Source organism: Mytilus californianus, unplaced genomic scaffold, assembly GCF_021869535.1.
Source record: "Mytilus californianus isolate M0D057914Y unplaced genomic scaffold, xbMytCali1.0.p SCAF_3, whole genome shotgun sequence".
Lineage (NCBI taxonomy): Eukaryota > Metazoa > Mollusca > Bivalvia > Mytilida > Mytilidae > Mytilus > Mytilus californianus.
The window spans coordinates 58,750,210-58,822,298 of record NW_026262679.1 but is presented as its reverse complement, the minus strand read 5'-3'; the positions used below and the strand labels follow the sequence as shown (position 1 = coordinate 58,822,298).

Genomic DNA, 72,089 nt, shown 5'->3' with positions numbered 1-72,089 from the left:
AAGATTTTAAAGCATAACGTATTGATATAATTGGCATGAGATGATGAGACTATGTTTTTAAAATATTAATTGCACGTAATTTGATGGCGTATACCGCTTGCAATTGCTCCAGTGGTTCGTTTATTTTGAATTCTACTTGTGACCATGGACGTACGTCGTAAAGGAGCGATCATGCGATTAACTAAATGTTTGTTTGACTTTTCTTAAGAAGTAAATAATAAAGATATTGGATAAAAGTCAATAACACAGTAACCCAACAACACTAAAAAGATCTACATACGGCCTAAAAATATGGATATTCGCCTCGGTTCTAGATAGGTTGTGAAGTAATACATTTTGGGGGGAAACGCATTTCATCATTTGTCTTTCAAATTGTGCATTAATTGTAGTGATAAAAACTGGCACAAAGTCAGTACATGAATTTACGATTTGCACAGTGTCTTTCGCAAGTTCTAAAAACCAAATTGTTCACAGTGCTTTGAATGTCATGCCGCTTAATTCTTTGTCCGAAATTTTAATCCCATTCATTTAGCCATGAATTTTATTTTACAACAGTACAATTGAAAATATTGTCACTCTTTCAGTTTGCTGTTTTAAGCATTACTATGATCGAAAACATTAGCATGCATAGACATGCATGTATATTCATTCACCCAAAAGGAATGTTGAAATTTGAAAGTTACTCCTATATGATATGTATATATATATATATTTGTAGATTGTAAAGATTGTAGTGCTATAAAAAGATAACTGAAAAATCATTATTCTCTACGTGTTCTTTTTTATGACGAAAAAATACCCTTTAAGTTACACTACGCATCTGATCGTTTATTCTGGCAAACACCTGATTATTTGTACATCCCGCACAGCCAAACGGACGATCTACTTTGACTAGGGTTTTACTACCGGTGGAAGGAAGACCAATGATGACCATACTTCTATTCCCCAGTCACCCTTTGGGTATGCTATATTGAAGTCTAATATGCAATGAAAAGAGGGTGATACATGTATGGGGAAAATATTTTACCCTGTATCGTTAAAAAAACCAAGGAGTCCGAACGGTTGACACAAATTCCTAAACAGGAGATGACTACATTCTTACATGTTTTTCTCTGTTTCTAGTTTCCTTTCCATATTCCTTTTCCACTTTTTAGAAACTCTCATTTTCAGTGGGTCATCAAGTTGGTTACTTATTCCTTATCATGTATTACAAGCGAATAAGGAACGATTAAGTAATAGAGTATCAGTCAAGCGCTGATACGGGTACATTCGTGCTAAAAGTGTAATTCACCTATACACACAAAGAACTATCACCAGAGATAAGAAAGTAAAGCACGAAAAGAGAACTCATACTTAAATCGATTAAGTAGTAAATAAGGAATAAGGAATAAGTAACGAATATTTAACAAATAAGAAATAAGTAACGAATAGGTAACGAATAAGGAATAAGTAACGAATATGTAACGAATAAGGAATAAGTAACGAATAGGTAACGAATAAGGAATAAGTAACAAATAGGTAACGAATAAGGAATAAGTAACGAATAGGTAACGAATAAGGAATAAGTAACGAATAGGAAACGAATAAGGAATAAGTAACGAATAGGTAACGAATAAGGAATAAGTAACGAATAAGGAATAAGTAACGAATAGCTAACGAATAAGGAATAAGTAACGAATAAGTAACGAATAAGGAATAAGTAACGAATAGGTAACCAATAAGGAATAAGTAACGAATAAGGAATAAGTAACGAATAGGTAACCAATAAGGAATAAGTAACGAATAGGTATCGAATAAGGAAAAAGAATAATTAACGACTAAGGAATGAGAAATTAATAACCAACTAGACGACCCTCATTTAGAGCACTGCTTTACTTCAAATTCAGCATTTAACATTGTATGTGTTTTTTCGAGAGCAAAAATATCATCAAGATAACGGTAAATGTTTTTAAATTTATCAATTAAATTTACTTCAGACGGATCTTTTCAGAGATTGGCAATTAATGCTCTTATTACAGTTGCAGAAAAAGGCTTTATATGAGTTACAGAAAATAAATCTGCAATCGTGAATCTAACCCAACATCAAAATAAAACCTTGTAAATGACCGATCAATTACTGAACCACACTTTGATATGATTCGCCTACCAGGTGAAATTACATTCAAGTTCATTTAATTCAGCCTGTTTTATTTGTTTTAACTTCCCCGTTTCAAGACGGTGATTTTTTTGGAGGAATATAAACTCTGACTACCTTAGTTTATTTAAGTAGCTGGAAATGATCAATTTGATAAAGATAATTGATTGTGTCTTCAGTAAGTAATATCCCGAGGAAGGATTGCCTTGAAGTTACATCATGACCTTCCCTTTTCTTTATTTTGATTCTAATGCAAATGATTTTAGTCCAAAGTTTTCAGTTTTCAGTTTCTATAAGAAAACCCTCAGTATATTAGATATTGTTTTCATTTCCTGATTTTTTTCAAATATAAAAATTGACAAATTAAATTCATGTAGAAATATGCACAAAATAAGATTATAAATGATAAAAATATCTTGTAATTTAACTTGAACCTTTGTGCACAAATGGTTCAGATCAACCTATTCCCAGTACTGATTTCCCCCGTTACTTGTACTGATGCTCCCACAATTTGATGCAGTATATCCTTAAAAAATAAAGATTAAACAAGGAATATTTGCCAAATGTGTTAAAATTGTACAATTAAATGAGACTTACCTTAAGTCGAAATTTGATTGTAATTTTGTTGAACCTATTTATGCTGAGAGTTAACATGAGATGCGCACGCAGATCGTAGAGGTCACTTTTCAGAGAATGTAACAGAGCACATAAGCACATGATACACCAAAAGAAAACTGGGTGGGAATACGAGTGATAGGGAGGGCATGTTAACTCTCAGCATAAATAGGTTCAACAAAATTACAATCAAATTTCGACTTAAGGTAAGTCTCATTTAATTGTACAATTTTATTGAACCTATATGCTGAGAGTACCATGAGATTTCAGAGATATGTGATCTGTTACTCATGTTCACTGTAATTTATTACAGCCTCATCAATCATGATTTATTTTCAGGCTTTAAAAAACAAGATGTTGTATCAACTTTGTATTCTATCAAAGTACAAAAGTAAAGTAAATCAAACATACATTGACATATGCACATGTTATGTTAAACTTTGAAATGTCATTGATTGTAAATCTAACATATGTATTATCATTATTCATGTTATACATGAGACTTATCAGAATTTGATAAGATATGACTTCTCAAAACCTTCACACTATAATTATCATTATAATTTTGTTTAGATACAGGTTTATCATAAAATTTTCTGAATGTTGATTCATTTGACCAACCTGCCGCTTTTAAAATAGTATCTACTGAAGTAGCACACCGTAGTGCTGCAGATGTACTTGCTGATCTAGTACTATGTGGTTTGTATATAGTTATGTCTACACCAGACGTTTGCAAAACAATCTTAACCCAACGTCCAAGAGTGTCTTTAGACACATGAGAATATGGTTTTATACAGCTCAAGATTAATCTTTGGGTTTTCCGAAAACATGATGTTCTAACTAAATACTCTTTTAGAACAGTTACAATACACAGACTATTATCCTCAATAAAAGCTGGCAACTCTATTGGTTGTAAATGCCTCCCTGGCTTTGAACATTTCAATAAACTTCTCACATCTATATATATGTTACTATCTGTAACAGTTATATCATCTAAATTTAAGCTATGAATGGTTTGTAACCTTTGACCTGTTAACAATAATAGCAGTGTAACTAGCTTATATGATAAAACACGTAAAGATAACATATAAACTGGTGTTAATGTCTTCAAATATTTAAGCACGACTTCAACATCCCAGGTTCTTTGATATCTGGGTAATGATGGCTTAAGATTGAATATGCCTTTTAGAAAGCGCTTCACCAATGGCCATTGCCCAACAGTTTTTTCTTGATTTCCAGACATAAATGAAGATAACATACTTCTGGCAGTATTAATAGCACTGTAACCTAAACCTATTTTATATAACGAAGTTAAAAATTCTAAAACATTTAACTCAGTGGCTTTAAATGAATTAATTTTTCGTTCACTGCAAAATAACAACCATCTTTTGAAATATGTCCAATATTGTTGTCGAGTAGCTGGTTTCCAAGATGCAATGATGATTTCGGAAGATTCTTTTGATAATCCATAATTTTGCAAGATTTCCCCGATATCCTGAAAACTGCTAATCGTAATTTCACTAAATGATGCTCTTTTGTTGGATTCTGGGGTTGATAAAGAAGATTTTTTCGACTGTTTATTATAAATGACTGTGCCACAATCCGATGAAGTATTTGTGGAAACCAGTTCTGAGTGTTCCACAATGGTGCCACTAATGTCATGTCCGCTTGATCCTGGTCCACCTTTTGCAATATCTTCCCTATCAGACTGAAAGGTGAAAAACAATAACAATTAATGTTACTCCATTTTACAGAAAAAGCGTCTACTGCTTCAGCATATTTATCAGGAAAGTAAGAGAAATAACGTGGTAATTGATGATTTAATTTTGATGCAAACAAATCTACATCATGTGGTCCAAATAAAAAATCAATAATATTAAAAACATCATCATGCAATTTCCACTCAATATCCACATTTATTGATCTCGATAGTCTATCTGCTTCTATATTAGCAACTCCTGGCAAATGACAAGCAGTAACCCAAATTTTTCTTTGTATACACCAAATCCACAATTCCTTTGTCAAATTGTTTAACTTTACAATGCGGCCACCCATTTTATTAATATAATTCACTGCGACCATGTTATCTAGATACACTTTTACATGAATGTTCTTTCTTGACGAATAAAACCAAATTAATGCTAAAAATGCTGCCTTAAGCTCTAGAAAATTAATATGGTTTTTCTGTTCTTCATATGACCAAAACCCTTTGGTTTCGAACAATGTATCTTGCACAACTGCACCCCAACCAGTGTTTGAACTATCAGTGTTAAGAATAAACTTCGGATCTATTAAAGTCATTGGTTTGAAACTACTATTTATATTATTAACCCACCAATTTAAATCTGAAATATTTCCATCTGACAAAGACATTTTTGCATCAAAATTTCCATAATTTTGTTTTAATAATATATCTTTTGTAATTTCTAAAGACTTTATATATAATGGTGCATACTGTACACCTGGTTCCGTTGCTACTAATTTTCCAATAACTTGTGCAAACTCTCTTATTGTAATCTCTTTTTTGAGAATTAACCGACTACATAATTTAATTATATTGTCTGCCTTTTCTTCTGTTACTCTAATACACATTGTTATTGAATTAATCACATAACCCAAAAATACAATAATTTGAGTAGGTTGAAGTACAGATTTATCTGGATGTATGGTAAAACCAAGATGATCTAATAATTGTACTGTGTCAATTATATTACTTTGACATCCAGAAAAGGTCTTGCTCACAAGTAAACTATCATCAATATATGGTGTGTTGCAATGTCCTTTACTTCTCAGTTTTGAAAAAACAACTTTTAAAATTTTTGTGAAAATTCGCGGTGCTGTTGTTAATCCATTTGGCAAACAAGTGTATTCATACAAAACCTCATTCCAATAAAATCTAAGATATTTCCTATCTTTTTCATTGATGCTAACAGAATAATATGCATCTTTTAAATCAACAGAACCAAACCAGCAATTTTGTGTAATGTTTGTTATTGCTGTTTTAAAAGTTTCCATTTTAAAGTGAATTTGTTCAATATCAAGATTTAACTGTTTTAAATTTAAAATTACTCGATAAGTGCCATCTTTCTTGGGTCTCACAAAAATATTTGAAACATACTGATCCTTAATTGGAGTAACAGGTTGAATAATTGTTTTTGAAATAAACTTATCTATTTCTTTTTGTACATATTCATTTTCTTCACTGCTGAATACAAGTGGGTATGGCTTTATAAGCTGTGTAGGAATGTTTTCAAATTCTAACTGATAACCTTTAATAATATTTAAGATCCAATAGTCAGATGTTAATTCCTTCCATCGATGAAAAAACTTTGAAATTTTCCCCCCAATAAAATTATTAGGAATATTTTGAAGTTTTATAGCAGTTAAGTCAATCAAGTGATCATTTGTACTTACATCACTATCAGAAATAACATGATCTACTTTTTGTCTTTGTTTTTCTTCTTGTTGAATGTCTTGCTGCGGTCTAAAAAACCATCATCATCATATTTCATTATTCTTTTGATTGGTTTTCCTCCATCAATGTGGCGTTTTCTTTTCCCAAATTTATGAGGAAATCCACGCCCTCCATGGCCATGATGGCTACGTCCCCTGTTAGAAGACTGATATGAGTTCTTGGGATTATCATACGTATAATTATGGTCCTTCCCAACTTTTTTACACACACTATGCTCCGCATCTAGCTCTTTGATTTTTTCCTTAATATCGTCCCCAAACAGCATGTCAGTGACTGGTGTGGTATCATCACACAGACCTTTATACTGGGGTTGAATGTCCCCCTTAATGAAACTCCTTCTTCTGAAGGTTATTTCGCTATAACAAGCTTGAAATAGCTGGTACGTATCTCTGCACGTAACTGCATATGCTTGCAGTTCCTCTCTAGACATTCCTTCTTTCTTTGAAGATTTATCCACAAACATATCCATCATATACATCAATGGGCAAGCTGTTTTAGACAAAAGATTCTGTAAACGTTGTAATTTTACATCAACATCTTTATTCCGTGGTGTCATTTGTTTCCAAATACCTACAATTTTAATATAAATTTAGTATATATACACTAAAAGTTTATAATGTGTATATTATTATTACATGTAAAGGATTTTTACGCAATATTTATACGTGTACACATTTTGCATGATCATGATAATTATTGCGAGTTTTTAATCATATTTATAATACTATATTATTTATTACCATGTAAATTATGGTTTGTATTATAAAAAATTGATTTGCAGATACACTTGATTTTTCACAAGATAAATTTTTTTTTAAAATGCAATTTAATTGCATAAATCCTCACCTATGTTGACTCGTGGGACTTTTAGACTGCTCACATTAGCAGACTTATCATATTTCTTTGTGAGATCTTTGTATTTTTCTTCATTGACTCGTGTCCTCAGTCCCTGGTTCATGTATGAGGCTAAACCAGAATTAATTTTTGGACCTGTCTTTTCATCTGAACTAATGAAGTCTTTCATGGATTCTAAGACATTTTCATTTTCTGCCTTTTCAATATCATTATCTACTTCATTCTCAGAACATGCTTCATCATCACTATCGTGACTTTCGTCACTAGAAATATCTGAATATAATTCAGACGGTGCAGATATGTTTTTAGTTTGGTTATTGTTCATATCATTATCAAACAAACTGTCCAGTTGCGATTGGTAATCATCCTTTGTGGGTTTATTTTTCACGACCTTTCTTGGTCCGGCCATTGTTGCCGATTGTCTAGGATTTACCTTTGTGGAACTTTGTGTAGTATCAGTTCTTGAATTCTGATTTTTCATCAAAGTTTGGATATACAATTGATTTTGCAGTAGCATATTGTAGATATCCGGTGTGACTACTTCCGGAGTGTGAGTGACAGGAGCATTGCTCATGGCTCCTCCTCCTACATTAATGTTTTCAATGCTTGCTTGAAACCCACTAATATTGTTATCATAACCTGGCGAAATAAGTTGCCTGTGGTCATTCATAATGCTAAAAATATTGTCACTTTTTGAACTAGTCTTGGCCGTGCCAGAAAGTTCCGATACCGAGTCAATGCTCGAATGTTCAGCCATGTCATTAACAAATGTATGCTGACAACGTGACAAATTATCCATCACAAGCTACATCGTTAGAATATTAATCCATCAAAAAACTATATCAAATCGTAAAGTTTGTATTCCAAATGTCACAAATATATCAATTTCCAGTTAAAAACAATTAAGATATCCATTATTTTCAAATAAACATAAGAGGGATAAAGTCCATGACTTGACCTCATAAGACCAAATACGCTAGTGACCTCTACGATCTGCGTGCGCATCTCATGGTACTCTCAGCATATAGGTTCAATAAAATATACACATGAGCATGTTCTATTAAAAATGAATGGTCAAAAGGAAAAACAGTCTTTCATTTTTTACTTAAATTCATAGTATCGCAAATGTTTTTACTTTACATGTTTTGGCTTATCAAGTCATCAAATTATAAACGTCATAATTATGACAAGAACTACATGTACAATTCAGAGTTGGAGAGGAGGGGAAGATCGAGGGATAAGCTGGTGGGTAAATTAATAATTCAATATATATATGAGTGTTCAATTCAGGGTCAAATGTTACAACCAAATGTTTATATGACTTAGCAATGCGAATGTCCTGGCTATATGAAATAAAGTTTAGATCTGGAAAGTAAAATTAGTAACTACTATGTTCTCAGTCTTATCTTAATAGTAAAAAAAATTGCCATTTCCTTAACTATTCGTCCAGCTTATTCAAGTCATGGTCAACAACTGGTTTGATTGGCAGTGTATTAAGACCGAGCTGCTCGTCCAAACATCATCAGCAAAATGTCTACTAAGAAAACGAGTTAATCAAATATGTCATTAGTTTATATATATATGAAATATTTTAGTCTAAGGTTCTTACTGATTCTTGAAGGACTTCAGCGGGAAAGTGACCAAATACAGATTTTTTTTTTTTATTTTCGCTCTTTTTGTCTCCTTTGTAGGTCACTCATAAACTATTTAACAAGTCACATCAAACTGCATATTCTTTCATTTCTTTTTTATAGAAGAATCTTTATCCAACGTTATCAAATAACTTAGAAAAGTCACACAAAAAACACAACAAAATCGAAGTAGCTAAATTTAAATTAAACTGCTGAGAGCCTGTGTCGCTCACCTGACTCAACTTGGGTTTTTGAAATCATAAAAAAGATAAAAATCATAACAGATACTTAAATAATGTTTGATGCCAAATTTGGTTGATATTGGCCCTGTAGTTTAATAATTAATCCCGGTGGCCATCTTGAACAGTAAATCAGCAACAAAGAAGCAACACTTCATCAGCACCTCACAAGGAACATTTATGACATGTTTGGTTTCATTCTATTGAGTGGTTCTCTAAAAGAAGACATTTGTATGTATTTCCCATAGGGTCCTATGTTAAACTAAGTCCCCTGCTTGCAGCCATCTTGGATGATGGTTCGGCTACAAAGTAACAACACATGTTCAGCATCTCATAAGAAACATTCATGCTATGTTTGGTTTCACTTCATTCAGTGGTTGTCTAAAAGAAGACATCTGTATGTATTTCCCATAGGGTCCTATGTTAAACTAAATCCCCCGATGGCGGCCATCTTGGATGATGGATCGGCTACAAAGTAACAACACTTGGTCAGCACCCCACAAGGAACATTCATGCTATGTTTGGTTTCATTCCATTCAGTGGTTCTTTAAAAGAAGACATTTGTATTATTTCCCATAGGGTCCTTTGTTAAACTAAGCTCCCCGCTGGCGGCCATCTTGGATGATGGATCGGCTACAAAGTAACAACACTTGGTCAGCACCTCATAAGAAACAGTTATACCATATTTGGTTCCATTCCATTCAGTGGTTCTCTAGAAGAAGTTCAAAATGTAAAACGTTAACGACGACGACGACGACGACGAACGACGGACGGCGGACGCCAAGTGATGAGAATAGCTCACTTGGCCCTTAGGGCCAGGTGAGCTAAAAAAGCAGTTACAAAAATGTATAAAACTCGAGGCGCTAAAGAGCCTGTGTCGCTCACCTTGGTCTATGTGCATATTAAACAAAGGACACAGATGGATTCATGACAAAATTGTGTTTTGGTGATGGTGATGTGTTTGTAGATCTTACTTTACTGAAACATTCTTGCTGCTTACAATAATCTCCATCTATAATGAACTTGGCCCAGTAGTAACAGTGGAAAATATTTTGTAAAAATTTACAAAAATTTACAAAATTTATGAAAATTGTTAAAAATTGACTATAAAGGGCAATAACTCCTTAAGGGGTCAACTGACCATTTTGGTCATGTTGACTTATTTGTAGGTCTTACTTTGCTGTACATTATTGCTGTTTACAGTTTATCTCTATCTATAATAATATTCAAGATAACCAAAAGCTGCAAAATTTTCTTAAAATTACCAATTCAGGGGCAGCAACCCAACAACGGGTTGTCGGATTCGTCTGAAAATTTCAGGGCAGATAAATCTAAATCTGATGAACATTTTTAGCCACCTGTCAGATTTGCTCTAAATGCTTTAGTTTCAGAGATATGAGCCAAAAACTGCATTTTACCCTGTGTACTATTTTTAGCCATGTCGGCCATCTTGGTTCGCGAGCGGGGTCATCAGACACATTTTTTAAACTAGATACCCAAATGATGATTGTGGACAAGTTTGGTTAAATTTGTCTTAGTAATTCCAGAGGAGAAGATTTTTGTAAAAGGTAACAAAAATTTCCGAAAAATTGTTAAAAATTGACTATAAAGGGCAATAACTCTTTAAGGGGTCAACTGACCATTTTGGTCATGTTAACTTATTTGTTGATCTTACTTTGCTGAACATTATTGCTGTTTGCAGTTTATCTCTATCTATAATAATATTCAAGATAATAAACAAAAACGGCAAAATTTCCTTAAAATTACTTGTTCAGGGGCAGCAACCCAACAATGGGTTGCCTGATTCATCTGAAAATTTCAGGGCAGATAGATCTTGACCTGATAAACAATTTTACTCCCATTTCAGTTTGCTCTAGATACTTTGGTTTCAGAGATATAAGCAAAAATCTACATTTTACCCCTATGTTCTATTTTTAGCCATGGCGGCCATCTTGGTTGGTTGGCCGGGTCAACGAACATATTTTTTGAACTTTATACCCCAATGATGATATAGGCCAAGTTTGGTTAAATTTGGTCCAGTAGTTTCAGAGGAGAAGATTTTTGTAAAAGTTAACGACGACGGACGACGGACGCCAAGTGATGAGAAAATCTCACTTGGCCCTTTGGGCCAGGTGAGCTAAAAAAGCAGTTATGTACATTTCTATTAGTTGATGCACAGTTTTCCATTTTAGGCGGAATTTTGACGAACTTTCATAAAACGTTTGTTTCTCTTAAATAACTCTCTCCATTACTTTATACCACCCAGCTTGTAACATATATCGGACATAAATCGGAAAGTAGATGCTGAATCCACCTTTTTTTCCAATAACATTTGCAATAATACAATTATAAAAAAAATACATTCTTCAAGTGATTTATTAAAAAAATATTGAATTAAAGCATTGGTAGAGTTTTTGAATAGCATTAACAATTTAATTCAATAATATAGAAAATGTATCATAGATATCGTTTCATGTCTGTGGGAGAAATATGGAAGAGAACAGTTTTTCATTTCATTTCTAATTTGGAAATAACTCAAAATATATGTGCATGTTAGAGGATAACATTTCTCGTCTTCATTACACACGGAATCATCAATCGAATTATCATTTACACAGATTTGTAGTAGTGGAATATATACAAGCACCTCTATTTGATAAATGAGCATTTTCATGTTTTTTCACTAAGTTTTTGGAATTTAAAACATCGTCATATAATTATTTTATATTCAGATCCATGAAATCCAATACATGTTGTCATATTAAAAGTGTAAAATTAAATAAAACAAAAATTGTTGACGTACAATAAAGTGCTATATAGAATTGCCACGTGTTCAACACTAAAATCTTGTGTGCGTATGTCTACAACTTGGGTGGGAGTGATTGACCAAAAATAGATATATGGGAGGCGTAAGCAATCCACATTACGTTTTAACAGGCTAAGCGATAAACTTTGTCCATCAATCACTTACTCATTTAAGATAATAATTTATTTGTGCATAGACGATAAATTAGAATTGATGAAGCAATAAAAATAGCGGTTAACCGATAAAAATAGCGGTTAACCGATAAAAATAGCGATTAACGATAAAATTAGCGGTTAACCGGTAAAACTAGCGGTTAACCGGCATATTTATAGCGGTTAACCGATAAAAATAGCGGTTAACCGATAAAAGTAGCGGTTAGTCGATAAAAATACCTTTTGAACCAAATGGTACACCATATTATACCGATTTTTATAACGATTTAACTCGCTATGAAGTCATGCGGCTGGCGAGTTATAGCGAATTAAAAAAAAATTGGTACATTGGTACTTGGACAGAAAGCATTAATTTAAATCTTTTGAATTCGCTAGCAGCAAGTACATTGAATTTATTTTGGATTTCGTACTGTTTTGAGGACATTACTTTATACACCACTTTTGGATGGTTCAATGGGAACTACAGGAATTTTTCGTAAATCATCATCATGAACTCACAATTTTCCTCGAAATGGTATATCTGATTGCCGAAAGGTATGAAAACTTGCATTAATTAAAACGACAAATATATAAATCGTACCATTTTCTCTTCTTTTTTGCTTTTCTAAAATAAATCTGATTCCATTAGTGAGATTGATTTTTTATTGTTATATTCTGGTTTATTATCGATCGTATTTCTGCTTATTTTTCTACAGAAATTATGCGACAAAGTTTGCAATTATTGGTAAACCGGGTTTTTTAATTATTCAGATTGAATCATGAAGCAATGACTTGTAATTTCCACTTTATGTGATACATTTTATTTGATTTTTGTAATGCTTTTACATAATGTAATAGTAATTGAGTCTTTAACAATCAGATTCAAAATTATTTTGTTAATTTTAATATGTAAATAATAAGTAGATGGTTGTTCTAAAATGCTACTGTTTTCTGCTCTTCGGTCGGGTTGTTGTCTCTTTGACACATTCCCCATTTCCATTCTCAATTTTACTCATACGGATTTTCACCCTGTTCACAGGTAACACATACCTCATATGAATGTGTATGATCACAGCGTATTTGCAAATATGCCATGAGTTAAACTAGAGCTGAAGAACTTGATATGGACGAAACAAATGATTTTAAAGTTAATGAGATATCTGGATTTTTATGAAGGAGTGTGTTTCTGATGAAATATAATATAAAACTCTACTAAACTATTTAAAGTATGACGCAAATTGTTGTTAAATGGTTCAGTTCATAAATGTTTTGCCATCAATATTAAGTTATGTTTCAATTCACTAAAGAACAAAATCAATGGTTATACCATTGGAAAAATAAACACTGACCTTACTACTTAGAATATTGTTAAAATGAAAATATGACGTTATAAATTTCACAAGTCCAAAGCGCTTTTCTGGATTAAATTGATAACACCTTTTCAAATTTTTTTTCATAGCATCGGTAAGTTTACTGATTAGTACCGTTAATGTTATTAAATGGATTGCATTGTTTATGGGTTATATTCCTTACATTAATTAGAGACAAAAGTAGTTTATCTATGTACAGATGGTTTATTCATTGAATGACTACACAGTGGGAAATCTAGTGACAAAATATTACCTCCCCTGTAAACACTGAAAACTATATCTTTTCAATGTTTGTCCCGTTTTAGTAAAGACGCTATCAATTATTTATTCAACGGAAAATATCTGGTAAATAGTTAAAATAGAAATAAATTGAAATAAAAACAAAAATTCCATTTAAAATTATCATTTCCCTCCTTAAATAGCAAACGACGAGTACAGCAGGCTTTAGGAGCTTGATGTAAAATTGGTTCAAAACGTTGCTATGCGAATAAATTCCTGGATTACCTGCTTCAATTTATTTTTCTACTGGTTTTATACCTCTCTGGAACATGCTAATTATCCGTATATATATATACAGCTCGATCAGAGAAGTTCAGGGAAAAAAATTCCAAAAGGAATCGATTGATATGCAGCAAAGATTAACACTTTTGAAATAAAGTTACTAAGCAAATTCAAACGGACATTATCCCGATGTAAACATTGAATGTGAATAGATCGAGAAGACCGCAAATACATGTACAAAACTCGAGACGACTTTTCTTAAAATTGTATAAAAATAGTAAAAAGATACCTTCTTTATAAAATATTTATCTTTAAATTTTGAACCTGCACAGACAGACTTTTAAATTGTTATATTCACGAAAAGACAATATTTCTGTATTGAGTGTTCACGTGACAAGAGCAGACCGGTGTATTCGAAAATTAGATGTGAAAAATAAGTATATTTTGGAAAATTGTAACATGCTAAGGACTTTTTGAAATAGTCCGAAAATTGGTGACCTGAAAGATCTTTAGATTTTGTATGTACATAATTTTTTTCATTTTTTTTATCAATATGCAGCAAAGATTATCATTTTTTTAATTTCAGATGCACAAGCTTCTAATGCAAGTATCTCGATAAATACTAAACATAAAACATCGTGTATTTGCATATATATTTCTATTTACACAGTTTGATAAATAATTTCTTTAAAATGTACAATTGTTTTTTAGAAATAACTTTTGATCAGTATCGTCACCGGCATTGTTTTATTTTTGATTTTCTCGACTTTTTCATAAGAGTGAATTTTCTATTGTTATCTTTCACTAGATTTCCAACTGTAAACCTTTTGATCTGCCGACAAAATACAGGTAAATAAATGTAGGCATTCAAGGAATTGTGTCTTATAACAATTAAGTGTTGTAAAAACAAACAGTAATGAACAAGTTGACTTTCCCAATTAAAAATCCAAATTTTTATTTTCCTGTTTGTTTGCAACAAATTAATATTTTGAATTTTTGTCTGTATGTTTGAAATGATTTTTTTTATGTATAATAAATACCCACATCTTTGACAGCTCAGTGAATGTAAACGAAAGATAACTAAAATAAGAAATATATATTTATTCATGTTCAATTGATCATGTAAACAAGCATATAGATAAATATCAAGATAAGAAAAAAAAGCCACTTAACACAATCACAAATAAATGAAGCAAACATGTTTTAAAAATTTACAACATGAATAATCACATAGTCTCATCACAAGTATACAAGTATATTGTCAATTTAGTCCAAGTGAAGGAAGTATGAGCCAGCATCTTCAAACTGAACTGTCGAAATCTCTCCGTTCTGGTGTTGAATCTTTATGTTGGAGAGTCTATCTTAAATTTCCATGTATTTTCGCTTCCATAAATCAAAATGTTTTCCACCTGCTGCATACTGAAGTTGCTGGCATCTTGTAAGGTCCTCTAAAGATCTTCTAGAGCACTAAACCAGACATCTTTGACTTCTTCTACTGGCACCAATGGCTATACAGCAGCACGTCGTACCAATAATTGGTTTGCTCATACATTAAATATATCTATGTACTTTAAAATTTAAATGATTTCTATTCATAAATGTACTTTAAAATGTCGTTTTTTTTCATTTATTTGTTTCAATTTTAATTTTTTACTTTGAATTTTAATACTATTTTTCTTATAATTATTTGTTTACTTAACAATTTTAATAGTATTATTACATGCCATTTCATTTCAAATAAATTTTTATTTAAAAAAATATAATATTTTTAAGGTGAACAATAATTTTTACATTTAAACTAACTCATTTCCTAGTTATTAAATTTTGTTCTAAAACAACACCTATTTACTAAAACAACATCTATTTAATTATTTTTGTTGGCATTTGAGAAATAGATTTTGTATAAAATGTAGGCATTTCGTACAGATATCATAAATCAATTAAGAAGGTGCAAATCAAGAGAAAAACAAAAAACTGAGGGATAGCATGGAATTCAAAAGACTAGAGTTTGGGTGTGTCGTCAGGGTAAGCGTCTCCTACTATGTACGCCTCAGCCGGCATGCAATTCCTCGCATAGTTAAAATGTCTTTATGTGGAATTTAACGCAATCGGTAAATTTACAGATCAGGCAACTTTTCTTGTATATATGTATCTAAAGATATAAGCCCGCGAAAATTGTCTCTCATAATTTGAGACACAGACAAATCGTTCAATCATCCAATTCGTGATGGGGACAGTAAACGATTTTAGTCAATCTTCCTGATAACTTTCAATTGGAGAATGATCTCTAAACCTAGAAAACAGAACTTTCGTGTCTTCCTTTGTGCCAATGGAATGTGTGATGAGATTATTACTTATTACCGTCAAGCTTCAGATATATTTCTGTAATCTATAATTATTTGAAAGATAAAATATATGTGTATCGAAAACAATTTAACAAAAAGAAATTGGTCGTATACTACATTATCTGTATTGTCAATTGATAGTACAAAACCTAATACAAATTAAGCTATGATAACTTTCGAATAAATGATTTTTGTATCAATATTAAACAAATAGTTTTAATCGTGATATTATTTATATCAACTTAAGTCAAACTATTCTATCCTTTGAGAAAATCATTGAATCCTTTTCCACGAAAGGATCTTTGTTCTTTGAATTTAAAAATAAGGTCAAATCCAATCATTATGCATATGTGCATCAAAACGAATAACATGACAAATACCCCAATAACTTAAATATGGTATAAAAACTGCAGCAGATACATGTTTAATGAAACTGATATACTGTAAACCAACTAATTTTCGCGACTTTCGCGAGTAGAAAAATAACGCGAATATAAATCGTCGCAAAACTTCAAAACTGGGATTATTCCATATCTAACTACTTCCAGTAAATTTGAAAATCGCGAAATTAAATCGCCGCGAAGTGGGCAAGAAAAAGCTAAACGCGAAATAAAGTATCCGCGAAAATGAGTTGGTTTACAGTAACCGTCTTGTGAATGGGATGTTTGGCTTGTTGTCAACCTGTTCCAACCTTAAACTTTCTTACGAAAGTGCATGTATGAAGTCAGGACCAATACAACCAAGCGTAAGTATTATGTTTGATCATTAACTTTGTAGAATATAATATTGATTTATTTACAATTGTTAATCCCCATTCATGAAGAAAACATTCTGCAAAACAATTCCGTCGCATTATCTTTAGTTTAGTTTTCTTTTGCATTCTTTTTGGCTTTGTTGGTTTTTTTCCACAAATATTGAACAAGCGCATTAGGTTTTATGCTTTGTAATGACTGTAACAAAGTTATCTGGAAAAAATCCCACTTTATTTCCACATCGACCAAACCACCACCCAGGGTCACCGTCCTAAAATATAAGAAAGAATCTGATAAAGGTCATATCATTACCGCAACGTTTTGTTCATATTTTTCTAATAACAAATTTCATTCGTTTGTTTTTGTTTCTTTTCAAATTATTTTAACTTGCACCATGTCTATAAATACCCCCGTAAATAACCAAACCATCATATCATCCTATAATGGAAATAATGATATTTCAAAGTGTTTTAATGCCTAGTTACCAAAATGAAAATCCCCCCCCCCCCCCCCCCCCAAAAAAAAAAAAACAACATATTACTACACAGAAAACTAGACTGAGCAACACGAACCCTACGAAAACCAGGTGTTGCTATCATGTGATCCGGAAGATTACGAAAGATCTTGCTCGACTTGTAGCATACGTTACGTGCTCGTGGTGATTAAAAAATCGGTGACAAGCCGCTTTCGGTGATTGCTCAATCCTGGATAAGAGGGTGGGATGTTGACTACGACAATGAGAGCATATCTGTGAAAAAATGTGACACAGATATTTAATAACGGTCATCCAAATCATGATGGCATCCGTAAACACCTCGAAGGAATGACTTTAACTTCACCCATTGGAAACCTTGAATCAATAGCTTCCATAGAAACAACAATTTATCACGGAAATCATAATATCATGATGAGAAACGTAAGTTCTGAAATATCATACTAACTGCGAGATATAGAGTCCACATGAAGGCACTGCTGGAATTTTACTACATAGAAAAGCTGAAGTCATATCTTTTATCATAAAGTTTAGTTCTCAACCGACCACCATTGTAAAATTATAGATGCAAGTCAAGATATGTTTGTGTAACTTTGAACTATTTAGTTTAAGGACGTTATCTGCATTGCAGAACGTGATTTCAAAAAAAATAGTGGTAGCTTCTTGTCATTCTTCCTGAGCTGCGAAAGAAGACGAAGTCTACCTCAAAACAATAAAGGAGAAATTCGACGAAGAGTGGTGCACAATCAGCTTGTTTGCATAGGAATTTCGGTTGTCTGTTGGAATACATGTCCTCCACACAACAAATATTCTAATCATTAATCAATCGAGCATCTTAATAATGTCAGTTTTAGAGGACTGTTTGTTTCTATCAAAGATTTTTTTTCAAGAAAACATGTTCGTATACAAGATATTTGTATCTACGTTGACCATTCTTCTTAATGAAACAAAGTTGGACTAATTATTTCATTCTGTCTTTAGCTAAATAATGGTTTTATATCATTGCACGAAGAAAACACCATGTGCTGTATTTATTCTAACAGTTCTATGGCATTTTTCAGTATTTACATCTGATTCACAACGAAACAAAATAAGGTAGTTTCATAGTTACTCTAAAGCCTGTTTTAATTGTTGATAAAATATATGTAAATAATTTGAAAGACGCTTCGAGAAGCCTTGGCAGACTCAGCAATATAACGTTTTTTGGGAGGACATTTAAGCTATTTTTGTGTATACAATAAAGAAGATCAAGTTTTTGATCATTTGTTGAAATTTCAAAAGAAATGATTATTTAGTATTTCCTCTTTGACAAGTGTCGTAAAGTATATGTTGAGTTTCAAAATGACGTGTCAATACCTAATCCCTTTCATGTAGTTTATGTAATGTAAATTACAAGCGAAAACGATATTGTTGGAGATATGACTGCAGATACAACATCATAATCATCATAGAGATCGGACAGGTGCTTATGAGCAACATTTTGATATTTGAAGATAAACGGAGCACGAGTTTTCATAAGTTTTTAAATTCTTATTTGTATCAACGAACTCACAAAAGTAACAAATTCGGAAATGGCATTTACGTCTTCTTTTTCGCATTTATCCTATAATCTGGCATAATTCTCGACGGAATCTAATAGTAATTTAGAGTTGTATTTCCAGTTTATGAGTTAGGCTTGCGGTAATTTGGTCCCTTCATTAACACAATTATATGTTATTGAAAAGGAACAGGTTACCAGTAATAAAAACTTAAAAAGTACTTTTTAACGTCCATATTGAGGTTCTTCATCACGTGTGTGTACTTGGAAAGTTTTAGTCGCAATAGGTATTATAAAGGAACGAGGGGTGATAGAAACAGACTGATTTTTAAAGTTGGGATTTTTTTTTCGATTCGAATGATTCATGATGAAAGAGTTAGAAAGGATTGTTTCTCAGTTACAACTTTTGAAATGTCGACCGGTCTGAAAGTCTTTGACAGACAATATCCGAGATGATAGCTTTAAGTTTGTATTGGTTGAAATGGGATTCCCAAATTTAGTTCTAAAAATAATTATATGTAGAAAGTGGTAGTGAATATAGCTTTGATTTCTGACTGAAGGCCATTTATTGAGACTGAATAAGGAATGAACAAATGTTCGTTTGCAATCTGTTCAAATTGTTTATCGTTTCCGCATAATATAAAATTACACTAGTCGACATTTTTTTTATTGTCCTAAGATGATATCAGTTACCCAAAGAAAAATGACAGGCCTCAAAAGCATCCCTGTTTCATGTGTTTGATTTAGAATTAATAAGCTTGAGACTTTTTGGAAACATATGTGTATATGGCCATGTTAAGTATATATATATTTATATATAGAACGTCTAAATAGTAGTCAACAATCATTCTTAAGAGGGTGTCCGTTCGTTATGGAGATACACGTCTAAAAGTGTACAACACCAGAACAATGATTAAAATACATGAAAAAAAAATACAAAATTCCTATCATCGGTAGGAGCAGCATGGTGTAAAATTCTGTCACTTACTATACTGATATAAAAAAAAATCACAACCATCATACAAATTAAACACTGTTTGTAGAAAAGTTAAAGTTATAATTCAAAAATCTTGAAATACATACAAATCAATTATAAACAAAAGATGAAAGTTGAGAGTTTTTGTCTTCTTTAATCTTATAACATAGACAAAATACAAATAAACTATTTACAATCGACGGGAGAGCGTACTTATACGTCTCAAAATGAAGTAACACATCTAGTACTGCTTGGGTTCAACAACCTCTTTTCAACTTTCTTATCCAAAATCTCCCCCGAGTGACTCTCTATCTGGACCATGAAGTATTGTGATCAATGATAGTAGTAGTCAGTCAGTTCAGATCTGCCTTAGAGAGGCCAGATGATCTCAAATGTCGACTGACAGGGAGGTTTTGCTTACAATAATAGTAACTACGATGACCATTCGATGACCATTCATTCGTTTGTCAAATGGTTGTCCTAACTCGCCAATATATTGTTTGCCACGTATACACTAAAGAAAATACACCGTAATTGTACTCTGATAAAGAATGTGCGGGCCTAACATGTTGTGAGCGTTTAACCCTCACCTTGCTTAGAATAGTGTGTTACAACACAACATTAAAACTGTTAAAATCAGTTAAACTTTGACATAACAGATCGGTACTAATAAATATTCATTCTGTATAAAGTCGTTTGACAAAAATTCTTTAACAGAGTTCACCATACCTTATTAAGTATGTCTATGACACATCCGACCACAAGTTGAAGTTCATCTTCGTTCTCGGGAGTATACGCATAGATAACCTCAACTGGTTGAATGTCGCTTTCCGCTAAAGTAAATAAACAAGTGTGTATTAAATACAGACTACTGAATGTTTTGAAACGCAAAAGATGTATTAAAGCTTGTTACCAACATCAATTCTGCAAAAAAAAAATTAATAACAATAAAGCGAAAGGTCAAGCATAAACATGTGTAATAATATCTCACAAACATAGTGCACGCGTACCTTATTTGCATAAAGATTACAGGTTCTGTGAGGATATTACGAGAGATTGCTATATATCTGAGAAAGCGAGAAGTACGTCGCTAAAAATGGATAGTTCAGGAGATTACGCTTTCGTTTGCGATACATGGCAGTAGATGGTAAAGGAAATGTACTTATTTCGGGAGGAAAATGAACCAGAAAGGGACTTGTATATGATTTATCTGCTTGACAGTATTATATTTCTAGATCTCGAGACAGAATCTTGTCCAACCAAGTTTGGGTTGTCGATTTCCATGTTTTCTTCAAAATACTGCGCTTTGAAATCCCACGTCCTTATGCTACTAAAAGGCCGTCAGACGTCATAGTAATATTGGACTTACCATTCCATAGTATTTTGGTTCACCCAAGTTCCTGCTCCTATTGCTTAAGTGTTTGGGGTGTATTTCATAATGTTTTATTTTTTCAGTGTACGTGTTATTGTATATGTCATGGTCTATCCTTTATTTTTAGAGGCTGGTCTTTTTTTTTCATTTCAAACTTCTCATTTGGATATGTTTAAAGGTTACAGAATTTAAATGTACTGATTCTTTAAGAAATAGTAATGTCTTTACAATATTTTATAGGAGACACATATCATTACCCAAGTGTAGGATGCCTTTACATCTTTTTTCACTTTACGAATTTTAATTAAATTTGTTGTCTTTTTGGTTTTGGCCATAGTGTTGTTTGTGTTTATTTAAAAATATTTGCACTGTTTTTATCAAACAACAATCAATCATCAATCAATCTTGCAAATCCAAGAAATCCGTTTAAAGAGCCTTGCATCATCTATGATATGTATACGCATTTCAAAATTAGAACGTTCAGAAAGTAAATTAAATTGTCAAGTGTTAAAACAATTAATCTATGTTTGTAAAGTTTAATCGTTAGCCACGTTGCCAATATAATGGAAATTTACCGAGTTGATATCCCATTATTTACTACTTAAACTTACTTGTATTTTTTTAACACATAAAACCATTGAATTTGAATTTTTGGTTTATAAATACATATTTGAATTTGTAAACAGTTATGGAAAAAAATTTCAAATTCTATAAAGCAATATTTGTATAAAATTTTGACATGCGATTTGTCACTACAAATTTTAGAAATATTTACTTTTGAACTGCGTTAAAGCAGTATCAATCACCTAGCCTTACTGTAATCAATATTACTGTGACTTGACTATAGGTGATGCTGTTTACCTTTACCTATTGTTCAACCAGATTGTAAAATTGACAATACAATAGGGACATTTAAATTGACCAGTTGGTATTGTTAGAGTTGATGAATAGGTGATCACTCATGCATTTTGAGTCTACCTTGATGCTGTCCCATCACTTCACATGTTCAATTTAACTTTTGTAGTGTAACTGGGATAGGTCTTTCAAAAGTTATTCAGGCTTCAGTTTTTATCTTTGTCAAATAACATAATATGCATACAGTTTAAATAGCATATATGGTATAAATAAAGCTAGAGTGTGGCCACAAGATGCAAACTTATTCCATGTTCTAATATTTGATAAAAACTGCTGATTTAAAAAAAAAATACCCATGTTTTTCATTAGAGAATTCTTAAAGAAGTTATGAAACAAATATAGTAATTGCAGTCTTTTTTCCATTGAAATTGGTGTATTCCTTGAAGTAATTGGCCATACAATTGCCAAAGAAATACAACAGTTTGAAGGAAAAAAAGAGAGATTTTTATTTTACTGTCATTTCAAATTTTAGGAGTGAGCAAGCCAGAAGAAGAACGCATATGGTTTTTTTTGCAGGGTATCCAATTGCATGTTGTCTAATGCACTACATTTCCTTTCTTAATGTTTTCATAGCCAAATACTATAATTGCTTAGATTTCTTTTATATTGTTGAAAAGACATCTTTTATCTCTTTGGCTTTTCTAATGGGAGATAACTCAAAATAATAGTGTCTTTTTTACTCCTGTGGAAATCTTAATTATTTTATAATTTCTCATAATTTACCAGGATAAATAAACACCAGTGTGCATTTGCTAAATACCTATTGACATGAGCCTTGTACAAAGTGTTTAAGCATAGTGAAATATCAAAATAATAGTTGTGAAGTTTATTTATTTATTGACTTTGATATTTGATATCACATCCAGTATTCCAGTTTCACTATTTGAAATAATTTTGAAATATTTTCCTAATTTTATTCACTTTTGGAAAATTTTCTTACAATTTTTACTATATCACTAGATTTTACTATAGTCCACAGTATTCTGTTTAATTTCCCATGATATATATCCCAATTAAACAGGTGCAGAGTCTTTATATTAGATCAAGAATTTTGTAATCTTTGATTATTTCCAATATCACATTAATTAAATAATTATGCTCACTTTACACACAATTTTTTTTTGGAATATTTTAATTATATTTTTCACTTTATCACTTGATTTTACTACATCCACAGTATACAGTTTTTATTTTATTTCCCAGGATATACATGTATATCTCAATCAAACAATATTAAATCTAGAATTTTATGATGATTATTCCCAATATCACATTCAAAATTGTTATCCTCTTTTTGTGAATTTTTTAGAATATTTTACTTTTATTTTTCACTTTGTCACTAATTTATGACTACATCCACTGTATTCACATTTTATTTCATTTTCCATGATATATATCCTATTTAAACATGTTAAACAGGTGAATCATCTTCTTATTAGAATCAGTCTTTTATAATGATAATTTTCAAAATACATTTAAAACCACAGAAACATGTTGGAAGAACTAATTTCTCCTACTTGCATTCCAGTTTTGAATTTTTTGTTACCTTTTATATTAACTAAATCCTATTTTATATAAAGTGAATTCCCTTGATTGAACACAGTATTTTTATGCACAAAAATCCTCAAAGATTTTAATGAAAAACACTTCAAGGTATACTCCAAAATTATTTCCAATTTTACATGTACATCATCATGTGAAAGCCACACAAAACATTTTGAATGAAATATTTCCTCCTTGATACATGCATGACAATCCATTCTTGAAAAAAACAAGTCACATTTTAAGAAGCAAAACTAAATGGCAACTAAGAAGTGAATTCAAATAAAAAATATCCCAATATTTTATGCTCATTGATTCCAATAGATTTCAAACACTGCGAATAATACTCCAAAATGATAAGTTTGAAGGCATATAGGAAGAAATGCATAACATATCCATCTGAATTATATTAAAGATAAATTGAAACTGAAAACACCTGAATAGCTACTTCTTGTTTCACTGACAACTGGACAATACCATGTATAAGAGTTAAAAATTTAAAGATTCATTTATTATGTAAAACCAGTCTTAATTTCCATACATGTTAACTTGCAGTAAGAAAATCTTTCACCGATTTAGATTGTTTGGGTCAAAATTAGATGAATAATCTATATTGGGGATTTGAAACATTGAAAACAAATAATATTTTCTTCCCTATTAAATTTGATAATAGAATAACCCTAGGTGAAGAAAAAACTTCAGGAAAAAAGCATGCTGTAAGGTTATTCATGTGAATAAAAAACAGTACAGGTAGCATCAAGATAGACTCAACTCTAACAATACCAACTGGTCAATTTAAATGTCCCAATTGTATTGTCAATTTTTAAATCTGGTTGAACAATAGATAAAGGTAAACAGCAACACCTATAGTCAAGTCACAGTAAAACGACAAGTTTTAAAATGAAGAGACCTCTGTAGACCCGCGAAAGTGCGGAAAATACATTTGTATTAAGAGAGTAAATGGAAAATATTTCCTGAAATTGAAGAAAAAAATTCTTTTCCAGTTACAACATTTTAAACAGAATTTATTAATCATGCACGGACTCCACAGTTATTAAGGGGTCCGGAGCCCATGTATCTTTAGACAGGTTCCCTTAAGCCATTTTAGCGGAACCCGGATCGTATCATTGAAACCCGAAGCCCCCCAAAAATTGCCCAAGTCAGCCCCGACCCATACAGTGGAGGCTGGAGACAATATACTAAGAAAAAACGGAACCCGGAATGCGGAGGTCAAGGTCATGTTCAATTTTGAATGTTGCTTTTCATTACTACTCCTCACAAACGGTATAAAATATCGACGTACTATTTCTACTAAATTGTTAGTGCCGACATGTAGTTCCATATCAATTTTGGTTAAAAGTGTACGTTTTTATTTAAAGGTTTAAGTTCAAGGAATAGTAAATGAGCTATGTCACAGATTTTGGTAAAATTTTGCATACAGCTTTGGCTCGTTGCACTAAAACTAAAAATCGAAAAAAAAAATGATCTCTTTTATTTTCTGAAATATTGCTGATTGAATTCAGTCAAAATAGGTGAACGTTTGTATAGAATGCACATAAAATCGAACAAAAACGTTCTTAAATTTGTCTTAAAATCATCAAATCCCCATTTTCTAATACATAGATTTCAATTAAAAAAGATTTCACCGTTTTTATGACGTCATAATAGCCGGATAGTAAATCACATAATGTCGTTGATTTAATTATTCTGGTCACGTGATTTTCAGTTTAAAAAAATGAGATTTTTTAGCGACAATGACGCCATGAAATCGACGGCGTAAAGACATTTTATGTTTTTACCATGCTCAACCAGATATATCACTGACAGGTATTTGCATAACATGATTTGCAGAACAGGATAAAAAAAAACCTGACACACTGTGAAAAGTCATAAGGTTATATATGAATCGAATAAGCTTGTAAAGTTGGCATGTTGCTAATCAAACCATGCTTTTCAACACTTTTTAATTAATTAATTGTTTTTGGAATTTATGTAATCTGGATAAGTAATGTATGGGAACTTAAATTTGCTCATACTAGGGCAGGTTTCAAACTTTCACAACGTTATTCTTTTAAGAATGAAAATGTAGAATTTCCTTGATAATTTGATTGGCAAAGTTGAAAAAACGTGCCGTGGCAGTGACACTTGTCAGTAAATAAATGTAAATTGAAATAACACACGGAATGGTAACGTATTTTCCTTAAGAGGGATGATTGATACTCCTGATATTATGAACATGAAATGCCTATTGTCTATCAAAACTCGCCAGATAAATCAGTCGTATGTCAATCATACCCAACTATATCAGTCCTATTCAGGACCGATAACTCTGTCGATAAATATTGTCGGGTATACAATGTTGTTGAAATCAGAGCAATTGTATTATATGTCTCTGTTGAAATGTATACAATAACAAAGTTTTTTATTGAATGCCTGGATTTTGCTTAAAATATTGAATTAAAAAAATAAATAATAAAATCAAATTCAATGAAATCTCGTTTAATTTTTTACGAAATAATACAAAATCCATTTAAATTAAAATTTGAATCAAAATATTTCTTTAAAATAATTATAGAAACATAAATATTAGTTTGATTATCTTTTAAAGCAAAAATTATTTTTTTAAAGATTTTTTTTTATAATATTCATATTTTCTTTAAGTTTATTATGATACATACTTCTTCTGGTTTGACACGGGGAAGAGAAGATATTTATTTGTACAGTTATGAAAACTTTTGTATATCACAAAATTTAAACTCTGGTAATACATGTATACACAGGATGTTTAATGTCACCTGGTTGCTTTTGGTTTGCACGTCTACCTGACAATATATTGTTATGTAACATTACATCCAAAGTCAGAGTTCACCTGTTCGTCAAGTGATGGGATTTTGAAGGTATGGAATATTTATCTATAATAATTGTTGGGATTTTTTTCTCTCTTGGGACGTAAATATTTTTTTGTTCTAAAAGGAATGTATAAATATATTTCTAAAGAAAGATAAACTATACAGAAAACAGGAAAAAAACCTTTTAAAAAAAGAAGAGAAAAATTTTTATTATAAATTTTATTGTTAACTATTTTCTGGTAACAGTATATCCTGGATATCTGTCAAAATAAAATTTTCCCGTGTCACACTTAAAATAATATTTTTTTAATCAATAAATTTTGAAATCAATCATATCGAAATATCACCAAAGAAAATAACAGAAACATCAGAGATTCTACATGAAAATTAAATTAAATCAAGGAAAGTCTTACTATACAAATCCTCGATTTGATGCAACATTTCCATATACATCATCCGCCATTTTGAAAAATCCCGAAATATTCACTTTTTTAAATCGATTTTTGACCGAAATTGCCCAGAAATTAAACTGTTTTAAATAGTATTTTTCGCCAGATATATGTTTGAATATACTTAATCGAGTTGCAAAGTTTTATTTTTATTAACGGAATTTCTTTATTTGTTATACAAGTAGACATGGGTATCGGTAATTTAGCATTGAGTCAACGGAGAAATAACGAGAAAAAGTACATGTTTTTACGATTCTCCAGTGACAGAATTTAATCAAAAATTAAACTGTTAAAACCAACATTGTTTGATAGAAATATGTTTGAATATCAAGGATTGATTTGCAAAAGTTAGAAAACGGGTCAGGTTCATGAGAAAACTCAACTTTATTGAAGCACCTATGCATTTGATATGGGGCAATATAATACAAAATGGCGGCTAGTATACGTCACAAAAGTCACGTGATGTCTGACTTAGTTGGATATGTTCAACAGGTCCAAAATTGGTGATCGGCCAAAGGGAGATAACTCGAATGATAACTCGTTTAAGGGACACCTGAACAGAAGCGAGTGAAAATAAGTATTTCGCTCAATTTCACTCAGTGTTTCTGAGGCATAATATCCAATGAATTATCTGTATGCGGTAGTAAAATGTGTAAATATGAAAAATATCTTGGAAATTATATTTAATCACTGGCATGCGGGCACCTGTCAAGTTTCAGGATCTAAGCATTAAGGAGATTTTTTTACAAAATGTGTCTGTTTTGTTTCTTGTTTTGTTAGATCACTATTTAATCCAAATATTTCCATTATTTTCTATAATCATCTAGAAATCATGGATATTGATATGGAAATTGCCAATTATCACATTAATATTTTGTTTTCCGTTTCCAAAAAAAAAATATTTTACTACACGCGATTACATAACTAGCTTCAAAGAAATAAAAAAGATTTTTAGAAGCATGTGGTAAAAAAAAAATTACATAAAGTGAGGGGTTTTGGACCAGTAAATTATCAGAAAAAAAAATACTGATCCCATGCTGTGGTGTATATTTTCTGCAATAAAGGGGTTTCAACATTTTCCCTGATTACATGTTTATCTCGATTTTATCATACTTTGATAGAAATAATTGTTTCAAGGCAAACAGCTTCTTAGAAGAATAAAGTATTATATTTGAATACACATACATAAACACTTCATATTGATTCATCATTCAATGATTCAGAAACATATATTTTCATTGTAATTTACATGAAAAAAATGATATTTTGTAAAGATTATGGGTATGAAATGTACATGTTTTATATATTCTATTCTATTCTAGAGTACTAGAAATATTTTTAGAGAATTTTATTTTTACCAATTGTCAGTTATATCTGTGAGCTTAAGTTTTTTTCATTATAAATGGATGTTATATATATTAAAATATGCAAAAGTTAAATAACGATTATGTATCTGAGGTCTAATCATGAAAACTGAAATGTATCAACTCCTGGTCACTGGCATGTGATGCCCATGACAATGTTTATTACAAATGGAAATATCCAGGTACTTTATAAAAGGGCTTCCCATTCATCAAACATGTAATTTCTATGTGTATGAAGGTAGCAATATTACAAGGTAATAAAATTTGAGAAAAATTAATAAATAATAAATTAAAAAATTAATTTAGAGACTTAGTGACAAAGTAAATCTTTTCCTTGTTCTTTTCTTTCATATCACTGTAAAAGGAAGCTTTATTATGCTAGGTTGGGCAAATTTATGTCGGATTGCATTTTTTCTTTGAAATTTGTTTTTCTTTGCAGAGGTTTTTCATTCTAAATCAATTTTGACCGTTGACCTGACACTGATTGCAAACCTTTCATTTAATTTGTTATGTTGTCTCATTTCAGAAAAGGTAGATTATAAAAAAAAAACATTTATAAAATGTAATTGTTTATGTTTTTAATCATTCAGAAATTTTAAGGACTCAGGAGATATAGAGCTTGACATATGACATGAGTACTGGTCCACCCTTTATAGTCTCCCTTGAGGTGTCATGCCTGTATTTAACAAGATATATCAAATTTTCAATGTTTCAGCAGATAATAAATACTTCAATTCTTATCATTAAATGAAACCGTCAGTCCCTCAATTATTGAAAGCTTAATACTAAATAGGATTTTAAAAAATGCACTTTCAGACTCCAACAGAAATGTCAAATTACTTTACAGAAAATTTGTACATATATACATGTATGCAATAACAGTTATTGTCAATACCAAGAGTATCAGGATGTATTCTGGGTGTGACAGCTACTAAGTATTTGTCAACTGAAAACCCAATCCCCAATCATGTATAGCAAATAACTAAATATTGCAAAACGTGCAATAAACATGATCAAGTAAAATGCCAATATACTGTATAAAACCTGAAAATTGCATTTTAGTAATAATATGTAATTTTGTATCTTTCAGTGGATATAAATGAAATCAAATAAAAAAAATCACAACATAAAACAATGCCATTGGTTGTGAAAAATAGATATATAGTGGGTATTAAAAGCTTTTTTAAGTCTAAAATGTACCATTAGAGACATATTAAACCATCTCTGGTAACATATACACAAATATGTGGAATATCCAATTCAAAAATATTGACCATGTTGACCTGATATATAATTCCTCATTAAATGCATATGCATTCAGCTAAACAATTATAAACATAGAAAGGACTAAATCATCAAAAATAGGGATTTATTTAGGTAAACAGGATGTAGATTGAACAACTTACATGTATGAAGGATTGCTTGGAGAACATGAACAGGGAATGAGCACAAACAATTATGTTAGGGAGCTACCATTTGATTTTTATGGGGGGGCTAGGATGAAAAATTTTGTCCTGCCTTTTTATTTTTCCCTCTATTCGGTCCTGCCTTTTTATTTTTCACTCTTTTCGGTCCTGCCTTTTTTTTTTAGTTTATCCTGACTTTTTTTTTTACATAAATTGTCATCCTGCCTTTTTTTGCAAATAATCTCATCCTGCCTTTTTTTTTACTCAAAACTCCTGTCCTGCCTATTTTTTTCAAATTTCATCCTAGCCCCCCAACCCCCCTAAAAATCAAATGGTAGTTCCCTTATGATGATATCATCTTCATTCTTTTGCAACTACATCTGTAAGCTACAAAATATAGATCCGACTCTATTCAAATTGTTTTTCCTCTGTTTTATTCATGATATTTAATCCTCGGATGTTTACACTGGAGTCATGTCACCCAGGACAAATCCTGACAATTCAGGGACCGCGCTGGGCTTCGCCAATGTAGCAGATTGCGATTTTTTTATTTCATCTGGCAACGATATATTACTTTGGCTATATCCTCATTTTCCCCCACATTTAAAATTTGGGGGAAATTTGAAATTCTGTACCTGATGAGGCTGTTGACGTACTTTTTGTTTGTTTGGAATAAAATAAAGATTTCATTTTGAAGAAAACATAATTTTTCATATTTCCCCCAAAAAATTCCTAGCCCCTTTTTTTTTGATACTCCCCAAAAAAAAACCTTTTTAGACAGTGAAATATTAAAGAATTTATTGTTTTTCAGGTCTATTTTTATAAATTATCATATACATACTCATTGCAAAACTATAATAACACTGTCTCATGTCCTCAAAAACTATTTAAACACTGTCTTATATACTGATCCTCAAATTTACCCCCAAAACTATTAACACTGCCTTATATACTGATCATCAAATTACCCCCCAAAACTATTAAAACAATGTCTTATATACTGATCCTCGAATCATTTACCCCAAAAACTATTAAAACACTGTCTTATATACTGATCCTCTAATTACTCCCAAAAAGTATTAAAACACTGTCTTATATACTGATCCTCAAATTTACCCCAAAAATTATTAAAACACTGTCTTATAAACTGATCCTCAAATTTACCCCAAAAACTATTAAAACACTGTCTTATATACTGATCCTCAAATTTACCCCAAAAACTATTAAAACACTAGCTGTCTTATATACTGATCCTCAAATTACTTTTTGTATTTTTCATAGAATTTAAAAACTTATGATATCATGTATATCGCTCATGATATATTTGGTCTCTTAAAATTTCACAAATTCACTATTCCTACCGGGTCGTCCTTCCTTCGCGGGGAACTATTTTTCTGCACAGCGACATCTATTGAATGATTTATTGAAATTATCTCCACTTGATTATCGCATTATAAATCTGGGGTTTTAAAAGACAAATCAGGGATTTGCTGTCCGACTGTAAATGTAGGTGAATTTCGTTAAAACCGGATTTCTGCGTAATTTGGCAAAATTTATGACGGTTTTCTGAAAAATTAATGGTGGCGCCACCCCTTGCCCGCACATATTTTTGCCGAAAAACATTTTCTATACAATATTCTTTACTTTTAAACCAAATCTAAAAGGACGAGGGTTGACGACACATATTAAATCATGAAAAAGGTAGAAAAAGATGAAACATTTCTAGAAAAATGGACTATTTCCTGTTTGAATGGGTTTATACTAATAATTTTTGGGACCATTTATAGCTTATTGTTCGGTGTAAGCCAAGGCTCCGTGTTGACGGCCGTACTTTGACCTATGATGGTTTACTTTTACAAATTGTGACTTGGATGGAGAGTTGTCTCATTGGCACTCATACCACATCTTCTTATATCTATAAAATGAAACATATCCCTATTTCATGCTAATATATTTACAAATATGATGCTGATATATAATTATTCTTATTACACTTTCAGAAATAAACCATACCCAACTATATCAGTCCTATTCAGGACCGATAACTCTGTCGATAAATATTGGCGGGTATATTTTGTACACAAGTTAAAAATTCAATATTATTTTTCTTTAATATCTGGATTTTGCTTCAGACATTGAATAATAAAAAAATAGATGACTAAAATCATATGCAATGAAGTCTCGTTTAATTTTCTATGAAATAAAAGAAAACTATTTGAATTAGAGTATATTTCAAAAACAATTATCGTGAAACATTAATATTTGTTTTTGTGTTTTTAAAGTAAAATTCAATTTATCGAAGAATTTTTCAAAATATTCATATTATGATATATATTTCTTCTGTAGTGTACACGGGAAAGAGAATTATATATTTGTACATTTTAGAAAACTTCTGTTTATCACAAAACTAAACTCTGGAAATACATGTGTATACAGGATGTTAATGTCTACTGATGGCTTTTGGTTTGACACGATTCCTTCACATTACCTGACAATTGGTTGTTATGTAACATTATAAACTAAATCTGAGTTAACCTGTTCGTATATTGATCATATTGGTCAGAGAAACTTTAAAGGGGACATCAATTTTAATAGGTACAGAGAATTTATATATTGTTGTGGGCATGTTTTTTTTTTCTCTCGAGACGAAAACTTAAAAAGAATATATTATTTTTCTATATAAAAATAAATTATACAGAAACAAGGGAAAAAAATTTAAAAATCAATATTTTGATTTTAGTTTTTTCATTTTTCTTATACATTTCAGTGGTAACTATTTTTTTTACTTCACACTTGACATAATTATCTTTTTATCAAGAAATTTAGAAATCAAACATATCAGAATATCAACGAAGAAAATAACAGAAACAGCACAAATTCTGCATTAAAAAACACGATGTTTGAAAATACATGCGACACTTCCAAACACATCCGCCATTTTCAACGGAAAAATCCCGAAAAATTCACTTTTTTAAATCGATGTGGGACGTAATTTCCCCTCGATTTAAACTGTTAAAATTAGCCTGTTTTGGTAGATATATGTGTAAATATTTTCAATATAGCTGCAAATTATTACTTTTATCTACGGAATTTGTGAATTTGATGTACAAGTAGACATGGAGTCGCTAGATTTACCATTGAGCCAACAGGAATGAAGACAAAAAGTACGATTTTTGCGAATCTCCATGGACGTAATTTAATCAAAAATCAAACTGTCAGGACCAACATATTCAGGTAGAATTATGTTCGAATACCAAGGATATAGCTGCAAAAGTTAGAAAACGGGTCAGATTAATGAGAATATTGAATTTTATCGAAGCACCTATGTATTTTCTATTGGACAAAATGACTCGCTACACTACCAAAGTCACGTAATGTCTTACTTAGTTGGATATGAAATGAATTTAAAAAATACATCTGTACAGGGCCGTTTATTGGAGTTACTGGCTCTACTTCTTTAAATGGCGTAGGCATAAATTCAACGTCAGTATAATGAGCAAGTGATGAATATTCAATTTTAGTTGATTCTAGATTAATTTCTTACGATTTGAAACCCCAAAAATGCCAATGCTAAATATAAGGTAAAAGTCCGAGTCAGCATATTCCCGCCATTTAAAAAAAATCAATATCTCAAAAAAGAGTCAATAACCTATTAACCCGAATAATCCAGTCGTTATATTACGCATTTTGTAGAGTCAGACGTACTAGCCAAAACTTACAGCCTTGATTTTGATCTGTTGAAAAAATTTCTCGACACGAATGAAGATGTGTATATATGTACGGTAAGGGCTAGAATTATTCGAGTTAATTACCTATCAATATTTTTAGCTTATTTTGTTTCTTAACTAATGCTCTTCTGATTTATAGTATCAATTTTGAATTATAGATTTTTTAAATTTCACCTAAGTACATTTTTTTGTACATCCTTAAATCTTTAAATATGTTTTATAGATTCAACACGATTCAGTGTTCATAAAGTCAAAATGATTTTGCATGGAAATAATTTATGTGCACTGTCCAATTTCAATATCGACTGATAATGTTAATAAGTTAAAATGTTGATGATTATAGTATATATTAGTCTATTTTCATTCTAGCAAATTCTAAATAATACTATTTCTTTATTTCAGTTTAATTTTTTTTTATTACAACTAAAATTGTATTGTATTACTGTTCCCTCAAGGGAATAAAAGCTTCATCAAAGAAGAACATAGAAAGTTAAGATTTTTCAAAGTTGAACTTTATGTTTATGTCATGTGAATGATAATTTCAATATTGCAACTACGAATTATATTCATAATGACATAAAAATTCCTTATGACTGCTTAGATAAATGTGTTAAATTATGAAATTAATATATTTCTTTAGGCAGAGTTAAGAGTATGTACGTACAAATAAAGACGGGTCTTTGAAAAATGTCAAACAGGCACAATGACTTTGTCAGTTCAAAGATGCAGAGATCCAGTTAGCCCAAAACATTTAGATGACGTAAGAAATCAGCATATAGTTAAAAAGTTTTTCTGGTAATGGAAATGATACGAATCAAACGTATTACACAGGATAGAATATATCAAAAGCATGCACTGCTCGTGATATATCAAACATCAATTACCTATAGTAACAAAAGAAAAACGTAATGTGTTTTTCTGTCAATAGACATGGTGTCTGTCCAATATTCCCACTTGAAAAGGAATAAAATGTAAATATTCTAAGTTTTTGCTGATATAATTGCGCCTCGTGACGTCATAATTCGCGCTTACCGCGCGAGGGACCTACAATAAAATCAAACATTCCCAATTTAAATATAGAAAACTTAACCAAATCGGGGATGCGGACAATTTACCATGTTTTTAAAACAATTGATTTGTATTTGTTCAAATATTTGTCTTTTCAACTGATTTTTATAGTTTGTTCTTATGTTGTACAGTTACACCACTGTCCCAGGTTAGGGGGAAGGTTGGTGCCTTCAAACGAGTTTAACCCCTCCACATTCTGTGTGTGCCTGTCCCAAGTCAGGAGCCTGTAATTCAGCGGTTGTCGTTTGTTGCTGTGTAACATATTTGTTTTTCGTTCATTATTTTGTACATATATTAGGCCGTTAATTTTCTCGTTTGAATTGTTTTACATTTATCATTTCGAGGCCTTTTAAAGCTGACTGTGTGGTATGGGTTTTGCTCATTGTCGAAGGCCGTACGGTGACCTATAGTTAATTTCTGTGTCCTTTGGTCTCTTGTGGAGAGTTGTCTCATTGGCAATCATACCACATCTTCTTTTTATATGTCATTATCGATTGAGTTATTAAAACTATATGTTACCTATCTTGGTCCCCTTAATTTCTTGTAGATAATTATTAGATATTTCCACAAAGTTCGTTGGGTATTCACCAGTTTTTCCCTTACAGCGCCCTTGTGCCCATCCACTATCATCTGTATCCTATATAAAGATGATGAAAGTAAAACATTAAAAAACTGAAAGTGAATTAAAGTTATGCAAATAAATCAATAGTGCATTACCAAAATATTCCAATGTGTTAATATTAAATATTCCTTAGATGTTCGACAGCAATTTTTATGTTAAATCGGAATTTACTCTGTGATTCTTTTCCCGCAATGTTCGAATACATGTCCAAGAGTAATCTAGATGTCGATATCGTCAAAATCGAAAATGTCGACACGATATCACTGACATAACCATGTCGATTTTGATGACGGCTACAATTACAAAACCTGATGTCGATATCGTCGATATCAACAATTTTGACTCAATATCGACTCTATGACTTAAGATATCAAATAAAAATAAGACATATCAAGCTGATCAAATCAAGACCGATGGATCCAGCAGCCAAAACTGTTCAAACATACAGCATAGGCATATAACACAACTGACTGAAAAATTCAAACAAACATACAAATTAAATTAACAAAGACGCCAACCAAAAAAGGTGTAATAGATAGTAAATTTTTAATTTGACAATGACGTCAACAAAAATAATGTTTTCGATGATAGTACATATACCGTATATAGTATATACACTTTCTCGATAAAGTAAAAAATAAGTAAATATAAATACAAGGGTAAACAGAATAGAAAAAAAAAACATTTTAAAAACCGTTTGTGTCCGAATTGCACCTTAGGACCCACCTGCACCAGGAATGCCCAGAGTTAAAAAGTAAAAAACCCGATGGACGGATGTATAAATACCGAGTCATGTCAAAAGTCATACGACCAAAAGAAACATAATAGCATGGAACAAATAACTGGGAAACTAAAGTAAAATAAAAAGATACACAACTTTAGCACCTAGAATCTATAACTCAAGACCATCTTGTATTATTTTTGATGAAGACACTGAATATTTATCTACTAGTATTAGGTCTTCGTACTTTCCGATGAACTTTTTAAGAAAAAGGACGAGACGTTCTTTGACAAAAACCTGGCTCATTAATTTTTTTGCTCGGACACCGATGACGTTTTACAAAGTCTGAGTAGCAGCTGCAAGCTCTTGAGTATAGTATGAGTTGAAAAATGTATACTCCATACGCGGGTGAAGTTGGTATATTGCTGCTAAGGTGAGGAAAATTTATTTTTTTTATTTATAATTTAAAAATTGAAATCGTCTCGTTTGTCATAAATTCTGGTACTGAGATGACCGCTGTTGTCAAATTCGAGGTAAATGGCAAAACATGATGCCGATGAAGCTGCATCTGTGGTTTCTTAAAATCTTCAGGAGGATATATTAATGGGACCCAATCAGATAAAGACTGATATAGGGTGAGATGATGGCTGAAATTGTAATCAAGTAAATCTTTTATTGTATTCATACAATGCAATCAAGTGGACACCTCTGCAAATTGCTGTATCTTTCAAAAAACTTTCATTAGTTGTATAACGTTGACATGGTATAAAGAAAATTTTTGAATGTTGATATGGAATTGATATCGTCGATATCGTCAAAATCAACATCTTAAACAGACGAACAAGGAGAAACTAAATTTTCAATATAGATTACTGAAGCATATAGACATTTGGAACATTTTTTGTCGATATCGTCGATATCGACAACTATATCGGATGCATATAGTTTAAACGAACTAAAAGGACAAATTAGTCGAGTAAACTTTTAAAGGTCTCATTGGAAATCGTACAAAATATCCTTATTCTTTAAATTGCTATTTGCAAAATTTAATGTAGAACATAGACTAAACTATATGAAATGAACAGAGAACCACATGAAGAAATTTTGTAAATGTCGATCATCTCAAACAGATAAACATGGAGAACTAAATTGTCTTTAAGGACAACTGTATCAGATAAACATTTGGAACATAAATTGTCGATATCTAATCGATATAGGCCATATCGTAAAAATCAACAACTTAAACAGTTTAACCATAAGAAACGTGCCAAGTATAAAATTTGGCTGACAACATCGAATCGATATCGACGGCCGATGTTTGTGTTTGCTGTGACTCATATAGTAAAATTTTCATATTGATATCAATACGATATCGTCGATGTCGATGTCGTCGTATCGAAACTACATTGTGTCTTGGACATTATTCGTTTAACGTAGAACGATATCAAATTTATTTTTCAAGCTCAAGAAATAGGAAAAAAGTGAGGTTTGTCGAGCTGTTCTCCTCTTTCTTAGAGAGTACAAGTATAACTGATTACATTTTCCTACTATGTACGAATTAAATTAAATATTGTATTTAATAGAATCTGCAAGTCAAATTCAACTTAAATGTTTTTACTACCTCCGTTTAACGAAGTTGGGGTGTGTCGGTCCGAATGTTCGTCCTTCCGGACCAATTTCTTCTATACTAAAGAATAAATTTCAACAAAACTTTCACATAATCTTTATTACGTTATATGCATGTGCATCTCCTATTTTACTGTTTGACCAGAATGATTTCTGGGGTTTCCCATACAAAAACATGGACTTTTCAAGTTTATATTATAGGGTGTGAACATCCCCTATCTGCAACTATTATTAAACTAGTGCGAGCTATCAAAATATATCTTTCACGAATTCTTTATGACATTGTGCACCTCATGTTTTACTTTATGATCAGATTGATTTCTAGGGTTTTTTCATCTAAGATTAAAGACTTTGCCCTTTCAAATTATGGTTAATAAATCCCCTATCCGAAACACCTCATAAAACAGTAAAATTGATTTTAACTTTCACGAATCGTCATGACATATTGCCATTGTGCACCTACTATGTTCCTTTTTTATCATAATAATTTTTGGGTTTCCCTTACCAAAGCATGGACCTTCTCAAAATATCAACCATATAATGCTATTGTGCACATTCTATTTTTTTATCCGAATAATTTGGGGGTTTCCATTACATGAACTTTGCCTTTGCATTATTTGGGACGTATGATTTTATATCCACAACTCCCCCTAAACTTATTATACACTTTATTGAAACTTCCTCACAATTCTTACAATATTATGCTACTGTGCACCTCCCAATTTGTTTTGATCCGAATAATTTTGGAGCTTTGCTCACAGTACCTCTAGGTTTTTTTTAAATTCCCAACCATATATGTTAAAGAAAATTGAAATGGCTTAAACTTCATTCACAAAGAGGACCAAAACATGAACTGTGATGTAAACAGTAACTTTCGAGACACCATTTTATTAGAAGAGTTTCCAAAAGAATTTTATTTGTATACTTTACAAATAAATCAGACATTTATTAGTATATCTTTTACGTCAAATAAGAAAGTTGTGTTGGGGTTTCCTCCCTTGCAAAAATAGGGTACGAAAGAGTTTGTGCTACTTATCTAAAATCCAAGATGTCTTTCAACGTAGAACACAGATTAACTAAGAACCCTATAATAGAAAAAGCTCAGAAAACAACTGGTGAATGCACAACCAATGCAAACTCAGTGGAGGAAATAATGTTAAACATACTAACACTTATCAAACAATTAAACACTGATATGTATCCACACTTGTTTTAAACAATAACAATGTATCAAGTCAGCAGAGCCGTTACTTTTACTTGAACACCCTTTTCCAAAACCAACCTGACAACGTTTATTAAAAGAGCAAGTTCTCACAGCTATTATAGCTGTTGGAGCTCATTTCTATATCCTAAACTTCATCATTTCAAAGTTTTACTAGTGTTTTGAATCAAATTTCAAGTTTTCTGTGTGTATTTTATAAAACAAAATAACCCATCTAGGTCAAGATATACCCGCTAGTTGTTTATACTTTTAATTATCACATGAGATAACTTATATATTTTGGTACTAGGATACTAGTGAAATTTCATCAAGGACGTAAATGAAATATATAACTGCAATATTGTTTATTAAAGACGCGAAATTTCGGAGATATGACAGACTTTTTCAACCATTGTGATGTTTTGTTAAAAAATCAAAATCGATCATACACATAGTCCAGTGATTTAAATATTCTTGATAAATACTGGCTTCTCACGGATACTGTTGTTATGTTACCATCGTTAGAGGCCATTGAGTTAATCCATATAATTAATACATGTTTATTGTAAGACTACATGATATAGAACTGCTCATGATATAAAGCCCCAGTGTGTTATATCTAGATAAAGTCAATGAACTTTAAGCACGTGTAACTGTTTATATTGTCAATCAAGATAAGATAGGCGGAGTCTCTATAAATGAAAACAGATCGATAAGATGATATAGCAATATCATTACAACCCCCCTCTTGAGACAAGCAATTAAATTTAACACAGTTCATTAAGTCACATTGAAAGTCTAGCCAGTTTGTGTTGTATGTTGAATCTAATTAACTACGATAAATATTTACAGACAAGCATTAAATTTAACGATCATACGAAATTACTTTAGAAAATCACATGTTGATCAATAAAGAAAATAGATAAAATGTTTTCGCCAATGAATAGAAAACGTATACTAAATTAAATAATTTTGACGGACAAGTTTTAATAAATTGTGATTATCTATTTAAATAATTTCGTACAAACGTAAGGCCAGGATAGACTATCCTGCCTTTTCCTACTCGCAAAATCTGAGCAAGGGCATTATTCTGTCCCTTACGGCACTACTCAGATTTCCTTTTGAATTTAACACTCCTCTATTAGTCGAGTAGGTTTTTTGACGGATCTCTCACTTCTTCTAACAAACGATGGTTCTAAAGATTGTTCATCATTTATATTGTCAAAATCGTTGTGATTGTTTTCATTTGCTTCTTGAGATGTTTGTTCGATTTTGTCTTCTTTTGTTTTCAATAAATGTTTTCTGTTTCGTTTGAAAATTTGTCCTTCTGGTGTTTCAATGACATATGAGTTCGGAGTGTTATTATTTCTTACGACAGTTCCTTGGTCCCATTTTCCTTTAGGATTGTGCTGGAATCGTATAGTGTCATTAGGTTGTAGTTCCGGTAATGGTTTTGAACTTTTATCGTAACATTGTTTTTGATTTATTTTTTGCTGTTTCATTTTCCTTTGCGTGTTCTTCAAATTACCGCATTTTGGTTTCAAACGGTTCTTTATTGTTGGAATAGTTGTCCTCAGTCTTCTATTCATTAAGAGTTGAGCTGGTGAGTCAAGATTTTCCAACGGCGTATTTCTGTATTTTAACATAGCAATATACGGATCTTTTCCGTCCTGTTTAGATTTGCTTAGCATTTTCTTGACGCTTTGAACGAATCTTTCGGCTAGTCCATTGGATTGTTGATAGTGTGGACTAGACACTGTGTGTGTGAATCCCCATGATTCTGCAAATTGTCGAAATTCAGCTGATACGTATTGTGATCCTGAATCACTTCGGACTTTTGACGGTATGCCGTGTCTCGCAAAAACGGATTTCATGTGTGTTATAACGCATGACGCACGTATGTTCTCTAATTTCGCAATTTCAAAATATCTTGAGTAATAATCGACAATGATTAGGTAATTGTTATTGTTCCAATAAAAAATATCAGTACCAACTGTCATCCACGGTAGTTCTGGAGTTTCACTTTCTGCCATTGGCTCTTTTGTGTTTGATCTTCTGCTTTCTAAGCACACACTACATTTAGAAATAAAGTCAGTAATCTGTGCATTGATTCCTGGCCAAAATATAGAGTCTCTTGCTAATTTTCGGGTTTTTTCTATTCCCAAATGTCCTTCGTGTAGTTTGTTGAGCATATTCTTTCTCATACTCGCTGGAATAATTATTTTTTCTCCTTTTAGAATAATTCCATTTACGTTGGATAATTCATCGCGGAAATTCCAGTATTCAAAAACCTCCTTTGGAACCTCATTTTTATCATCTGGCCAACCGTCTATTATTAGCCTGGTCAGTGTTTGTAAAGTACCATCCTTTGAAGTTTCTTCCGTTATTTGTTCTAGATTTCTATCAGACATTGATGTATTTGTTATGACCATGTTCACGAAACACTCTATATCATTTTCCACTTCATTATTTGTGTTGATCTTTATCGGCGCTCGCGATAACATGTCTGGAACTATTAAATCTTTCCCTGGTATATACTTCAGTGAGAAATCGTATTTTTGTAACCTCAATAACATCCTCTGTAGTCGTGGCGGAGCACACCCTAGAGATTTTCTCACGATCATCTCTAACGGTTTGTGGTCAGATTCAACATTTATGTGTTTACCATACGTATAATCATTAAATCTTTCCAATCCAAATAGCACACCAAGCAATTCTCTTTCTATGTTGGCATATCTGCTTTCGGCATCTGTCAATGATCTTGATGCATATGCAACAGGTTTATTGTCTTGTATCAACATTGCCCCAAGACCGCATTGGGATGCATCACAACTTACAGTTACTGGTTTTGACACATCGTAGAAACTTAATACTGGATTCTTTGTTATAATGTCTTTCAATTTCTCAAATGCTTGTTGCTGTTCATGTGTCCAAATGAATTCGTGTTCTTCTTTCAATAGCTTTCTGATAGGCTCTGTAACTGCTGACATGTTCGGAACAAACTTTGCCAAGTAATTAATTGTCCCTAGTAGTCGTTGTACCCCTTTTTTGTCTGTTGGAGCCGGCATTTCTTTGATAGCTCGTATTTTTTCCTGATCGGGTCTTACTCCATCTGCGCTTAGAGTGTGTCCTATGTACGTCACCTCTTTGACTCGAAACTTGCATTTGTCGGCATTTAACGTTAGTCCAACCTCTTGACATCTGTTAAGAACTGAGCGAAGTCTATCATCGTGTTCCTTTCGCGTTGTTCCCCACACTAGAATGTCGTCGATATCAGTTTCAACTCCTTTTAAGTTTTCAAACAATTGTGACACTCGTTTTTGAAAGACTTCTTGAGCCGATTTAATTCCAAAAGGCATTCGCAAGAAGCAGTACCTCCCGAATGGAGAGTTAAACGTAGTAAGGAGTTGGCTCTCTTTATCCATGCGTAACTGCCAATATCCATTATTACAATCTAGTTTACTCAAATACTTAGCACCTGTCAGTCGTGTGGTTATGTCCTCTATTGTTGGTAGCGCAAAATGTTCTCTTTTTATCGCTTTATTCAAATTTCTTGGATCTAAACAAATCCTCAACTTTCCTGTTTTCGGCTTTTGTACAACAACCAACGAATTCACCCAGTCTGTCGGTTCATCGACCTTTCGGATTACTTCTTTGTCTTCCATTTCTTTTAATGTACCTTTAAGCTTTTCTCGAAGCGCGGCTGGTATCTTTCTCGGCGGGTTTATTACAGGATTGACGCTTGAGTCTATTTTAATATGGTACGGTTTTTCTAGACATCCTAAGCCTGTAAAGACTTTCGGAAACGATTTGACAGGATCGTCAACGTCTGTTTGTACCGTCATGATAACATGAATTAGACCTAACTCATTTGATGCCTTGAATCCTAATAGCGGAGATTGATTTGTGTCCGTCACAAAGAATTCACAGTTTTTGTCTTTTAAATGCAACGAACATTTTCCTATAACTTTGAGTTTATCTCCTGAATAGCTAGTAAGAGTAGTGGAAGTTTTGCTTAATTTGACGTTTGACAATTTTTTGTAAATTGAAAGCGGTAAGATGTTGACTTGAGCACCAGTATCGATTTTAAATTGTACTGTCTTACCTTGCAATTTGAATGATGAAAAGCAAGCATTTTCTTTGATTTCCGTTTTTCTGTTTACTGCTCCTACGAAGTAATTTTCTCCGTCCGATTCGCATGAAGAATATTCATCTAATCCGTGAACACTTTTCGAAAACTTTGATTTACAAAACTTCTGATAGTGATTCGGCTTTTTGCATTTATGGCACCTTTTACCGTATGCGGGACAGTTTCTTCTCTCGTGAGTTGTTCCGCACTTTCCACAACTGAAACTCGAATTCGACTCTCGCTTCTCATGATCTCGTCTGCTCGGACCTTTCTTTGCGTAGCCTTCTTTACGGTTGGGTCTCCGATTTTGAGTTTTCCTCCTCAAAGCGTGTACTTGTTCTTCCTCGTTTAACGTTTTCATCTGTTTTCTAGATTCTTCGTCGGCGCGACAAATACCAACAGCTTTGTCCAGTGTCAACCCATCCTCTCGAAGTAAACGTTCTTTTACTCTGGAAGAGTTCGTGCCACAAACTATTCGATCACGAATGAGTCCATCCTTTAAGTGTTCAAATTCGCAATTCTTGGCAATTAACTTCAGGTCTGTTAAAAACTGATCAATACTTTCACTCGAATTTTGAACGCGTGTGTTGAAACGATGTCTGATTACTGTAACATTCTTCTTCGGGATGCAATAGTCCTCGAATTTTTTCAGCAGTACTTCAAGTTTATCAGCTTCATTTTCACCAAAATTGAATGTATTGTAAATTTCTCGGCCTTCTAATCCAATGACATATAAGACAGCTCTGCACTGTTCCTTTTCTGTTTTTTCACCCATAGCTACTTCTAGGTATAAGTTCATTGTTTGTTTCCACCTTTTCCATTTCTCGGATAGGTTGTCTTCATGGGAAAAATCCATTTCTGGCGGTTGCTTAAAATGACCATCCATTCTTTCTTTTATCTTTTCCGCACCAAACAATAACGATAGCATTTGCTATTAACTATTTTAAAGTCGTTTTTACATCTGACACCATGTTATGTTACCATCGTTAGAGGCCATTGAGTTAATCCATATAATTAATACATGTTTATTGTAAGACTACATGATATAGAACTGCTCATGATATAAAGCCCCAGTGTGTTATATCTAGATAAAGTCAATGAACTTTAAGCACGTGTAACTGTTAATATTGTCAATCAAGATAAGATAGGCGGAGTCTCTATAAATGAAAACATGTCGATAAGATGATATAGCAATATCATTACAACTGTCGATTTCAGTTAAATTTGATGACACATTATTAATAAAATGTCTATAATTAAACCCAAAGAACTTCCACCAGGAGGAATGACAAATCATTGAATTATCACCAGTGATAATGAGGTTTCCAGATGCACTTGAGCCATTAAAAATCAAATACCTTGTAGCTTACACTATTCAGATGTATTAGCATCATATTTCACTTCATTGATAAAAACACAATATTTTGTAGTTTTAGACGATTTATAATTACACAAGTTAAACACAGTTTACTGTTATTCCCACATATGCCCCATATATTGGATTCCAACAGGATTAGGATAAAGTTCTCTAACAAGTTCCAAAACACACTCAGGCATAATTTCCCGCTGGTGCATAACAACCCATTCACCACCACCAACTCTTTTCTTTTTATCCAAATACTGTGGAGGTAACCACCCATACATATTGTTTATACATTTCCAAAATCTTCTATATATCCCTTTTCGTATCTGGGGGTTTGCATTTGAGGGTGGTTGGCCATTTCCTACCCATGGAGCAGTAATGTTGGAGGTAGCAACACATGGGTTGATGAAACAATAAGGACATTGTCCTTCTCGTAATTCAAGGTCGCCATGGCCTGGATCTGGATCTCCATTGTCACCATTGTCATCTCTGTCACTACTTTCATCCTGATTGTTTCTTTGGCTCGAAGAAGTACTTCCACTTTCATCCTTTTTAGACCTTTTTCTCTTTAAAGATTTCTTTTCTAAAATAAAATTGCAGTCATAAATAATAAAATACATATAAACATTATGATATGCATTCTTTACATTAATATTTGTCACATGATTATAACAATATAATAACATAATCTAATTTAAAAGATAAATGACATCTTATTTAAATAAATATTCACCTTTACAGAATAATGTTTTATTGAAATATCTATAAAGTAAATGAATAAAAAAATAAATATACTTACCAACAATACATGATGTCATATTGTGCTCTTTCAAAAATATCATCAATTTATCCTTTTCCTCTTCATTTACTTTCAAAACCATTTCACATCTTTTTTCCATCTTTGCTTTTGCACTTTCTTCCATTTTTGCTTTTACATTTGACCTTATCTAAGTCATGTGATTATATGTTTGAATTTGATTGGTCTATTAAATTTTGCGCCTAATTTTTCAATTTGAAATCAAATCTGATTGGCCCAGATCATTTATCAAAGTCATGTGATTTATAAACTTTGAATTTGATTGGTTTGCTCATTGATGCGCTTATATTCTTTCAATTTCAAATCAAACATAGTATTTTGTTCCTGTATACAATAAGTTCCAAGATAGCTAGCGATATGAATATACTAAGTAATATCACAAATGTGGAGTATTTTAATAGAAAGAGACTTTCAAATGGAGAAGTAAAATCATACAAATATGTTAGAAAACCTCGAAAATCCATTGACTACAATTTTGACAATGATTCACAAAAGTTGGCATTTGATGAAAAATATGAAGGCCTAAAGAGGAAAATGAAAGTAAAATCTAATGTGGACATTTTGAACATTTTGATGGACTTTTACAATCAGAACTGTTCAACTCCAAAGCTGGAAGAAAGAATAAAACCAATTGATAATAGTGGACAGGATGACCAAGACCTTTTTGTTTGCTCAAAACAGAAACTGTTTGAACTGGTACGTCTATCACAGTGGTATGGTCCCCTTGAACCGGCCGAAATGACAAAAATTGGACACGTTGCCAGACTAGTTGTTAAACCAGTTAAAACCACATCTCTTCCGATTTTCTGGCATTCCTCCTCCGCACTGAAGCAGGACTTTACAGTGAATTACAAGTTGATTCATTCTTATCTCTGTGCTGGGATGTTTCCTGCCCAATACGAACGATTTAGTAGTTTTGCTAACATTGGACTTCCACAGAAACGATTCCGTGAAAAAATGTTTCCAACATAAGACAGGTGGTGATTTCGCTTCGGGACAAGAGCATTGATGATGCTTTAAAAGAGGAAAAAAATAAAAATTCTTACAGTGATAATAAACTTGACATTATGACAGATGCAAGACATGCATGCAGAAAGAACAGTTTTCACACTGATGTAACAGCTCTGGGAAACTTGACTCATAAAGTAGTAGGATATAGTCACGTTACTAAGAACCAGGAAAGGAGTTCCCAGAAACATGAAACTTATGGAACAGAAAAGCTATACGAAGATTTCGAAAGGAAAAGGATAAAAGTGAAAGTTCATTCGCATGATAGAAATGCATCTGTCAGTAAATATCTGAGCCAAAACCAACCAGATGTAATTGATTCCTATGACACTTGGCATGGTGCAAAGGAGGTGCGCAGGAATATGGCAAAAATTACAAAGGGGAGAAGGAAAAACATCGGAAAGACATGGCATCCGGAACTAAGAGACAAATCCGCTGGTGTTAAAACCCATGTTTACTGGGCAATGAAGAACTGTAATGGCAATGCTGCTCAATTAGTGCTCTTGCTTGATTCCATTGTGGACCACTACAAACAAGATCATAGGAACTGTCATCAAACATCTAGATGCAAAAATAATGACTATGTGCCATCACGAGACATTATTCGGGATCCAACAGCAGAGTTGTTGCTAAGGAACAGTATTAAAAACCTTTATATTTATAAGCATCCAGAAAAGTATACACATTGTCGTGACACTCATTATATTGAGAGTTATCATAATACAATTCTTATACATGTGGATAAAAGGTTACATTATCATAATTTAATGTATGAAATTAAGTTGGGACTATCAATACTTGATTGGAATGAACATGTTGATAGACCTGCTTCATCTGTACAACACCGTGTGCAACATGACCATCCACGTCGACAATCTGGATATCGGGTTTTGACACCAAAACAATATACTTTTACAGATGAATTATGGAATAACTTTGTAAATCTGTTATATCATGACCGCAATGACCAAATTGAGCCTGATGACGTTGAAAATGTACAAATAGACCAAAATGATACAATTGGTAGTGAATATGAAGATTCAGATGATGATTAGTAAACTGTGATATATCTTTATGTATAATTTATTAGTATAATTAAATTATTGTGTGTGCATTTTTGTCTTCTTTGTTAATTGAAAAAACAAAATATTGATCCCAAAATTTTTAATTGCAAACACTTATGAAACACAAAAAATAAGATGATTTCACACAATACTGTAAACTCTGAAAATGTAGATAAAAAATACAAATTTAGATGCATAACACACTAACATGTGATGATGCTCAAGGCCAAAATGATGATTTAATCAACCATTACCTAAATTATTGAAGACCAAATAAAAAACTGTCTAAGGACAAAGTTATGCAGGGGGAGATTCTCCTTATTTTCCCATGAAATTTGAATAAATTCAACAACAAAGAAACAGGTTTCGATTTTGATAAACTTTCAAACATTTACTGTGAAAACATTAAAAAATTTGAATTTACAGAATGATGCATAGACATTAAACTTTAAAATATCAATTATTTATCCAAAGAATGGACTTACATTCTACACAGGTATACAGAGAGTTTATCCCATAGTATAACTTCAAAAGATAATTATGTGTAAAACGCTCTACAGTAGAAATGTCTTTATTGAAACTTTACACACATTTGTTTTGGTAACATTCCACTTCAACATTTGTAGCTGTACCTAAATGACTGCCATTAATAACCTTTAACAAGACAGATACTGTATTACCCCACTTTCACTATCAGCTGGAGATGGCAAGTAACTTGTGATAAAACTTGGACACTGACAGCTATGTTCTTGGGGTTTAAAGCATGTCACTCCATTGTAGTATCTATTCCCCGCATGAAGAGATAATTCTCGTATTACACATTAATAAATATGAATAAGTGACACCACAAATGCGTTAATTTGATTGGCCTATACGGCAGTGTGTAACGAAATTGCTATTTGGTTATTCGTTAGGTTAACTATCGTGACTTGCAAAGACCAATTCGAACTACACTTCACCTCTGGCAGCGAAGATTTATGATTTTTGGAATAATAAATAAACACTCACATGTATTCCCTGGTTTTGCCAAAGATTCTATTCTAAATCGTACAAAAAGCTTTAAAATGTCTGATGTTCATGTTTGACACCGGTAGCAGATTTATGACGTCATACTGTCATTCAAAATAAAAGTAAAATTTTCGCGGAATTTCCTTTTTTTACACAGAAACATTTTTGCCATAAGAGAATTAGGTTTAAGAACTCGTGAGAAATGGATAATGATAAACGTTATAAAACCTATTAATGTCTTTAACAATTTAACATTTCTGTTATAGATTTAAATGAAGAGATACAGAGATACAGTAGTCAAATTAATCTCAGTTCCATTTCTACCCTGTTTTCGTGATGAATCTATTGTGATTCTTATCTAAATGTTCGTTGACCAATATATTGTGCGTTATCTAGGAGTTATCTTGAATAACTATATACCCATAATGGGACGGACGGACGGACAGGGGTAAAACAATACCCCCCCCCCCCCCCCAACTTTGAGTTGCGGGGACATAAAATAGAGAATAATGGGGTTCTGAAATATAAAGAATTGTTCGATTCTTAATACTGCCTCTTATATGGTTACTCTACGTTTGCTCTAGAAAGTTTTACCTCATATATTTAAAAGTTTAATCGCCAATAATTGACTTAATTTTTATTCACTTCAATTCATCTTGGTCAATTTTAGAGTGCAAGCAAGGAACAAACAATGAATATACATGGACGTGATTCTTAAATTGGACCAATTGTTTGAACAGTAAATTCACAAGTGATTGTACCGATGCTTTGCTTTTGTGCCAATTGGCATTTCATTTGCCCAAAAAAATATTTCATTTGCGCCAAAAAAATATTTCATCTGCGCCACAAACCATATTTCATTTGCGCCAAAATAATACATTTCACTTGCGCAAATAATACAGGTAAATAGTATAAATAAAAGAACTATATTCAAAAGAGACTTTTAATAAAAATGTTACAACATAGTTTTTTAAATGCCGAGATTGTACTTTTTGCTGGTCTAAACCATGGTTGACTGTATCATTCAATGTTATAATGGTTTTGTAGTCCACATCTGTTGTGATTCTGGTTTTTTAGTTATCCTAAATGCGAGGTCTTAAACATTACGGACGTATTTTCTCATCTATTTGTCTCCGAATGAAGCATGTCCATTTTGTCCACGCGAACATGTGAACCTACACAATTTTAGACCTGTAAGTGACTCTCAGATTTTAATGAGATATGATTATGAAATAACTTTAAGTTTTTTACCCTACAAGGGGGAGGGGATAATCTACAACATTTCTTATACGAGCATTGTATTCAGGATACAACTTATATTAAAACGTTTTCGTTATATTTTACCTGTAAATTGGCGCAAAGGCAGTATTTATTTTTGGCGCAAATGAAAAACAACCCCGTGGCGCAAATGAAAGAATGCATTTTTCAAAAATTGGCGCAAATGCAATGCGCCCGTACAATAAATAAAAAAAAAATCCAATTTTCAAAATGATGTTATTCAAATGTCTACATGATCAATTACTTTTCAAATTTCAGGAAAGAAAGACTTTATGTCAGAAAAAGGTAGAATGTTAAAGTTGGTAAATTCTCGAAACAACACGTTTTTTGTTTAAGTTTTTTTAAAAGTTTTATACGCTTTTGTCTGACATTCTGACATTTTTTATCAGTTTACTAGGAACTATACCATTTTCAGGAAAACGTTTGGATGTGTGTCGTATTCTCATTATTTGTTTGGTCTATATGTACATAGAAAGTATTTTTGTCACCAGATCTTGAATCTGAAACTTAATATAGTAAGATATTTGAAAATCAAAGCTAACATTCTGCAACTTGTTATTGAAGCAAGTGAGTCTCCCGAGTGACCGAGGCATAAGTAATTTGTACAGTTTTGTTACTACATTATGTTTTTGCATAAAGCAAACTTAAAGGCTATAATCAATAATATGTTGGCATACACATTAAAAATGAATATTTATACAAAAGCAATAGCCAAGTAATCATTTTTGGTATATGTTGCAGCAACTTCACATACCTGGTGTAGAACTTCAACTATATCATTTTCCTCTAATGATAACTCGTCCTCGTTCTCTGCCGTGTAAGAATACAGTACTTTAACAAATGATCTCCTTTTTGGTGTTTCTGTTAATTACAAAGTTAATATATAACGATTTAACTTTCAATTGCCCAGACGTTAAGGATCTGACCAAGTAGGGATTTATAGAGTAAAATAAAAAACTAAGAAAACTAGTTCTCTTAAGATTTGTTACAGGAGTCGAAAAGAAAACCTGCTAAAACAATTGATTTGGATTTTACTTTCCTTTTGGGACTAATATGCTGAAGTATAATTATAGTTTGCTGTACTGGAAAATATATATAAAAAAAAAGATTATCGTTTATATTATCAAGAGGGTAGGTCTTGTAAGAAAAGTGCTTGGCACGATGTTCTGTCAAAAGTAGACCTGTCCATCGGTCTGGTTAGGAGTTGACCTATCCTCAGAATCGATCAAAGGCAGACCTGTCCATATGTTTTATCTGATCTGGAGAAGGCTTGTCCTTAGGACTTGTTAAAAGCAGACCATGTGACAGGTGTGGTCTGGAGCAGCCCTAAAAAGGCAGACCTAGGTCTGGTCTAAAACCGATAAAATTAACTTGCTTATTTGCTCAAAAGATATTAAGTTTACTTGAAAAACAGTCAAAATGCCTGCTCAAAATGAACTTTGAACAGGTTTTAACCGCACTCATCTGAATTTTAATTCGTACATTTATAATATTTTATGATTTTCGTATTCAAGCGTATTCAAGTGGCATATCATATCGTTTTTTTAACGTTAGAATTCTTTAAGTCATGTTGACACTGTCAAAGAGTATATATACATGCAGCTTAAAGTTGGAAACAATGTTACAATTTAACAGATTTTAGATTTTATATTGAAATAATATAATAGTGAAGTTTATGATTAAGAAAACTTACCGGCTATGTCTGTTTGTGTAATCTCTATTCTTCCAAGGATTTTGTCGCATTTTTCCTTTTCCAAGTTTCCGTCCTCGTACCGTATTTGGTAATTTCTCAGTTCTGATAGTTTAGGATTTTTAACCTGAGCTTTAATCATCTCAAAGTTTTCAAACGCTAATGTTGAATCATCTTGTTTTAACAGATTTTGGATTTGTGTTTCAACTTTATCCATTGAGCAAAGAAATTCTTTAGTTTCTGTTATATTTGCATCTAAATCTGTCACAAGATAACATTGATGGTGATCGAGTTGAGCAATCGAGCATCTAACCCACTCTTTTATCCAATCAACCAGCTCCTCTTCGCGTTTTTTCACCAATGAACGCTTTAATGAAACATCTACTATGCACTCCTGTTTCATGAATTCATATAATTTAACCTTTTCTTTATTTATTTTCCTTACCTCTTGAATTTCATTTGTGAATTCTTCAAATTTTTGCCGTTGGCGTTGCTTGATGGATTCAATATCACCAAACTTATGTGTGTTATGCTTTTCTAAAATGCAGTCCATGCAAATAAGCACATCACACGTTGAACAGTGAAGGGACAAACTTTTCCCATGAAATTTGCACATTTTTGAATTAATTCTGATACTTGGCCGTGGCAAAATTGACTTCGTTGAGAGAACCTCATGGTTTTCAGTTGCCGGAATATTTTCATGGGTCATTTTACATGTATCACACAACAAACGATTGCAGTCTATACATTTCCAACTGACCGCTTTTTGTTGCTTGCATATTTGGCAGCCAACATGCATTTGTGCTTTTCTTAATATCGTTTCCGCCATTTTGATTGATTTATCGGTAAATGGGTCTTGACTAGTGTGATTTGTGTTTATTTTACTACCTGGTGCGTTAATTCAGGTAAATGTTTAAAATTTATGTGTGTCTTATCATAACCGTATATATCGATTGTATGGAACGCCACAGCTGTCTTATGTGGAACTCTGATATTATACATTTATTTCCCGTGCCGGAGGGAGATATGAAGATTTGTTCACCCTAGAATATTCATATTTCACGAGGGCTCTGCCCGAAGGAAATATGATTTTTCGAGGGTGAGCAAATCTTCATATCTCCCGAGGCAAAGGGAAATGAATGTTTTATTCCACTGCCTATGCTTTGTTTACTATCAATACATTAAATATTATTTTGCATACATTTTTTTTCTTATCCGCTTGTTTTTGTAAGTCAAACTAAACACGACATACCCATTGATAAACAGTAAGGATCAAAATTTAATTTATAAGTCTTTTTGTTTTATCGTCTGAAATAAATTTGAACATGATAATGATTTTTGCTATCGCTATTTTAAGAAGAATAAAAAGTTCAAAACGTTATGTACATTAACCGCGCGTAACGTCGCACGAAGTTATCCCGACATTTCAGAGGGGAATTTGATCCTCAGAATGGAATATGAAGATTTGTTCAATGACACGTGGGATAGTCTCAACCAATCAAATATTGATTAAACTATCAATATGTTTAAACAGTGGAACAAGTTGCTTTCTTTAAAAAAAGAAATGCAATCGTAAACCCAAATGCTTGTTTGGCATTATATATAAGATAATTGTATAAAAAAAAAAGATTTATTGTTTTATATCATTTTTGTTATATAAGAATTAGAAACTGACAGTGACTGTTTACTTAAAGTAAATACTGTTCAATGTGGGGTGAAATATTCTTGTTAAAGGAATATTTTTTTCTCTCCTCTCTCCCAAAAGACATCATGTTAAGTCACCCACTTGATGTTCCATTCTAAGATGCTGGTTTTTGTTTTTAAATTAGAGTTAGTTTTTAGGCTAAAGTTCAAATGCAAATGTGAAGAAATTTAATCAATTAATGATTATATGTGTTTAAGAAATGCAATACGTGAACCTGTAAAATAGCCGTTTTTATTGGACTTTGAGATATGTTCATGGTTATTTGAACAATGGCTTGATATTGATCATTATTAAGATCCGTACACCTGCTCTGCAAGGTTTTTTTATGCTTAGGGTAGCAAGCATTGGCAATTTTAAGTTCTGTGCTTTGTGTATGTTCTTAAAAGTTTTAGATGACAAACCTCTTTTGTTAAAAACAAACACTTTAAAAACCTTTAACTCGCTTTGAAGATATTTTCCGGATGTTCCTTTTTATTTTGATGTTTTCTTATATTTTAAATTGTGGCTCATGAAAAAAGGCCTGCAAGTTTAATTGTGAATATATACAATTTGAATCGCACTGTATCCTCTTCACCTTGATGACCGAAACCAATTCATTAATCAAAGTACTGAAGTACTGAACATCAGAGGACCTCATGTTATGTTGGATTATTGATAAATGACAGGTGTTTATATAATACCTGCCAGACAGATGTTCACCTTACAATATAGTACACATAATATAATTTGCTATCATATCTGAGATACCGTCTTATAGTAAGAAACTTATTTTTGTGAATTATCCATGAAATGTTTACGTGGTCAAATGAGAACTGCTAGATTGGCATTAGGACCGTATAGTTGCACACATGCAAAAATCGTAAGCTTATTACTTATAACAGAGAATCAACATAGCAAATAATTTTTTGAGTAGTCACTGAATTATGAGAAAGAGGTCAAGACAATCATATTAAAACAGATAAATTGTAATATTTGGGTGAAAGATACCACACGAACAGCAAACTCATATATCGATAATAAGCTGACAATGCCATGTCTAAAACTGAAAAAGACAAATAAGAGTTCACTAGAAACAACATAGAAAACTAAAGCCTGAGCAACACGAACCCCACCAATAGTTGGGGTGATTTCAAGTGGTCTGAATGGGTAAGCAGATCCTGCTCTACATTTGGCAATTTATAAACAATGTATGTAGTATCCAGGTCTTCTATTTTATGAAACATTTTGTTTTCGAATCAATTGCTAATGTTTACACAGCAAGATTACTATATCTTATTCTTGCTTATTCCAGATTTTGTTGCAGTCGACACAAACTTTTTAAATGTTATAAATAGCTTCACTGAGTTATCTTTGTTTTATTGTAACACTTCATATCATTTATTTATTATGCGAAAAAAAATCAGCAGCTATAGGTTCTGTTTTTTAATTATTAGATGGTTCATTGTAAATATTACAATGTATTATATGAGGTAGATAGCCTTTCACTAATGATGGTATTATTGTTAATTGAATCTAACAACATCTGGATAGTTTTTCAAATGTTCGTTTTTTTTTACTTTGATCCGATTTAGTACTTTGACACCACTGGTTTTCACAATGAGATGATTTTGCACCATACATATAGATCACAGCTTCAATATGAATGCGTCGGTCCTTAGTAAGAGGCCTATAAAACAGGGCTTGTAATTCTTTGGTGTATATCTTTTGATTTTCTGTTTGTACATTGATGTGGCCATTAGTTTTCTGATTTATATTGTTTAATATTTGTCATTTCATGGCTATTTCTAACTGATTTTAGTATAGTTTTTTTCTGATTGTAAAGATGTTGTATGGTAAGCTTTATTTCTTTTTCATCATTTTGTTTCTGTGTCTGATTACCAATCATACCTCCCTTTTCGTGTCTCTTTTTTAAATAATGACAACAGTTTGGTTTCAATTTTCATTTATATATGTAATAATATAAAACAATATAAAACAGTATATATACAATCTCATTACATCATTAATATTGGTCATTGTTGGAATATATTCATCTTTAACAATGTACTGTTAAAGTGCTATTTTCTAACAGGTACTTAGTATTATGGTTATTGTGAAATCACTTATTCAAAGGACACGGTTCATTTATAGCCCAGAGCGGTCTAAAATATAAATCTTACAATAAAACTCCAAATAGTTCACAATTTGGTTCGTAAATTGGTCGATTTCAAATTTATTAACGCTCAATAAATCAGTTCTTTCATAATAGTACATTATATTCTCCAAATTAATAGGCCCATTTTATCCAAATATAATGATTTGGTGCAATTGTCAGACATGAAAGCTTTACGAAAATTTGGGCACCACCTACAATCCAAAATGTTTTGTAACCAAAAGATTCAAAATTTGATAAAGAATTCATCAAAATAAAAACTTTTTGGAATTGTATGGCAGCCATGGTTAATTATGCAAAAAACATATAAATTTCAGACAAAATTGACCAAAAATACAAATAATGTATAATTATGGGGTCATAGCTTCAAGATAGTTAATAGTAGGTGCCAAAATAGTATATTTTAGTCTTAATAGAATTATCACTAACATTTCTATTTATTTGAAATTTGTAATTGCTTGACCAATTTAGGGCCATTCTAACCCTTTGTGAACCTCTCTTTTCCTATAATACGTTGTAAATTTCTATTTGATATTCCTTAAAATATCCACATATACCAAAATACGTTTTTTTTTAATTTTACATTTAACGAGAAACATTTTACATGATCCCATATATTTGATTTAATCCAGTTATATATATGCTAAGCATACAGTTATAATGACTTTCAAATGTAGGGCTATATTATATGAACAGAATTTAGCATTTTATTATTTATTTATCATTTCTGTTATGTTTTCAAATCATTTATCTGTATGCTGAGCAAGCATTTGTATAGTCTCTTAATATTCAAAAATGGATTAAAAGGATCACATGTGTTACAATCAAACTTTGGATTGACCATGAGATAACTTTAAAAAATGTCATAACTGGTATATATAAACATTTTGATTTATTATTGCATTATCCATTGAATTCATGCTATTTCCATTTAATACAGTTCAATAGACTATCTATCATATTATTAATAGTAAAAAATGCCAAAACTATAAATATATACATTGGACTAACATATATACATTATTCATAAAAATTAATCATTTATCAAACTTCAAAAAGTTCATCACATTGCATAGCATATACATGTATACATGTAGTTGTACATTACTCTAAACTATATATAACAGTAAATAATTTGGGAATGTATCAGTGGTACTTTCTTGCATATTATGTTACTATGGGACACGTCTCTAGAATAGTGAAAGAATCACCATCCAATTTTGCGTTTGATTATTTTTTTGGTGGGAATGAGCACTTTAAAATAAATAATGTTTTGTATTACATTTGTCTGCGGCAAATAAGAGTTTGAAATATTATTAAAATAGTAAAAATATTTCCACATATAAATGGAAATATAACTATAATGATAAGAGGGACACAATCCAAATTTTAAATTTATGTTGGTTTTTTTGGTGATAATAAACATTGTTTATATATTTAATAACATTCAGTTGAGCCATATTAATATTATAGAACGGAAATCAATTTCGTGATGAACAGAGACTTACATACAGACAGACAACGGTAACATTGACTGCCCCCATTGGCTTAGCAAAAAGGGCATTAACATTGTAATGACTAGTATAGATGCATTGGGAATGAGAACAGCATTATTCATGCATTGACAATCTTGTCTACATATATATATCCAAACAGTAGTTCATAGCATACAGTTTTAGTTAAAAAATCTATAAAATATCATTAAAAGATAACATAACATATCCAAACATTTAGCTAAGATGTCATTGCATTATATTTGCCTTTAACAATATATTCATGATCTAATCTTTTTTGTATTCTTAATACCATATGTTTAGCATATGTCAATATAAAATTTAGAATGGAAATGGGGAATGTGTCAAAGCGACAATAACCCGACCATAGAGCAGACAACAATAGCTTTTAATCTGTTATAATAAATAATATAATTTGGATAAACATATCATTATCCATAAACTTATCAAACATGTTTATATTTACAAACAGTACATCACATTTCATGTCATACAGTTCTAATTAAGTCTGATATAACATTAAATATACGTCACTACTAGAATATATACATTAGGACTAAGCATTGCATTATTCATGCATTTACCATAACTCAACCTCAGAACTATTTAATAATAGTAATAGATGGCACATAATCATTGGATTAATAGTTCATTGCACCATTTATGCCTTAAACAATATTTCCTTAAACTGGTCTCTATTTGTTCTCTTCACATCATTACACATATACATATATCTATATAGCTTTTTAATCTGTTACAATAAATATTGGCATTGTTATGTTAACAACCATATTATAACCATATAAGTCTTGTTTTGGAACTAATCATGTATGGCATCCTTATAAAATGTAATGAATTTTAAATGCAATAACTTATCAACTATATAATAAATATTTAGTTGCTTCCATACTGGGTTCAACTGTTTGCAATAGGAATGTATCTGTATTTTTTTTTATAACAATATAACAATAAAGCTGCACTCAACCTGGCACAAGTGTCAATAATGGAGGACTTGCAAGCAATTAGGAAACAATGTTAATGTATTTTATTGAAACTTGGCAATAATATATATATGTGTTTACTCCTCATGTAGCTATTTATATCTTTTCCTATTTTGTCTTCAAGTGCACGTAATTTATACAGACACTCAATTGCACGTAATTCATAGCAGTATTTATCTTTCATGCACTTATAAATAGGTATAATTTTGTACTGTTATTTTTGAACATGCATATTAGTAACTTAGTTATTAGTAATGAATATGTGTTTTCTTATACTTCAAAATGTTTGATCCTTACATTGTCTATATTAATATGTATTTTTTTATTTGTAAAAATTTGCAATTGCACAAAAATGGCCCTATATTTATGAATATTTGTAGTATCACAGATATTTATAATGTTATCACAGACGACTTATCATTTGATTAGCAGCTATTATATTTTTCTTCCACAACTATCACGAATATTCATAAAAGAGAAATTTTACATTTAATAAGTATTGCATTGATATATACCAAAATACTATTACAAAGCTCTCGGGAAGTCAGAATTGTTACAGGTTAAGATTTGAACATTCTTCATAACCTTGTAAAGTTGGGAAATTGAAAAATGTCATCATTCCAGTTGTTTTAATGGGAACTGAAACAATTTGTGTTCTATCATTAACATTCTTTGTCCTTATTATTACAACTAATGAAGCAGCACTATTTCAAAACAATTGTCATTAAAATACCATATACTTTAAAATTCATCATTGAAAATGGTACATATAGAGATAATTATTGTTATAATAAAACTGGGACTTTTCAGTAAAATTTCGTAAAATGTCTTGATCATGTTGATGCAATAAAAGTTGTAAAATGTATTGATTATGTTGATGAAGTTATATTTGTATAATGTCTGTTGCAACACCGGAAACTTCTGTTATTTTAACTGTTATTGGCATTGTTCTGTCAAGAACAGCCTCTGGCATATCTTCCTCAAAACAAATCCTCAGAATTGTCCTTGCCACCTTTATGTCTATCACATTTTCTGCTTCTAAGCAATTCAGAATTAAGCATTCTTCATCTGATTCGTACCCTATCACCTCACAAATATGGTTTTTTCTGGTGGAGATATGTCTATCTGTAAATTGAATTAAATTTCATTAGTTTTAAAATACATGGAACATTTTGCACTGCTAAAATTTTATTTGAAATGGTACATTTTGTATTATAATAGTTATTTGTTATAACACTTACACTTATTGGTTTGAAAACCATTCCTTTTGTCTTATTACATTTACTACCTTTCATTTCATCTTAATATAGACAAGCATATTAGTACATGTAGTATTGTAATTGTGAGATATAATTAATAATTCTTGTCTATATATTCTTCCGCATTTAGCTCATATTATCAGTGTGTGGTCTTTTTAATGTGTCCGCATCTCAATGTTTTTATTAAACATTTCAAATATCATAATTGCATAAATAATAGTAGATGTTGGTATACTTTAACAGTAAAATCAAGCAATTTTCAACTATTCAATGATAATCATCCTGCTAATTAATATTTTTTTTGTTAATTATATTTAAACTCGGAAATGGGGAGTGTTTTGGAGAGACAACAACCCGATGAGAGAGCAAACAACACCCATTGGCCACCAATGTGTGTACAATACTGAGAGAAGTTTCAGCACCAGACAGTACTTTAGTTGGCTGCTAAACAATAATGTGTACTAATTCAGTGATAATGGATGTCATTTTATAAACTCCGAAATATACACATAGAGCTTAAATCTAAAATCCTACATGACTAACAAAGATCAGTGGCTCCTGACTTGGGATATAGGTGGACAGTTAATATAGGAATGCAGATGTGGTATGATTGCCAATGAGACAAGTCTCCATAAGAGACCAATATGACACAGAAATTAACAGCCTTCTATAATTAGCATAGCCCATACCCCATAGTCAGCTTTATAGGGCCCCATAATGAGAGTTTACACTATAGATATTTTCAATAATATATATAGATGTATTTTATATAATTATAGCCTATCCTTAGTTTGGTGAACTCACACTTTTCCTTACTGTTGACATTTTAATGGCTAACAACCTATAACCAGCAAATGGCATGGCCTGTACAATGTATTTTTGTAACTTACTATTATGTTTGTTCTAGTAGTTGTATTTCCGACATTGCTGCCAATATACTTTTTGATGGCAATGTTCTCTATCTGGACAAACTTCCCAATGGCAACTTCTTCATTCGCGCTGTGTTGCCGCCACAAGCTAACAATCATCTTTTTGCCATCTTCTTCAATTGTAATTTCTTTAATCGGGACATCACCCATAACAACTTTCACCATTGCTTCCTGTAATAATATATTGGTTTATTCAGAAAAACCATGTATATAACAATATATACACATGTATATAAGATTCATTTTGTTACATCTTGTGATTATTTTATTTGGCAATCGTCAATGGCAGCCAGCAGGATTTAAGAAAACTAGTTGTTGACTTGTTAGTCAAATACAATTTGTTAAAATATACTTTCTCACTTTTTAGAAAATGTTGTTTGTGCGTTACTATAATCCTCTACATCAAAATTTGTTTGACATGCACACATATAAAAATTGCAGTTTTTATTCAACGCAATCATATGTTTGAACACATCATCATAAGTCTAGAATCTGATGTTCATTGGTTATCGTTTGTTTATTTGTGTTCATATGCTTCTTATTTCTATATAGATAAGGTTGTGGTTTTCCTGTTTGAATAGTTTTACACTAGTAATTTTTTGGGCCCTCTTTAGCTTGCTGTTCGGTGTGAGTCATAGCTCCTTGTTGGCCTTACCTTGAATTATAATGGTTTACTATTATAAATTGGTACTTGGATGAAGTGTTAACTCTATGGCACTCATAACAAATCTTTATATATCTGAGTATTAATATTTTGGACGCTTTGGACTATACTATTGAGTAATTTGATATGGGGATTAAACTATAAAATTCAGTTAGATTAAGCATAACCAAGAACTGATATATATCATTTTTTATCGAAACAATTTACATAGTTTGGGTCATTAACCCCAAATTTAATGATTAATCCTGGTTTCTTTATATGATATTGAACCTTTTGTATAATTTTAAATAAAGACCCATACTTTCATAAATTTCTGTACACTGATTATTGTGTTGAAACTGAAAAATTTCTTGTTTTTGGTCCTATATTCCTAAACTGTTGGAACCATAACGCCAAGAATTACCCTAGAGTTCCTTTTATGGTATCGAATACAGGCGATCCATTTACTCATTAGATTATACTACAGTTATTGTCTGCAAGTGGGATGTACACAGAGTACAACAGCGAGGAAGTGCCAATAAATAAACACATATTTTTGATGATTGTAATATCAGATTATATTTAGATAGAAACTCACAACATACCTCTACAATTAGTCCTTTTGTTGATAGCATGCTACCAACTGGCATTGTGAGTGCTTCCTTTATATTCACAAACGGTGATGTAGGAGGGTATATTAATTCTCTGGCATGCCTTTCTCTTTCTCTGTCCACCATCACCTCACTTGTATTAGACACTTTGGACTTGGTGTTAACCATTACACTGCCATTACTGACAGTGTAATTCCTTAGGAGGATTGACTTCCCTTCCTCCATTTTATCAGCCAATGATACGTCATATAGGGCAGCCTTTTTTATACCAGTACTGTCAGCCATTGACATTGTCATGTATTTGTTACCAGCTTTGGAGGTCATCTGCTGACTCCTGGCTACTATTTTAACTTTTATTGGTGACGTGAATGGTGCAGACCTCTCCGTCAGCTTTTCCAATGTGTTCATCTGAAATGAAAAGGACTCTTTATTGCTTGGTATACGATACATGTAGTACATTATTTATTTAAAATTATGTTCAATTGCTGTACTTCTGATATTTCTTTGTTAAGAGATGTACAGTGCTCACTTTAACATGCATCATTTAACATATTTACACTTTTGGTATGAATACGGTCTAAAAATGACCTTTTGACATATTCTTCAATATTTTATATTCATTCTGCAGTCGCACATTTGGAATTTTGATGCAACATTTTCAGAAACTTGTGCAGTTTTCAGTAATGGTTGACAAATTTGCATACATGTAAATATCATTATTTAATATGGGCATTAGTTCTATACATTAAAATCACTATATTAGGGATGTTTCTTGTCATTATATTAGATATAATGGTCACAGTGGCAGAGATCTTTTTATATGGGGAAGAGGGACCTTAGTTCGGGCCCACACTAGTCATTCCCAATATATATATATATTAATTATAAGCAACTTTTTGTTTTGCTACTCTACAGGGACCCGGGTTATATTGTTACATGTAAATTTGTGTATACTTACATTTTTTTTTAATTGTTGCAATTCTTAGCACTGTGAATAACACAGTCTGCTGAGGATATGTTTGGCAAATGTGTGGATGAACCACACATATTCTTACATTAGAATTCAAGAAAATATATAGAACAGGAGGATTTTTATAACTTCTCATCAATTTTCATATTTCCAGATTAGAGAAATTCATTTTTTATACAGATTAATTACGGAGTACTGATAGATTTTAATCGTGGGAATGTCCTCTTATAATTAGCTGTTTAATAGTTTAAATATAGAAATTTCTGATTTCAAGCATTGATGTAGTCATTAAAATCCAGTTTGTTACTATGGCTTGGAATTTATTATATGATCATTCCTGATTATTAGAAAATTATCTTATTTTGATTTATTTCAATTTACTCTTAATTGTTACATTTACCACAAAGATGATGTTTCACACTGGCATGTATACATAGCAAGTAATTGTTGATGGGTAGCATCCTTAGAACAGTATGTAGATAATTGTTATTACATGTGCAGAGTCATTCAACATTGTTTAGGATGGAGTTCAAATATAGTTTGAAAAAAATTGGCTTGTGATCTGAATAGTAGCTTTCAAGAGTTCCATATGTTATATCACTGCTACATATATCTATGTTGGTATATATGTGGTCTAATATTGTACCATAGTCAGTGGTAAAGCTCGTCATTAGTTGAGAAAATCCTAGCTGTCTGCCAAAATATGATAAAAACGACTGTTTCAGATTATCTACATTGAAGTCACCCATAATGAATACCTTGCTGTCTAATCCTGCTTCATGGTAAAGTTGAGTGAAAAGGGCAACCAGTCTCTCTTTTGTAGATATGGTCGGAGAACAATATATAAAATAGCAGTATATTTTTCCCTCAGACATGTCTAATATAAATGTGACAACTTCAATACCAAGTAACAATCGGTAAGAGCATTCATTACTTGGTAAATATGATTTTTTAAACAGTATCATACCATAATGTGGTCTACTATTATCAGACATCATATAGTCATACCGAACAGTTGTAAACCCATCCAAGCTGAACTTGTCATCTGCATCATTTTTTGTTAATCTTGTTTCAGACAATACAAGTACATCAACATTTTTCATATCATATTCATGTTGTAAGTCATCCATATGCAAATGTAATGACCTAGTATTGTGGTAAGCTACAGTAAAATTTTCTCTATCATCTTGACTTAAATTTGGGATGGACAATGGCAAATGTATGCTTCGTAGTCTTTCCATTTCTATCTGTACATCAATTGATGTTGATATTTTTTCCTCATTTAAATTCAAAATGATGACTTTAGACATATTTTGAACTCTACTTAAACCAACATAATGTATATGATCAGTTTTTCTAGTACCAAAGTCTATTACAGCACCTTCAGGCATTGTTGCACCCTGAGATTTGTGGATAGTTTTTGCTGCTGCTAAATGCAGAGGGAACTGTCTTCTTACAATCTGGTAAGTTTTGAAGTACTGGATAGAAAATTTCCTGGTTACTTCTAAAATAGGTGTCCAATCTTTTGATATATGAGGTAGATATAGATGTCTGAATTGATTTCTGCATTTCTTACCAATATTTTTATCATTGAACTCAACCCAGACTATACTGCATCTTTCTGAACCTTCTACTCTGTAATCAAATTTTCTCACTAAACATGAAGCCCCGTTTGTTAACCCATCTTAAACGTCAATATTTACGCACACCTCTGCAGGTATGTTCTCAGCAAGAAATAAGGTGCTTTCTATTCCCATTGTTTTTGAACTATCATTTGGAATTCTATCCAATATTTTTTGAGATATCTCAATTGTCATATCCCACAAACTGAATCAACAGCTTTAACCTTACACTTAGCATTGTTTGTTTCACAATAGATCTTTTCATTGTATGCAAATACTTCTCTCCTGGTTGTAAACAAATGTGGCAAAGATTCATCTGCTAATGGTCTCCTAGGGTCCTTGTTATTTACAGCCCTTTTTTTAATCATCCTAAGATCATCATTAGTGTGATTACCTTCCCTTAATCTGTTCAAAAATTCTGCGAAAATCTTGTCATCTTTCTGACGCATTATAGTTTGAAGTTCATACATAAGGAAGTAATCGATCCATAGATTTGATCCCAAAGGTCCGTAACCTGCTTTAATATCTAAGAAAATCCAACCATCCATTACTGGCTTCAACTGATATAGATCACCTATGGCAATTATACTAACACCTCCAAATGCCCTTAAATTACCTTTTACCTCCTGTAGTCTCATATTGATGTAGTTAAACATTCGATTTCCTACCATTGATATTTCATCTATGAAAACAACTGATAAGGCAGCATATTTGCTCCTTAGAGTATTAAGCTGTTGCATATCTAAGGGTTTATATGACAAGCTCTGATTAGCCGGTATATGGAAGGCTGAGTGAAGTGTATTGCCACCTATGTTATGGGCAGCCTTTCCAGTTGGAGCACACATTAAAATTCTCACATCATCCGGACAACTGTCAATTTAATGGGAAAAAAACCTATATAATGCTTGGTACATAGCCCTGGTTGTTACAGATTTTCCAACACCAGCCCCACCTGATAGAAATGCATACAAAGGCTCATCTGTATTGGCCTTAAACCAATGTAAAATATGGTAAAATATACACTTTTGTTCCTTGTTTAAGGATCTGATTGTTTCTCTATATTTGCTTTCAGGTAATAATGCCTCTGAAACAACGTTAACACCTACTACTGATTTTCTTATGCCCAAATCTATTCCCAAGTCATACGAATGATGCAGTGATTTATCATCTGGATTAAAACACCCATATTTTGCACTTATTTCAGTTTGATCTATATCATCAGTGCTGCTGTCTATAGCATCATCATCATCAAGGGATACATTTTCATCAATATTATTTAATGGAGCAACTCTCTCATACAGTGCCTGTTTTGTGCTTATATGAGATTGAACATTTGTGTAATGTTCTTCATATGTAGAAAATGTAGCCATTAAATCAATATTCTCATCATGCCACGGTAAAAATAGCATAAGTTTTTCTCTAAAATGATTTTCCCTATCAATGTCTATGTTAAACCTAACATATCTTATTACCTTCTCAAATTTCCTTTTTACCAATTTTAGCCCATTTTTCAACTCTATTTCTTTAGGTAGCTGATTAGTGAGGGTAATATTAGATGATTCAGCATCGGATGTGTTACTATCAAATTGTTCAGATCTATTACTAGTATCATTAGGATCTGTTGTAATGGTTCTTTCTACCTGTATGTCGGACATTTCTACAGAATCGTCATTTTCTGGATTTTCACTGTCTAAATTGAAGTCTTGATCTATATTACATTTTTTCTTGTAATTTCTAATTTCAAACCAAGCTACATAGTCTGCAAGGCAGACATTTTCAAGGACTTTTGTGTACTGTTTCAATATATTGTCAGTTTCAATATCTGTACTGTTTTTTGCTATCTTTTCAAGAACATCATTTGGTTTCAATAGAACTGTCCTCTCTTCTGGAGGTGATGTATTGATAAATTTCACTGCCCTTGAACTCTTACGTAGGGGTATTTGGAGCAATAGATATACTGCCTCTTGAGCACCTATTTCCACATGAGTAAGAAATTTATTACAGACTGATCGCACCTGGTCCCTTACACCACTTGCTCTGTCCTTGGCTTCTCGACTTGCATCAGATAGTAAATTTGACATACCCCTTTGACCTTTAGATATATATGAAACAATGTAACTCACACAGGAAAATGCATCTATAATAAATTGGATGTCCATGTTAGCTTCCCAGCTTTCCAATAACACCTTATTGTAAGAATTAATACGTATTTCAGCCAAACGTCTCTTAAGGAAAAACTTTTGTAGTGGCCAATCCACTGCGTACAGCAAGTATATATGAATCGAAATTCAACTCCAATTTGGATAGGAATTCTTCAAATGTACATTCTTCTCCTTGTTTTGCATTATTCAAAGCATCATTGATTTTAACCAAATTAAGCTTTGCCTGCTTACTTCTATCAGTTGCACACAAAGGAGTCAAAATCATAGTCTTTGGCATTGGTGGTAATGGGTACCCAAATCTACATATAGCTTTTCCCTTCTTTCTACAAGTCTTAGCATGCCGGTGTGATTGGTAATTTATTAGATCAGGATTAGCGCCATCTTTCTGACAAGATATATATTTATCAATAAAATCAGTAATCTCATTGCTTTGACTGTACTCTGGTGAAAAAGTAGGTGCATTGGCAATCCATAGAAGCATATGAATATGAGGTGAACCCCGATGCTGGAATTCAACACGATAAAAGAAGTCCCTAATTTCTCCAACAGGATGAGATGAATGCTTCAAAACCATGTTTATAAATTTTTGCACTTTATAATCAAAATACCTGACACATGTCACAGGATCACTCTTAATTAACCTACATTTATCTTGCCATGATAAATTATTTACCTCTTCATCTGACAATTCCTTATTATCGGAGAGTTTAGACAGGAGAGGAACCCATTTTATCTCTGCTGCAGAAAATGATAAGAAAAGAGTTGGAAGCCCAAGCTGCCTTATCATACCAAATATATCCTTTTTAGCTTGCTCCCAATATGGTGGTGAGGAACGGACAGATTTTACAACTCTATAACCTTCATCAAGCTTAACAAGTTTATCTATACCACCTGGTTCTACAACTTCACCAGCAGTTAGCTTCTTCCCTTTTGACTTGAATTTTCTCACTGCCATAGAAACTTTATCTTTCATTAACTTTATCTGAACCTTTTTCATCTTAAAAAATATGAGAGGAACATTAGTGGCCACTCTTCTATCAATATTCCTTAATTCCCATTTAACAACCTGGCTATAATAAATTGGAACTTTGAATTTACTGTAACCTCTCGATGTTCCAGCATAAACAGAAGTAAAGGCTAAATACTCTGCATCTTTATCTTCATACAAGCTTAATGGTACGTTGCCTTCACCATGTGCCAAATTTAATATCTGATTAAATTCCCTAAAATCAGCAGGGTGCATAACAGTATCAAGGTTACCGTCTACTTTGTCATGCATATCTACTTCTGAGAATTCATCTTCTGTTTGATATAAGGGTTTACGAAAAGTAGTATTAGCATTTAGTTCCCCATTTTCAGAAAAACTACTGTTTAATAAGCCTTGATTAAGATTTTTATCTTGAACTTCACTGCTATTCTCACTCTCTAGTTCTGTACTAGTATTTTTATTGTCAATATTGTCATCCTGGTTATTTACTAGTGCCGTTTGGTAATTTTCTAGCCATGATTCATCAACTGTTATACCCTCATTTTTAAATAATGTACTATTAGATACTAAATATCTGGCAGCATTGAGAACCTTGTTTGGTCTTATATTTTGGTATAAAACATGGTGCTTATAACTTTGCTTTCTTTTCAGCTTCACAGGTATAGTTTCACAATCATTTAACATACGTGGAAGAACTCTAATTGTTTTGTTCACATCAACTGGCACATTTACAACATTACCTTTTACTGCATATTGGCCTCCCCTTGCTTTTTCATATATGACCATGAATGGAATTCGAGGTGCTACTAAGCGTTCCTCTAATGATGTAAGTTCAAGGTCTTGGGGTCTTTCAGGGAAAAGTAACCCATTTGCAAGTGATAAACTTGGAACTTTCTTTTGTTTTAAACTGTCATAACAACAATAACACAGCCACCGTTTACCTTGCGACTCAGCATTATAAGTTAATAGAGACTCATCAATATTTTTCAAAATAGCTGGGCTATCACGACATACATTATGCCTAAACCATGTCTGGATACAACAACAACATACATATTCAGGACCACAACTAACAGCTTTCTTAAAAGTTGTTATGATATCACATGATGTTTGCTTTACAGATTGATTGTCTACAATCTTGTCATGTACATTACCCAAACTATCAATTTTACACTTCTTCGACCCTATGGCTATGCATGTATTGTTATAAGGTTGCTCCTGATTGACTATTTCATAATCTTTACAAGGAATTTCTTGCAGAACAGTGTTGTCTAATGCTTCTGTGTTACTTTCCAACTTTCTCTTCCACCCCTGGTTTTTATACGTTTTATCGATTATTGAATCTTCAAAACTACCTAGACCTGTACATGCTGTACTGTTGTAATCATGATTATCCAATATATAAATTTGTTCTTTTTTAGAAAAAAAATAGTAACGCTCTATTTCAGTCACTGATAAAAACTGACAGTTAAATTCTATTTCTTCAAGATCTGCACATGTAAGGGAACGAATTAAAGACCTTAGAAAACTACATATGCTGTAGACATCTCTATTTAGTTCAACCATTATCGAACTACCATCTTCAATGCACAAACCATAATTGCTTCTGCTATGGGAGTCAAAAACATAAACCCTCTCATCTATTTTTTTCAATGCAATTCCATAATCTAACACCACTAAGATCATATCTACACTAGCTTTGTAACGACTTCTCCCATGACCATAGTGTACAAAATTCACTAGCAGTTGTACACATGTTTCTAATGATAGAAAAGGATAAGAATCAACAAAATTGTCTATGTATCCAGAATATGTCTCTTTTAATGTTAAAGAAAAATATTTTTTCTGATAAAAGAAGTAAGTTGGTAGATCTGTCGGTAGCAAAAGGTTGTGTGCTAAACCTTTGTTTTTAATTGAGTTATAAAGATTATCACCACTAAACAGAACCTTATCTAAAATGTCACTTGACCACTGTTTGACGTCTCCTAATTTTGATAAAGTTAGAAAAACTAGAGAGTGAGCAAGACACTGTTTACCCCGAGAGATTGGAGAAAATATATCAGACCCCTGGTGGAAACTCCCACATAACACTGATGTAAAGTTTGGAATTATTTCATTCATTCTGTTATTGCATTTTTCTCCAAGAGCCCGTAGCTATGTAGTTTGTGTTTATGTATGTATTGTATGTATTATCGTTGTCGATGTTTTACAAATGTATAGCTATACATGTAGTTAATATATAGACTTTGATAATAAACAAATACTATTTATCAATATGCCTACGTGTATAATAGTGATATATATAAATCTCAACATATCATTTGATCAATGTACAACAATCTGCACGACTAATATTTACTATAATATAGAACTTCTCATCTATACATAAATAGTCAATAAAATTGATAAAGCAAAGTGATGATAGTTGCTCATTATTAATGCTCTTAAACTGACAAGGCTCAAATTTAAAATAGATATTCAATATCTATGCATATATTATATAGCGCTCATAGGTTTGTCTCAATAAAGATTTGCTAAGTTTGCTCATACAGTATCCCAATATTGCTCTCAATAGTATAAATAGGCTCATGTGTGCTCAAATAACAATTTAGATTAGTCTCAATATTGATATACACTTATCTAACTCAATTGAGTAGATCTAGCTCAAATTTTACTCATACATGTAACTGATCATATTTGCTCAATTTAAGATCTCATGGGTGCTCATAGATATAACTAATCATATTTGCTCAATTTAAGATCTCATGGGTGCTCGTAGATAAAGTTAACTGATTGTATTTGCTCAATTCAAGTACTCATGTATGCGTGAACACATGTCTAATTTAAATTACTAAAATTTTACATGGATATGGTTACACAATTTAAATAATGCTGTAGAGTATGATTAGCACATATCATCAAATTATCATATAATTTTGGCAATACATGCATGTATGGTCAAAATTATACAATACTTCAAGGAAGACTAAAAAAACAGGACAGTTACTCTATATTTACATCTCCAAAACTGTAAGGATTCTCCCAATATATCTATAGGCTAGTAAATGGTACGGACAACGCCACTAATTGTAATTCAGTAAATGTGATTTACCCAAATTCTGACATTTCAGTGTAAAGTAAGACTCTTGATTTTACGAGCAAGAGTCATTATACACTCAAAAAGAGTCCAACTCTATTGGAAGAAGAAGAAGTCGAAGATTCTCTGAATATTACATAATATATACAATAAATTCAACCAATAATTATATATTAGAATTACTTACATAGTCAAAGTCATTACAAAATCCGCGTTTTTTCCAGTCAAGGGACATAAATCTTATTCACATATACTAATGCAACAAACTAAGTCGGAGAAGGAGCGAAAATCCGAAACAGTATCTTAAAAAACAGAAAATAGTTCCACGTGTGTGTCCAAGTGATCAATCTACTTGTTATTTACGAAGAAAAGAAATTTAACTCCAAAAATTGTTGAGATCTTTTAAAAAAACCAAATTGTTGCAATAAAGAATACACAAAAAGTAAACTTATCTTTAAAGGCCTTGCAGGTTCTTGTTACTCCTACCCAATCTGCTGGTATTTTCAAAATGGCTGCGGGGGACGCGGCCTGATAAATTATTTTAATATTGTGTCAGATTAAATATTCCTGGTTTTGCTACGTTAATATTATAGACAAATATGCTACAAACGGTTTAAAAAAGGTTACTCCAAATCAAATAATTGAAATATAATTACCTTTCTGTGTATAATTGCGTGAATTGATTTTCTCTCGTGTTTCTTCAAGCTCGCTCTTGCCCTCTTGATGAATACGCATTCGTGGTATTCATCCGCAACAACAATTTTTCGGTACGTCATTGATATTGAAGATTGTTTGATTAATATACTAATATTTCTAACGACAAAACATTTTCATATTATTAATTTGCATTTAAAAAAAAAAAAATCTGAGTATCCATTGAAAACATGAATTTAAAAGAAGCGATAAGGAATTTTATTTTGCACTATATAATGTCCGCGGGTCTATAATTTTTATAGGTCGGTTATCATTCCAAAACTAATTATATATGCATATATATGCAAATTAGGCGGAAATTTAGGCGATTGCAATACACCCGAGGCCCTCACGGTCCTCTGGTGTAAAAAAGATATTTATAGCCTAGACAAAACAGCTTACACCTTGTACTTATAAACAAACAAACAAAATTGAAAACAACCAAAAAACTAACATGGTCAAACCTGAAATTACCACTGATCAGTATACCCATCACCTAAATATGAGTTTGTTTAAAGGTCACATTTATGAACTGTTGTAAGGTGTTCCTTTTTGTCGAGCCTTCACTCGGTGTCTATTAATTAATAGACATTTGATAAGGAAATAACGTTGCAATATTTAAACAAAGAAAATTGCAATTTTAAAGAAAATAAAAACTATTCAATAAAGTGCAAGAAAGACTTCATTTTAATTTTAGTATTGTCCTTTAGTTAGTCCCACAAGGACGTTGAGGTATGAAAATTATGAAATAGCCTGCTTCGTACATTATCTACATTTCCCCTAGACTCGGAATCTTAAGTGAAATGCTAGTAATACTTCTTTTATAGATTTTAGTTTGAACAAATCTCGTTTCGAATATAAATCGCATTGTTTACGTGAAATCTTATCTCATATCTTAACACAGCTGGTTTCAACGTTTGACTCTAATAAGAATAACTACGCGTATATGTAAGGTGAATATTAGCAGCTTGTAATTGCGTGCAAGGAAGTATTCAAATGCTTATTAAAGTAGCTTGCGTCATAATAAATTCCGTATCATATGTAACATATCTCTATAGCAACTTTAAGATGCTAATGATTCAACAGGTCAAATAATAAGCTATTGCGCATGTATATGAAAGGTGGCCATAGAAAGAAACAGATGTATTCCGAATAACATCCGGTGTTCCGAAAGACTACGGACATCGTCCAATATATACTGCTACTTTAATACGTTATGTTGTTTTATTATTACTTGATGATATTTTGTCTTTACATAATATGGTTTTGACATTACGTACATTGTGCATTTTATGATTACTAGTTATAATAGATATGGTTTGGTTGCAGAAACGCTGTTCACTAAATTATACATTTAACCTAATATGACAAGTATTAAAAGGAAAATATGGTTATCAAATGCATAATGAGACTTACTGAAGCATAAAACTTTAATTTCACATTCAATCATTCCAAACTATTTGTCAGCAAACTTTGACATTTGTTGATACACATTTACCCATTGTAAGAGCTGAATACAAGAGATAAATTGATCATTTATGCGCATTTGTCATCTTTGTGATATCGGTCTTGGTATCAGCTGTCGGCTAATATTGGACCTCAGGCATTTATAACAGTCGCGAGTTGATATTAGAGCCAATAT

At 31.9% G+C, this 72,089-nt stretch overlaps 2 protein-coding genes and 1 long non-coding RNA gene across 4 annotated transcripts; all 3 read right to left on the bottom strand.

Moving 5' to 3' along the window:
* Positions 1-3,106: 3,106 nt before the first annotated feature.
* On the bottom strand, positions 3,107-7,317 carry LOC127733103 (uncharacterized). Its single transcript, XR_007996752.1, has 3 exons — positions 7,071-7,317; positions 6,164-6,794; positions 3,107-4,457 (listed from the first exon to the last, which is right to left on the bottom strand). It is a non-coding gene; the product is annotated as an uncharacterized LOC127733103 (long non-coding RNA).
* A 7,547-nt stretch (positions 7,318-14,864) lies between these two features.
* On the bottom strand, positions 14,865-51,937 carry LOC127733083 (E3 ubiquitin-protein ligase TRIM33-like). Its single transcript, XM_052242368.1, has 5 exons — positions 51,105-51,937; positions 50,166-50,272; positions 35,094-35,211; positions 20,611-20,714; positions 14,865-17,146 (listed from the first exon to the last, which is right to left on the bottom strand). The coding sequence occupies exons 1-5, from the start codon at positions 51,928-51,930 to the stop codon at positions 17,051-17,053; spliced, it is 1,251 nt and encodes a 416-aa protein (XP_052098328.1). The 5' UTR covers positions 51,931-51,937; the 3' UTR covers positions 14,865-17,050.
* A 6,302-nt stretch (positions 51,938-58,239) lies between these two features.
* On the bottom strand, positions 58,240-69,977 carry LOC127733090 (uncharacterized). 2 transcript variants are annotated; one of them, XM_052242384.1, is made up of 4 exons: positions 69,942-69,977; positions 60,910-61,323; positions 59,623-59,832; positions 58,240-58,598 (listed from the first exon to the last, which is right to left on the bottom strand). In XM_052242384.1, the coding sequence occupies exons 2-4, from the start codon at positions 61,321-61,323 to the stop codon at positions 58,557-58,559; spliced, it is 666 nt and encodes a 221-aa protein (XP_052098344.1). In that variant the 5' UTR covers positions 69,942-69,977; the 3' UTR covers positions 58,240-58,556. The 2 variants fall into 2 exon arrangements, with proteins under 2 accessions (XP_052098344.1, XP_052098343.1); XM_052242383.1 differs by lacking the exon at positions 69,942-69,977 and having other exon boundaries at positions 60,910-61,484.
* Between the last annotated feature and the right edge of the window lie 2,112 nt (positions 69,978-72,089).

Bases quoted from the DNA above. Each gene is read 5' to 3' on its own strand.
- LOC127733083 (XM_052242368.1), bottom strand. From the start codon at position 51,930: ATGGCGGAAACGATATTAAGAAAAGCACAAATGCATGTTGGCTGCCAA. The intron at 35,212-50,165 runs GTATGTGAAGTT...ATCTTTATATAG, and splicing joins TAGTTGAAGTTCTACACCAG to GATACAGATGATAGTGGATG. The intron at 17,147-20,610 runs GTATGGTGAACT...CTTATATTTTAG, and splicing joins TCATAGACATACTTAATAAG to GACGGTGACCCTGGGTGGTG.
- LOC127733090 (XM_052242383.1), bottom strand. From the start codon at position 61,374: ATGTACTACATGTATCGTATACCAAGCAATAAAGAGTCCTTTTCATTT. The intron at 59,833-60,909 runs GTATGTTGTGAG...ATATTATTACAG, and splicing joins CAAAAGGACTAATTGTAGAG to GAAGCAATGGTGAAAGTTGT. The intron at 58,599-59,622 runs GTAAGTTACAAA...TTCAATTTACAG, and splicing joins CTACTAGAACAAACATAATA to ATAGACATATCTCCACCAGA.